Source organism: Primulina tabacum, chromosome 4 (assembly GCF_025594145.1).
Source record: "Primulina tabacum isolate GXHZ01 chromosome 4, ASM2559414v2, whole genome shotgun sequence".
Lineage (NCBI taxonomy): Eukaryota > Viridiplantae > Streptophyta > Magnoliopsida > Lamiales > Gesneriaceae > Primulina > Primulina tabacum.
The window spans coordinates 35,806,343-35,878,431 of NC_134553.1; the positions used below are offsets into that span (position 1 = coordinate 35,806,343).

The 72,089-nt window shown below is 37.7% G+C and overlaps 2 protein-coding genes across 2 annotated transcripts; one reads left to right on the forward strand and one right to left on the reverse strand.

Moving 5' to 3' along the window:
- Positions 1-2,406: 2,406 nt before the first annotated feature.
- Positions 2,407-27,033, reverse strand: LOC142543222 (protein VACUOLELESS1). The gene is made up of 15 exons (XM_075650343.1): positions 26,081-27,033; positions 25,227-25,517; positions 24,004-24,143; positions 22,532-22,637; positions 22,362-22,454; positions 17,958-18,047; positions 17,113-17,226; positions 10,861-10,968; positions 10,708-10,781; positions 10,555-10,609; positions 10,200-10,381; positions 3,851-3,980; positions 3,588-3,690; positions 3,021-3,118; positions 2,407-2,908 (listed from the first exon to the last, which is right to left on the reverse strand). The coding sequence occupies exons 1-15, from the start codon at positions 26,855-26,857 to the stop codon at positions 2,744-2,746; spliced, it is 2,526 nt and encodes an 841-aa protein (XP_075506458.1). The 5' UTR covers positions 26,858-27,033; the 3' UTR covers positions 2,407-2,743.
- A 5,250-nt stretch (positions 27,034-32,283) lies between these two features.
- On the forward strand, positions 32,284-33,609 carry LOC142541958 (uncharacterized). Its single transcript, XM_075648403.1, has one exon. It carries the CDS (start codon positions 32,284-32,286, stop codon positions 33,607-33,609), a length of 1,326 nt encoding a protein of 441 aa, XP_075504518.1.
- Positions 33,610-72,089: the final 38,480 nt, after the last annotated feature.

The following is a 72,089-nucleotide window of genomic DNA, read 5'->3' on the forward strand; positions in this document are numbered from 1 at the left end:
TTCTCAGTTTATACATGTTGAGTCTTCAGACTCACTAGACTTGATCGATGCAGGTGAGGACGAGTACGAGGAGACGAGAGGTAGGATCAGTGAGTTGGCTCGGACTGCGCGGAGGCTAAACCCGAGGACTGCTTACGTTTCAAGAAATTTTTATGCACTTATCAAATACTTTGATTTTCACGGGATTACTGTACGATGTTTAAACTATTGCTTTTGCAAACTTTGGTTGTAGTTGTTTTATTTCAAATATTTTAGACGAACAGATTATTTTTATCACAATTTGAAATTTTATTATTTATTTAAAAATATTTTTATTTTTCCGCAAATTTTAAGTATGTTTTTGTTTAAAAGTACGGTACATTACAGAACGAGCAGAGCTGGTGGCGCACATTAACCCGAGGACCTTGTATTCTTCCGCAAGAATTTTATTTTATGGGAACACGTTTAAACAGTTTTTTTAAATGGTTGATGATCTTATTTTGTTGAGGGTTTGACATATTTTTTTCACATGCTGGACATTTTTTTCAAAAACCAGTAATGGTTTAGGTTGGTTGCTTTTTTCATAATTTTAACTGTAGTTATTATATTCAGCAGTGGATATTTTACAAAATGCATGTTTCGAATTTTATAGATTTATGTAGGCATGGTTTCGGCCATTGCAAAAAAAAATGTTCAGTAGAATTTTAAAATGTGCAGACGTCTCAGTTACTGAGTATAAGAAGGAAACATGTTCACTAAGACAACTGATTCACAAGGTCTACCGAATGACATTTCAGAACTGAATCTGTCAGCCATTTCTATGGACATTCTTTGAAGCTTTTCCAGAATATTTTATTTGAAGATCATAGCCAAACTGATGTGATTAGATGAGATATCCTCTGTACCATAACAATTTTTTGATCCGTTAAAAATTCAGATTTCATGCGCACTACCAATGTGTACTTTTTGTCAGAGATGATGATGATGTGGCATATTGGTTGCCATATTTGGAAAAGGTTATCAGATTCAAATTTTCGAACGTTGGAATCTGTGTCTTTAAATAGACCAGTTTGAAGATGTTTCAAGAAAAACACACGTTCAATACTACGTACATTTGTATTGCTAAGTTCAAAAATCAAACTGATCGAGCATACTTTGAAGCACGTATATAGTGTTTATATCAGATCACTGAGGATCAATTGTGTTATGTTTATCGTGTTCAAAACTACGTGTAACTGACAGTAAGAGTCTTATTGATGAGGTTGTTTAAGTTATGAGAATAACTAGGAGTTTTAGTATACCAAATATAAGTCTTGCTGAAGAGGGTTGTTACAAGTCTTCTAGTAAAATCATTATGAAAGAAAAAAGAAAAGACAAGAGTGTTTAATTCTCCAAAATTCAATAAACAATTGTTGTGTGCATTTGCTTCATTTTTGTTAGTCTAAGTGTTCTTGAGCCTCATCATATATTGTTCAAACCGATTTTGTAAGCTTTTTCCGCACAATTGTCTAACTATTGGTTTACCGTAGCCTATCCGACGAGAATTAAAATTACTAACCCAACCGAATTTTAAAGATTTTGTCGAGATTATTTATTCAACCCCTTCTAATCAATCTCCTGATATTAACCGTTTATAGATTTATTTTATTTCTTTTCAATATACTTATTTTTTAGTAATTTAATTTAGTTTAGAAATAATAAAAATATGAATTAACTATCATTTCGATCTCAAAAATATATCAATTCTCTGCTCAATGTAACCCATATTTTAATCCACTTTATTTTTATGAAAATAAAGTGTAGATTGATAAAACTCAAATAATATTTAATTAAAAAAATAGTCAAATTATATAAAATTCAATGTACTTCCAAACTACGTTACATTTAAAATTAATCAATATATATTTCCCTTTAAAAGGAATCATGTTGAGAAAAATTGGAATCAACATTCCTCGATATCAACATTTTTAATCTCCTCCGTTGTTTTATCCCTATTCTTAAGCCAACTTCGTACCGGCGTTATACTATGTCACTACTCACTTTTTTAATTTCTCAGAATTTACCACAATATGCAAATTACTATATCAAATTCTTCATTCAACAAAACATTTGCATACATTTAGAATTGTATATTAAATAAATTTTCAAAGCACCTGAAAATAGTTTTACATTTATCATAATTACATTAATTAACTACCAATATAAAATATCCAAAAGATGAAAATTTCGAGTTTGGATTAAAGCTCAAGCTCATCAGAAGGCCCTAACATCAAAGCTCAACTAGCAAAATCTTATGCTTGATCCACCTCGTGTAGTCAAGTCAGGTCGACGGGCTCAGGTATCGGCTAACAAGTTTGAACGATCCTCTCCAACATTTTATAAATTACTATTGCGTTTCAAAAGAGAATCAAAGCAAAGCTTAGCATATACAAGTCAAAATACCTCTCAGAATAAATTACTGCATATGGTGCCATTAAGAAAGAACCATGATATAAGAGAAATGGAAAAAATGCAGGGCCAAGCATACATACAACACCACAACGAATTCAGAAAATTAAAAGACCAACTGCTCCCCGTGTAAGGATGAAATCGGCGAGAAAATAAAAAGACGAAGACGAAAAATAATAGCTGAAGGCTGGCTTTTCACAAATCATGTTACCTCACACGAGAACAAACTGCCCGAGTCCCACTAATTATTCTTGCATTCTTGAGCACAACACCAACAAATACAATAATAATCATTGCACGGATGGTAAAGCAAATATTAAGAGATGCTTTGGAAGGATAACCGGTCTCTCAGAGTATCAAAAATTGAGGAAGCAGCGTTATTTTGAGAAAAAGTAAGTTTCAAACGGCCTAGCAGTTCGCTATCTTTTGTCTGGGATGCGGCATCTGCAGCTTCCTTGGCCATCCCAATTCTAGCATAAGCCTGTTCAGTATTTAGAGAAAATTGATGCATTTAAACAAGAATAAAACATTCTTTGCTCGCAGAAGATATGAAATAGATATAAATCCAGCTATCAAAAAATTAGCTATTTTACCTCGGCTTTCTCTCTGGGATCAGCAAGTTTTGGAATATATTTAAGAGCTTCAGCTTTCTCACCTGCATCGATACATGCCTCCACAAACGGCCGGTAACCTAAAGGTGACAATAGGGGAAAAGATAAAACAATGAAATAATGGTCTCTCCACGGACTGCCAAAAGTATCTTATGCTCCTGTCTAGTATAATTATCGTCTGTCCTTATACACATTGGAAAAATAAATGTGGGAAGGAAAATAACCACAAAACTGCAAATTAAACGATGACCAGACAAACTGAACTTCAGAGGGCATCTCTCATGGTTTTAAGGCATAGTGAGTAAACATTTCATATGTGAACAGAGAGAAATAGTTTACATGAAAACCCATATTAAAAGGTAAAAATGAGAGTCGAGGGAAATATAATGGACTGTACTCGGTAATATGTCTACATCTACCTCATGGGGATGCTTGATCAGAAAAGTAAGTTAAAACAAATCAAAGTTTCATGTAGGCGCAACCGAAACAAGTTATTGGAAACAACCAAGTACACAGAAACTTGCCCAAAAATATTGAATATAGACTAACCAATAGGTGGCCTTTTCTCTTTTGAAAATTTTTCGAGTGCCTCCCAATCACGGATTGTTGCCAAAGCAAAGACTTTAAGCCAATACCACCTCTTCTCTGAAACCTGTGTCACGTTCACAACAATTTTAAAATGATAGTCCAAAAAATGAAAATAGCATAAAATCATTGAAAACAAAAAAATTAAAGAATGGTTAGGGGTAATGCCCTTCTTATGTACTTGTGAATATCTATTAAGTATGAGAAATGACTGAAATTTAATGTACCTTAAATTCAGTTTTAACTTTCATGGCAGCCCGATGATTTCCCAGGACAATACAAGTGCGAATCGTGTCACTGATACTGGAATCCACAAAAATTGCCTGTTTAGTAGTCACCTCTAATTCATGTTGAATCCTGCAGTTGATTGCGAAGGGTCGGTAATAGCAGCTAAATGAGATCGCTAGATGCATATTTTATGATAACTCATATGATGTACAAATCAAGAGAACCATAACAATGGGATGTTAGGAGAGGGAGGGAGGGGGCAGAGGGTGAAAGGAAAGAAGAAACGAGACAGAGACCTCATTCTCGAAACACTTTGTCAGTAAAAAACCAAGAGAACAACCATAAAGTATCCAGATTCATATGAAAATGTGATTGAAATAAGCATATGCTACTGCCGAGTAAGAAGTAGAATTGGGATGAACCGATGGTTTCCAATTTCCAAAACCGACTGCTGCAAAGTCTACAAAATGGTAGTAGATTATTTTTATCCTTCGCAAATAATCTTTCCGTCATCAGCGTAATAATTCTTAGAAATGGCAATGGATCTGGGTCCCCAATCTATTGGGGCGGATTGGGTAACTTAAACCTGTATCACGTCAGATAACAGGTATAAATTTTTTACAGAGACAGGTTTGGATCGAGTAGCACGTCATATACGGCTCCACCTGTACCCATCATGTTTAACAATTATATTATATTATATAACAAATATATCAAATATGTATAGGTAAAAAAATTATAATACCCATTCTACTTTTTTGAAAATATATCAAACTATATCATTTAAAAAAATTACATAAATATTTTATCTATTTTTTCTTAAAAAAATGATTTATTTGTAGGTAATTATTTATAAAATGTTATATTTAATCAGAAAGAAGAATCCTATCAAAAATATCCTGGTCAAACAAAAGCTACTAGATAATTAATTTGATTATATCAGTTTTATTCTAAAAAAACTATAAATCAAACTTGATCTAATTTTTTTGTCATAAATATATTAGTTAAAAATAAAAAATTATCAAAAACTATTGTAAACATAATTGACAGATCTAAGTCAAACCATAAACTTTTAAGTATGGATCATGGCGATGTCCGGGTTTAGATTTAAACGGATCCGACGAGTATGGGTCCTTCATAATTTTTAATGGGTTAAGTCTTTAAACGGATCCGACAAGTATGGGTCTTTCATAATTTTTAATGGGTTAGTTCTCGGATCCCAAGCCAAAGCCGACCCATGTTCATCCCAATTAGTTCTGTTGAAGATTAGATTAGAATCCTATAAGGATTTGAAAAGATCATATCGTTTTCTGCATTCTATAAATATAGGTTTGTATTCAGCTTTTATTATGAAGTGAAATAAAGTGATTCTCACCTCCACACTCTCTTCATAAATCTCACATGGTATCAGAGCGAGCGGCGGTTGATCAATGACAAAATACGGGACGAAATCTGGGATGGCCTCTACTTCAGAATCCACAACTCCAGCACCCACTCCTCAACTCATAAGCGACGTTTCGCCCCTCTCAATCACCTGCCATAAACTTAATGGCAAGAATTTCTTACCTTGGTCACGGTCCGTATTCATGTACGTATGCGGCCGAGGGAAAGAAGACTTCCTCACGGGTTCCGCAACACGCCCCGAATCCACCGATCCAAACTACAAGACGTGGAAGGCTGAAAACAATCAAGTCATGGCGTGGTTAATCAATTCAATGATCCCTGAGATTAGGGGAGAATTTTCTTCTTTATCCTTCTGCCTCGGAGATTTGGGACGCTGCCCGTGAATCCTACTCCTGCAGCGACAATACAGCTGAACGTTTTGCAATTGAATCGGCTGTACACGATCTCCGACAAGAAGACTCCACAGTGACCGAGTATTTTTCTACTCTTACTCGCAATTGGCAACCATCGACTTGACCGAGACGCATGATTGGAAATGCTCCAAAGACGAGAAGCTGTTCAAATCATTTATCAAAACAAACGAGTCTTCAAGTTCCTCATGGGCCTCAATAATAACTTCGATGACGTCCAAGGCAGAATCCTCAGCACAAACCCACTGCCTAACCTCCGCGCATCTTTCTCAGTGGTACGCTAGGAGGAAAGTCGACGCAAAGTGATGCTGGTCTCATCACCACAATCATCTGATAGCTCTGCCCTTGTTGTTCAACGCCAAAATAACTCATCAACTACTAATGTTACGGCCCACCAAGGATTTCGTCACGGACAGCCTCCAAACAACACAAAAGGAAAAATGATCCCGGGACCTCCTTGGTGTGAATTTTGCAAGAAATCAACTCACAATATCGATAGTTGCTGGAAGATACATGGGAAACCAGTGGATTGGAAACCAGCCAGAGAACGTTGCGCTCACAACGTTGTCTCTGAGCAGCCTTCATCTACAACAGCGCCTTTCACCAAGGAACAATTGGATGTTCTCCAGAAATTTTTCTCCCAGCATACGATGTCATCCCCATCTCCTGTCATCGGAACAGGTAGCACAGCTATTCCAGGTGATATTCCCCTTACACTTATTTCACAGACTGATTTATCGAGTTACTGGATAGTAGATTCTGGTGCTTCAGACCATATGTCCAGCCAATTGCAAATGTTCACATCATACAGCCTCTTACGGGTCTCTCAATCAGTTCGAGTAGCAAATGGTTCTTGTACAAAAGTACTACAAAAGTACTTGGTTCGGGTTCAATTTAGTTATCCCCAGAAATATGCTGACATAACGTATTATTCGTTCCCGCACTTCATTGTAATTTGTTGTCCGTCAGTGCCTTGAACAAGAACTTACATTGCTCTACAATATTTTCGAATGACTCATGTGTTTTTCAGGACCTGGAATCGGGGAGGACGATTGGCAATGCTGAGTGTTTGGCAGGTCTCTACCTATTAAAGATGAAGTCGCCCTTAGAGTCCATATCTTCCAATGCCTCTGGCCATCATACTTCCGCAGTCCAATCTTTTAGAGAGAACGAATTTTTGTTATGGCACTATCGCCTAGGTCATCCAAATTTTTTGTATCTCAAGAAACTATTTCCATCATTAGTGAATAACGACACTTCTCATTTACCTCATTGTGATGTTTGTCAATTTTCAAAACATACTCGCACATCGTTCAAACCACAAACATATACACCATCAAAACCCTTTTCTCTAATACATAGCGATATTTGGGGTCCTTCTCGTGTCAAAAACATTACGGGTACTCGATGGTTCCTATTATTTGTTGATGATCATACTCGTCTGTCTTGGGTTTTTCTCATGAAAGACAAAAGTGAGACGTCTACAATTTTTAAAACATTCTCCGCCATGATACATACACAATTCTCAACTGATATCCAAATTTTACGAACTGATCGGGCTCGGGATTTTTTTAACATAGTTCTTGGAGACTACCTAACCACTCGGGGAATTATTCATCAAAGCTCTTGCGTTGATACACCTCAACAAAATGGTGTCGCAGAAAGAAAAAATCGCCATCTCCTTGAGGTGGCTCGTTCTTTATTGTTCACACATACTGTTCCTCACCATTTCTGGGGTGAGGCTGTCCTCACACCCACATACCTCATAAATCATATGCCTTCTAGAGTCCTTAAGTTCCAAACACCTATTCAATCTCTCCTCAGCATCTATCCTAACTCACACTTACTTCACAATCTTCCTTTGAGACTCTTTGGTGTGCATCGTTTGTGCATATTCATTCTCAGCATAGAAGCAAACTTGACCCACGTTCAGTAAAATGCATATTCCTGCGTTATTCATCCAATCAAAAGGGATACAAATGTTATTCCTCGACCACAAAAAAAATTTACAATACCATGGATGTCACCTTCAATGAGTCTGAACCATTTTTTCCATCTTCCTCAGCTCAGGGGGAGCAGGTGATTAATGACCTACAGAATCTGGATCCTATACAAATACATATTGATGATCGAGACCCAATAAACACTATCCCACCAAATCATTCCCAAATTCTCCCCTTTGATCATGTTTATACACGTAGGAAGTCTCCTCAAGGCCAAACACACAATCAGCAAACCAAGAGCGCTTCCTCAATCCCAGATACTCGGGAAAACAATCAAGGTACGCCAATCTCCAACTCACATGATATTGATGATAGACCAATTGCATTAAGAAAAGGAATCAGATCATGCACCCAATATCCTATAAGTAATTTTGTCTCTCTTGATCTATTGTCTCCTGCATATCGAGCTTTTCTTGTGAATTTAGACCAAGTACAGGTCCCATCAAACATCACTGAAGCCCTTGAACATCCACAATGGAGGGCCGCGGCTTTTGATGAAATACATGCTCTTGAGAAGAATAACACTTGGCAGATCACAGAACTCCATCCTGGAAAACGAACTGTTGGTTGCAAGTGGATTTTCACAATCAAACATAAGGCTGATGGGAGCGCTGAACGATATAAAGCAAGACTAGTAGCAAAAGGGTTTACTCAAGACATATGGGATTGATTATCAAGAGACATTTGCACCTGTCGCCATGCTAAATATGGTTCGTGTACTCCTATCTATTGCTGCAAATTTAGACTGGCCCCTATATCAACTTGATGTCAAAAATGCCTTCTTAAATGGGGATTTGGAAGAGAAGATCTACATGTGTATTCCACCTGGATTCGATTTCAAGACAACGGCCAATAAAGTCTATCGGCTAAAGAAATCTCTTTATGGTTTAAAGCAGTCTCCCAGAACTTGGTTCCACAAGTTCATGAACGTATTGAAAGAAAGTGGATACACACAGTGCCAATCAGATCACACTATGTTTGTCAAGCATTCCAACCCAGACAGGATTTTTGTTATCATCGTATATGTTGACGATATTATAATTAATGGGAACCATGAAGAAGACATCACTCAAGTCAAGACACTACTCTCAAAAGAATTCGAGATGAAGGATCTAGGGCAGTTGAAATATTTCTTGGGAATGGAAGTGACCAGATCAAAACATGGAATTTTTATTTCTGAGAGAAAATATGTCCTTGACCTTTAGAAAGAGACTGAGATGTTGGGATGCAAGCCGGTTGATACTTCAATGGATCCAAATATAAAACTTGGAAAGAATGAGGAAAGTCCAATGATCGACAAAGGACGATACCAGAGATTAGTGGGCAAACTGATATACCTATCTCACACAAGACCTGACATTGGATTTGTTGTAAGTGTTGTTAGCCAATTCATGAACAATCCAACTGAAGAACATATGGATGCCGTTTTTCGTATATTGAAGTACCTCAAAGGATCCCCTAGAAAGGGACTATGCTTCCAAAAGACAGCTCTAAGAAACATACAGGTATACAGTGACGCTGATTGGGCAGGATCTTCCACTGACAGAGGATCCACATCTGGGTATTGCTCATTCGTATGGGGAAACCTTGTAACATGGCGGAGCAAGAAACAACCTGTGGTAGCAAGAAACAATGCAGAAGCCGAGTTTTGGTCCTTGGCCAATGGTACATGCGAAGGCATATGGATACAAAGGTTATTGGCAGAACTGAAAGTAAGAGGACACCAAGTGGTAGAACTGATGTGTGACAACCAAGCGGCGATAAGTATTGCCAAGAATCCAGTCCATCATGATCGAACTAAGCACGTTGAAGTCGATCGTCATTTCATAAGTGAAAAGCTCGAGAAAAGGACTTTGAAAATCTGTTACGTCCCCAGCCACGCACAAGTTGCAGACATTCTAACTAAGGCCTTATACCGACCAATCTTTGAAAACTTGGTATCCAAGTTGGGTATGATCAACATTTACAACCCAACTTGAGGGGGAGTGTTGAAGATTAGATTAGAATCCTATAAGGATTTGATAAGATCATATCGGATAAGCTGTTTATGTTTAAATCTTTTATCCTTTCTTTGTAATTTAAATATTTGGATAGATTAGATTGTTAGCCTTAGGTTTTCTGCATTCTATAAATATAGCTTTGTATTCAGCTTTTATTATGAAGTGAAATAAAGTGATTCTCACCTCCACGCTCTCTTCATAAATCTCACAAGTTCTATAGTTCACTCAAAGTGTATACTATGTCCCATAACTAGAGTACCAAGCTTTTAGACGTTCATGAAATAGAACATGCCATTTACATTTAGCGAGGAAAAATGACACCAGGGAAGAAGTAATTTTCAATTACTAAAGCAATCATTAAGAGAATTATAACAAGGGACTTATTTAGTACTTAAGTGAATGATTTTCAAATACGATGTAATTTCTGAAAAGGATTAAAAAGATCTAGAAGATCCGAGGAGGTAATAGCAGGAGCTAAACAGACCATTAATCGAATATTCAATGCTAACAAATAACAGATACAATGATTACCTCAACAATTTTGCATGTTCCTCCGCTGCCTTAGACTCAAATGTGTGTTCCTTTGTTTCTGCAAATAGATTTTGGGCCTTTTCAATTAATTTAATACGTGGACCATGAAGAGGGGATCCCTTGCTTGCCATTGGATTCTTCGCTAGTTCCCAAGACTCTTTCCACAATAGAAAAGCTACATCCTGCGAAGTCAAAAAATCTTCTATAAGAGTGAAGAGAAAGATGAGAATTTTGAGCATATTAATTTACTGGTTGTTAATTCTTTCAAGTATTATCACATCAATATATTTGGAGTAGACATCACACATAACTAAGACAGGATGAGACCATACGACACAAGTCAATTTGAATTTACCTGGAGTTGCCCGGTGGAAAGAAAGAAGTCCTTCAAGAATTCGTGCTTGTAAAACCTGGAAAAAGTGTTAGAAAACATATGCTACATTATCAATGGTTGTTACAAAATAACCCTGTATTCGAGGTTTCTTTGGAAAATGAGCAGCATTTCTACCGTGCATAAGTCACGAACAAATCACGTGCAAGTGGTCTGGCTTGTATTGTTCCAAAAAACTCAAGGGGTAGTTTCTGCAAAATCAAGTGTTAATCAATTAATTATCCTCAAGAATGAAGAGACTGCAATCTTGTAGATTTCATCATCACAAACCTTCTGCCACATATGAAACAGGACAAGATAAACAAGATCGGTATCGCCACTTTCAGTAGCCTTCATGAGTGCATTATCTTCTTCTCCAATGCTGAGCAACAGAGGAATCTGAAGAGAGAACATTAATAGTCGTACAAATTATCCTAAAAAGAGAAAAACTTATATTACTTCAATTTCAAATGACATCATTAAAGAAATGGAAATCTATCTTAAAACTTAAAAAAAAAAAGAGAAACAAAGAAACTAGTTGGAAATCTATCTTAAAACTTTAAAAAAAGAAAAAAGAAACAAAGAAACTAGTTCTTTATTTAACCCATTTTTCCATAGCCTTTCTTTTTTTTTTTTTAATATGAAACGATAATTTTATTATAATAGTAGAAAAAGTTACAAAAGGGCGGACTTCTACTCAATTTTTAGCTGTAAATAAATTTCCAATACCTAACTATATCTGATATGAATAGGTGACTAAACTCTGGCAACCTAGGCGACCAACTGGCAACTCTGAATTTGATTATTTCCCAGATCTCGTCTCTCAATTCGAGCTCATTTAAATCTCTTCTAAAGCGCACATCCCACCCAAAACCGTATGAGATTACCCCCTTTGAGCACCACCCTAATTAACCGATGAAAAGCCGTGTACAAGCGCAAGGTAAATTTCCAAGGGCTTCTAAATGTCGAGGTCCTGGCCAATCCCACGTCCCACCCATTATCTTGTATGTCGTATATGCTCTTGATGACCTTTTTCCACAAAGAGCCCTTTCCACTTAACATCTCCATTCTCCACCAGGAGTGCCTTATTCCTCAAACGAATATTCCTCAAGCCCAGCCCCCCCTGTCTATTGGTTTACAAACTTGATCCCAAGCTACTACATGACAGTAAGCACCCCCATCGGCTCCGTCACACAGAAAATCCCTCGTTAATTTTTCCATTTTTTTGCCACACGAATTGGCACTTTAAATAGAGACATAAAATATGTTGGCATTGCACTTAACACCGACGTTATCACCGTAAGTCGACCTCCCTTTGATAAAAACGTCTTTTTCCAGCTTGCCAGTTTCTTGGACATTTTGATTATCACAGGTTCCCAAAAATCGTGGCCCGAGATACTTTATTGGCCATTTATCCTCTATACACCCCATGCTAACGCCAACCCTTCGGCCTCTTCTTCCGTAAAATTAATTCCCAGCAAAACGTTTTTTTCCAAGTTGATTTTCAGCCCCGATTTGAGGCTGAAGGAATTTAAAATTTCCACCAAAGCCATGAAATGCCTCTCAGATTGGACAAAGAACAAAGTGTCATCCGCGAATTGAATGTGTGAAATTTCAATCATCTCTCTCCCTACTTCTAGCCCTCTCACCTCATTCGCTATCTTACCCTGTCTACCAAATGCCCCCGTCCATCGATCACTAGGTTGAAGAGAAAAGGGGATAATAGGTTCCCTTGCCTTAGACCTCTCTCACCTTTAAATTTCCCCATGGTCGTCCATTAATAAAAATTGAGAAAGAAACATTGGAGTTGCACACCTTGATCCACATCCTCCATCTAACACCAAACTCTTTCTTTTGTAGCACAAAGTCCAGAAACCTCCAATCAACATTATCGTATGCCTTTTCCAAATCGACTTTGAGCACCAACCCTTTCTTCTATTTCTTTCTGCATTCTTCTACTATATCGTTCGCAATAAGACAACAATCAGTGATCTGTCTCCCTTGAATAAAGGCACTGGTTCTCGGCTATTGTAAGACTCAATACTTTCTTCTACCTGTTTGTTAAGACTTTAGCCAATATCTTGTACACAATTATTATCAAACTGATAGGTCTAAAGTCTTTAACATTGATCGTTTCCTATTTCTTTGGGCTAAGGCAAATGTAAGTTTCGTTGGTAATGCCATTGACAATGCCTGCATGATAAAATTCAGCGAAAACATTCATTAAATCTGCTTTAACCATATCCCAACATTTTTTATAGAAAGCCATTGTAAACTCGTCCGGCCCTGGTGCTTTGGATCCATCACTCTCAAACACTGCTTTTTTAATGTCCTCTTCGTCAAATGGTATCTCCAACTCCTCAGCTTCAAGCCTAGCTAAAGGACTTCATTCCAATCCTTCGAATCCTCCCCCTTGCCGTCCGATTTCCTATAAAGATTTTTGTAATAGCTGATGATTGTTTCTTCAATCTGACTCTCCTCCGTAACCACAGACCCATCCTCCCGTTCCACCTTATCTATCATCGATCTGCTCCTTCGATTATTCATTTAAACGTGAAAAATTTTGAATTCTGATCCCCATCCTTCAGCCATCTGATTTTAGCTTTTTGATTATCCATTTGGTACATTCTAAGTGACAAAACTTCCAATTCACATCTAGCCGTCTTTCTCTCCTCACGAAGAATGTCCGACCAAGTTCCCTTGGCTTCTAATTCGTCCAACTCTTTAATTTTGTTAGCTAGCTCCGTGTATCTAAATCCCACATCTCCGAAGACCTCTATTCCATTTTAAAACCTCCACTTTAACTCCTTTAAGTTCCTTCATAAACTTATAGATTTCCCACCCCTGATCGACCCTTTTATTCCACCATGACAAGATTGATTCTTTAAAATTTTTGTGGGACAGCTAAGCATTCTCGAACCTGAATGGCGCAGAACCCCAACTGAGTTTAGTCGTATCAAATAATACTGGATAGTGGTCTGAATTAATTCTGGGTCACACCGTTTGTCTGAAAGTAAGGAAAATGTACATTCATCCCCCGGAGAATAGATATCTGTCTAAACAGCTGCATATCGAGTTGACCCTAAAATTAGACCAGGTGTACTTTGCGTTAAGTAATGGCGGAATCATGCAATCCCGATTCCCCGATCAAAGTGTCGAAACATGACATACTGGCAGTGTTTGAAAGGGTATTCATATTTTCTCCCGTGTTTCTAACCACATTAAAATCTCCTCCCAAGCACCACCTGTCACCACATATAGATTTCAAACCCGCCAATTCATCCCAAAATCTCTCCCCATCTCTTGGCTTGCACGGTCCATAAATTGCTGAGAACCACCATTGATATCATCATTCCGTCGAATCTCAATCGAAACCGAAAATTCCCCTATCAGATTGTCACTGACCGCCACCACTCTAGGATCCCACATCATGATAATACCCCAGATGTCCCTAAAGCCGTTAAATATACCCAATCAACGAATCTTGACTTTCACAAACTTGCAACGAATCGATTATCCACCATTTTTTTCGTTTCTAGGATCACTACGATATTCGGCTTTACCTACGTATCACAGTGCGAACAAGTTCCCGCCTTCTTACTGCCCTTCCCCCTCTAATGTTCCAAGAGCATATTTTCATGACAAAACATTTGAGCCCTTCGAAGTGGAGCATTTTTCGTAGTTAATCCCGCACTTCAATCTGTTTAACTCTCTGCATAGAACACCATTTGCCTTCTTGCCCCCTTCCCCACACTTGTATTCCAAATTCACACTCGGAAGCTCACTTTCAGCACAAGTCGTATTCTTCTCCTCAATCCCTTTGGAAATTGATCTCTCTAAACCCAGCTTTTCATCTTCCCTAATTAGCCCTCCACCTAAGAAACCACTAGACAATCCTAGAACAGAGAACGACCCAGAGAGATTAAAATGAAGCTTGAAAGAATGAGTAAGAAATGAAGAATGGATGCAGGATAGTACCTCTCCCACTAAAGGTTGTCGCGTTTCCAAGTTGATATGACCCGGTATCTTGCAAAATTCTCGGGGGTTGTGCAAACAGCCCCCTGAGATCCACCACTTCTTCAACTATGTGAGCTGAAGACTCTGATTGACATGAGAGTTGGCTGTCGGTGTCGGAGGAATCAGAACCAACCTCCAACACTTCTTCTTGAGAGTCATTGAACATCGTTTCTTCTCTATCATCCAACTCGAGCTCCCCCAACTTACTAATTTACTCTTGTTCAACAGACCGAAATTATGTAGCCCACCATCTTGAGGGACATCCTTTCCTTCATTGATAATTCTGAAATGTTTTCTGCTATAAGATTTCCCATAAGTAGGCAATAGGGTATTTTTGCCTTCGGCCCCTATACTTTTTTCTCGTTCCACAGCCTCAACGTTTGACATTGAATGAATGGTAGAGCTGCTGAATTCTTGAACTTGTTTAGGGACAATTCTTCTCAAGACTTTCCCCCCCATTGGAGGTGCCGATGTCGCCCTTCGTTCGTCTGCCTGGGAATGTTGAGTCTTCGATGCATCAAAAATCTGCCGTTGTTTTGTCGAATCCCCGCTGCTTCCATTTCCATCGCCCTTCCCCCTGTCTTCTGTGATTCTTTCTTGTTCTCGCATAGCCTCCGATACAATTGCCCCATTCATAGGGCAGCTGGTATCTTCCGTAGCGTCTTCTAGTTTTCTGTGAATATTTGAATTACCCCACCCTGCCAAAGTCCGCTTGCCCTTGACAACAACCTGGGCGTATGATTGTCGTTCATAGTTCTCGCAAGCTGATAGATCGAATGAATCAACCCGAATTCGAATAACTTTGGTCCCCCCGACCAGAGGAATCTTCATTCTACTTCGAATAAATCCACCTTCGGTACCTTTGACCTTGATCTTGGCTGCCATAAGATCTCTGAATAATAGTGTGTCCGCGCTAATGTCCAACAAACCCCCACAACGACCCCGATAGCTTTAAAAGTCTCAGGCCAACACAGGTTCCAAGGTAAGATGAAGATACTAACCCAACTATTGCAGCAATCGTAAACCGAGTCTGCCGAGTTAATGTTTGGTTTCCACTCCTCGAAGGCCAAAGACACCCCTCCATTGAAGAATCCTCTTCTCAGTTTTAGAAAACAAGAATATTCTGACGGATATGAGGGCCACCACACGGCTTCATTGGCTTGGAACGGAAATATTACAACCTTTTTGTTAACAGATTCACCGAGAGCAATCTGAACACGTTCCCAGGAAATGTTGACCCTTCCTTTAGTAACAATAAGTGCTTCTTGCAAGTTCATCTCCATCCTTTTCCTGCCATTATCCTCTATTTCCTTCAGCGGCCCTCGGCGAAGCTCCCTCTCGTTCTGAATATCATTCTTAGTATCGGTCAGGTGTGCTAGTTTGTGCCTCTCTGGAGCATTACCATGATGCAGATTTATTTTAACCTTCTTATGGCAATTACCTGTCAGTAGCTTTACCAAGCTAAAGGAAATGCTTTTCCAGCCCCCTGAGTTGTAGCCACTAGGCACTATGGTAATCTGTTTTCTGCCCAGCTTGTTAAATTTGGACACCTCTAGGAAGCAACCTCGCTTGTTTGAAACTCTCTGCATGATAAAGACAGTTTTTCTGCCTCTAAAGCAATAGAAATCCGAGCATGAAGATGGAGAATTGGCGAAGTCCATGAGTTTTAAGCTAATCCAGCGTGCCTCTTCTCGATCAAGATCGAGCATATAGCTAGCGTTCCTCATTTTTTCAGACCACCAAATCGAGAATCCTCCAGTGCCCAACCTTAGTGTGAATACTTTTTGTTCAATCTTGACAACTTCATCTCAGACTAATGGCCTGGCTACGAGAAGTGACCTCTTACTGCTCCTTCTATACATTCTGTTTATGAAAGTCGGCTATTCGAAATTTAAGCAGAACACCGTGAAAGACTCTCGGAGGAATTGAATAACAGTAATACTGATACAAGCAAAACTCAGCGACTAAGATTCAATACTAGGTCCGGACAAGAATCACCAATGTCGACCCTAGGACAGGACACCGGAGAAGGAAGGAATCTGATTTTTGGAACAGATACAGGCGCCTGAAGACAGAAGCCCTCCAGCGAGAAAGCACTCCCGTGTAGAAGAAAATGACTAGCGCGTATAGGGCAAAGAAAAGAGAAAGAGAGGAAAAAGGGTAGAGGGCCGCCGGCGGTACGTCCGGCGCCGGTGACGGGAGGTAGGTGCGATCGTCGATCTTCAGAAAGTGAGAAACACCGATAGAAAACGGGAAGGGATCTATGGAGCGAAGGTGAGGAGAGAGCATTTTAAATTTCTCTCTCTAGGGCTCTTTTTAATTATGTATTCCGGAGATCATTTTTCCATAGCCTTTCATCACTCAAAGTTAACCAATTTTAATATTAAATTTCCAATCAACTTGTAGCTACTCCTCAAAATTAGTTTTATTTACTTCTCCAGTAAAGAAGTATCACGGATCACAAATAATTCACTGTCACGAAATAATAAAAACACAAAGGAATGGGGTGAACAAACACAATGATACCTGTTTGGATGAATGCGGCTCATCTTCAACTAGCATAGCAGCTAACTTTCTACGACCACTTTTATCAGCGTGTGCAGCAACAGCTGCATATGATATGCCTTTGCATATCTTGAGCTGAAAAATTCCACAACTAATATCTCAGGCATGGAGTTATTTATGCAACAAGAGCAAGTAGAAGAGTTTAACTAAGGGATTAATCTATTTACTGGAAACTTTTAATCGAACAAACCACAAATGTCATTAGAAATCTAGACTATAACTAAATGATTATCTTATTAAACTTGGCTGTTACAGATGGGTTCCGTTCTTTAGCAGTCAGATGAAAGACCAAATGTAAATTACATTATGTTTGGCACTGGTTCAGCAGCATTTGAATACAGAGTCCAGCTCAAAACCCAAATAAAGATTCTCCGAGCGCTGGGGGGAACCAATAATTATAACAACTAATTTGAGTCGGTTCAATAAATAATTTTTTTACCACACCATTAGAAGACAGACATTGAGAGAGAACCGGGGGATTAGAATTTGTGTCATCTACAAGAACGAAAAGTCATTTGACACTGGGAAGTCGAAAACTGCAACGGAATGGGTTTAAAAGTGGCAAGATATTCAAGGGCTAACAAAAAAATTCACAAAACAGAGTCACGCCACAGTTCATGTCTAGAGAGTTAAGAGGGGAGATGAATTCTAACAGTATAACCTCTCAACTGACTCAAAAATGATGTCGAACAACAAACACCAGTCTGGAAAAAAAATCAAAACTAACAGAAATTACATGGTCACCTGGAATTGAGAAGGTTTGGTACTATGCACAAACCCCTTACAAGAGATCCATTAAAACTAACCTTGTCAAGCAACATTCGTAGGAGACTTGCATCAGATATCGCTAAAGATGCAGTTATCTTTGTACAGGCCCAATGCATCACCACGACTTCCTACACAGAGCCAGAACAATAGAATGACTTCGCGCAAAAATAATGGTGGTACCAATAAAATCAAGCAAAAAAGTAAATGTGTCTCCCCCCTGCTGTTTATTTATACACATAGAAGTTACAGGAACTGCATTTCATCTTCATGGAAAAGAATCTAATCTCATTTCCTTCAAGATTATTATATTGTTTGAAGAGAACAGAACTATCTAGCAGTAAATAGAAGTAACATAAAGAACTGCATCTCATTTTTGTTGAGAATAGACATTTTCCTTCACTATTACTCCACATCTTCTCTATAATATATCACTCTTAGCACTACAATTGCCAATGTTAAGCTGCTTTCAGCAGAAGCATCCAGTTGATAATGGCAGCACATTGCATAACAGCAATTCAAAAAAGCTTTTTCGAATGAATAAGAACAATATAAGCAGTAAATTTAGGGGGGAAACTAGAGCATCATGGACTTCATAATTGAAAAGGGAAAATAAACATCGTCTTCTAGTATACATGGGCATGGGTAACATGCATTGTGAAAACATGTATGTAACCCAAAAAGGAGATATCTAACAAAAGAAAATCCTTGATATCCCGGGCAGCATAAAAAAACTACTAGTTGCAGTCTACTGGCTGCATTCATAACCCAAGTTGCATTCTTTCTATTCTTATTGGTATTTACACAACGTTGACTTGAAAATAAGGAAAATTAATCAATAATTAGTTTGTCATTTTCCCCATTACACGACTTTCTTTGTGTCCACGTTCATTGTTATAGCCATTTACTGAACAACGTTTGACCAGTTACCTATTACCAGTTACCTAACAAGAGTCAAGAAAGCAAGAAGTACAAGTCAGTACCTTTCCTTTTGTAGGAAACAAAATTTATTAATAAATGAATAGAAATGTATAATTGGAGAATAGAGCATCCTTCTGATCCATCTTTCAGACTACAGGTTGACAACCCAATCAAAAATGTAAAATTTGAGTGAAACACACTAAAATTGTCATGATCCCGACTTCTGGATCTGTTCATGGGGTAATGTGCGGCTGAATTGAACTGTTTTCTTTGTTTTTATGTCCCAGGGAGACCTATGGTGTAGTTAGGGCAGAGGCTTGAATTAATGAGAGATCCTCAGATCTCTTTAAACACTTAGTTGGAAGAAAATATTATACTGCTTTTATTCATATTAATTCTGCTCTATGAAGCATAAATTTTAGAGCGTACAAAATTAAATTGAAATTGAACCGCTGAGAATCATAGAGATTTGGATTAGAATCATAGAGATTTGAATAATCCCAAATTTATTTTCATCTAAAAGGAAAACCATGATTCCCCTATCTAATTAGTTTTTTGTCAGAATTTTCCATAACATCTTTTCCTCCTTGATGATCGTGCTAGTCCGCAAACACGAATAACTGGTAATGTTACGGCCATGGGGTCGCATCCTCCTTTTCCTTGCTCGTCGTTCCTTCAATGCCTTCAAGCCAAAATAGTTGCTTTCTATAGTGTAGACCTCATCACAATTGTACCATAGCCCCTTTTTCCTTCTTTCTTCCATTTCTTGTCTATTTCATTTCTTCACCATGGTGGCTATAGAGGGTCAGTTATTTATTTCACCATGCCTTGTTCCCCCATTCTCCTCTCATAGAGCCTTGCAAGCTTATGACGTTGATCAGGTCCTAGGGGTTTTGCATCTCGATTCGACTGCAGTCTTCTCTTGTAAGTAGCTGAGAAGGATCTGGGCTTCTTGCTTACTGGTGTGAGAGCCTTGCTTGTAAGGATCTGGGCTTCTTGCTTACTGGTGTGAGAGCTTGCTCTACAAGCAAGCTGTTTAAATTAGTGTTGATATTCCTCCACTGTTCCTGTTTGGCGCAGTTTTAATAATTCTCCCAGTTTCTAGCTGCAGATAGAGGGGCTGAAGGCGAAGATTACATTGGGACTTGAATTCTACCCATTGTAAGTCCGGTCGATCTTGTTCTAATTTTAAGAACCACAATTGAGTTTTGCCTTCCAAGTGAAAAGAAGCTAATTCCACCTTTTCATTCTCGGATATATGTTGGTGTCGCAAGAAGTGTTCACAGATTGATCCACCTTAACGGGCCAATTTGGCCACCATACCTCAAACAGTCCAACTTCGAATATTGAGGAACATACTTGAGGATTTCTCCTTCTTCAGGTTCCTGGATTCCTCGCAGTGGATCCTTGTGAGCCCCTGTTGCTGCTCTTCCTATTCTGTCTTCCCTTGTTTTAGATCGTATGGCTGGACATGCTAAGCGAGAGTCCCTACAGTTGAGAAGCCATCTCGCGCATTCTTTGTTCCCTAGTGAGTTTATCTTCCTGATACATGGTCAATCTGTTATAGACCCAACTTCTGGATATGGTCTTAGGGTAATGTGCAGCTATGTTCCCTCTGTTGGAGACCTATTGTGCCGTGAGGTCTGGAGACTCGAATTATCGAGAGAACCTGAGATCTCTTTGACTACTTAGTAGGAAGAAAATATTTTTCCCCTTCTATTTTCTTCTTAATTCTGCCCTGAAAATGATAGAGCTTACAGGATTATATTTAAATTCCTAGGAATCCTAGAGATATGGTAAATTCCAAATCCTTTTTTCATTAAACGAAAGAAAATTCAGAATCCTTTAATAATGAAAATAGAGAGTTCAGAATCCTAAAATAAGGGAAACCATGATTCCCATATCCAATCAATATTTTGCTAGAATTTTCCATAAGAAATTAACATTCAATCAGAATTTCTCCACTCGTAATCACAAGATAAATGGAGTCAAAAGTAGAGACAACACTTAGCCACAACTCTAAGACACAGTCCTTGCAACTTTCATGAAAATACTGCAATGAACTCATCGATGTTCTCAACAACACCACCACACAAGCCTTTATCCCACCAAATGGGGTCGGGTTTATGGATCTTCCTATGCTATTGTGCTCTATCTCCTATTATATCTTCATTTATATTCAGATAATGCATATCATGCCTTAATCGTTATTATTCAAGTCTTTTTTTGACTTACTCTTCGTCTATTAATATGGGTGCTAGCTATGTTGTATGGATACGAGTACGAGTATCGTATCGAATACGATACAGATACGGCGACACGTCAAATTTTGAAAATATTAGACACGATACGGCTAGGATACGACAATCATTAAAATATATATAAATATTATATATATTTATATTTATATAAATTTAATATTGAAAAGTAAAAATTATAAAAATGGAATGAAAGAGACGGACAAATGTATTTAGGGATTTAAAAGCCCATCCAAATTTATTTTAAATTTTTCTTTAGTCCCTAGAAATTTTAATTTTTTTTAATTAACCCCTAAAACTTTTAAATATCTGCAATTTTGCCCAAACGTATCCGAAAAACGTATCAATGTCGTATCGATGGCGTGTCCTCGCCGTGTCCAAAACGTATCCGGCTAGTCAACCCTAAACAAAGTCAACGATACGGATTTTGTGGTATCCGACACGCATATATGCGTGTCGTATCCGTATCCGATACTTCAAAAAAAATATTAGGATATCCGTGCTACATAGGGTGCTAGTCATGGTCTGGCATCTCTTAACTAGAGTCTCTATTGGTTTCATTTGAATGTTTCCATACCATCTCATGCGTGTCTCTATCAATTTTACATCGATATATGTAATGCCAACTTTTTCTCTAATATACTCGTTTCTTAGTCTATCTATTATTGTACGTCCGCACATCCACCTGAGCATCAACATTTTTATGACTCTAATCTTTTGTTAGTGTCCACTTTCCTGCACAACATTCGGATCCATATGACACAACAGATGTAACCACTATTCTATAAAACTTCCATTTGAGTTTCAGGGACACCTTATGATTAAATAAAATACCGAATGCTCTTCTCCACTTTGATCCTCCTACTTGTATACTATGCAATAAATCTCTATCAATCCCCCTCATTTTTCTATAAAAATGTCATTTTTCTATAAAAATGATCCTAGAGACTTGAAGGTTTGCTAAACTTCAATTTTCTATGTATTGTCTTTGCTCTAGTAACTCTAAATTTTTTATCTTCCAAGTTCTCATGCTAAGAAAATCTGGTAACTTACAGAAGCAAAATCGCCTGACTTGTCGCTTTGTTTGGCTGAAAGTAATGTAAATCAACGTCACTGAACGAAGAAATATCAATGATACATAAAGTCAGGAAAAGAAATTACTATATCCTAAGACCTTTCTGCCAGATAAATGAGGAACAACCATGAACAGATCAGGAATCTTTTACTTCTTATATAGAAGAAAGAAATGTCAAAAGACCAACTTACTTGATTCATGCCAAGGTATGCTGATATACGCAAAGCTAGAAGGTGTTTATGAGCATTAATCAGACGGTTAATCAGAATAGTTGGTGTAAGCAACTGCAAAAATAGAGAGCAATCTCAACATGGTAATCAGTGATTGAAACTTAAAAAATAAAGAGGACAGAAGTTAAGACCTTGTATTGCTGAATACTAAGAGGAATACCGATCTCAACATGGCGCACAGCATTTAATACTCGTAACATTTTACAAGTCTCTTGAATTCGGTCATGTTGAAAATGGCTGTCAAAGCCAACTGGATATCATTACCAGGAAAATCAGAAAACAATATTCTTTTGAGAAAAATTAAAATTTATTAAACTGCAAAACTGGAGATGTTGAAGAGATTTTACAAGAAAGAAAATCAAATAAGAACAAGTTGAATTTCATGTGCAGAAGAAATGCTGCAGCAACCCATGTTCCAAGAGATGATCAGGCCTCTTGGCGGTTAAGTTACTCATCCTTTCACTCATTTGCAATTTGTTAGCACAGGAAGATAAGCAAATTGATTTCAAAGAATCTCATCTACCATAATCTAATACTTGGAGTATCGCAACTGGAGAAATCGATCCATGAAAGTTGTTATCTTGCACATAATGTAATTCAGTACATGTACGCTTTATCATGTTACAACTGCTGGTGAACTTAAAAAAGAGCTTGTTGCTCTTACAGTACTTCAGATTGAAGAATATTAGTATTAGAAGTTTCAATAGCCAAGAAAATTAAAAGCATAAAATTCATGGGACCGTAAACTTCCCATTTCAAAATGTTTTCCTTACAGAGGTCACGGTGGAGAAGCCACAGAAATGAACACAGATCACCAACCATAGCATTAAAATAATTTAACTGCTAAATTTATGGACAACCATCCCAATAATTTTAATCCCATCTGAAACGGAAAAAATACACTACACGGTGAAAATGAAGTCGAACGATTCAGCTTTTACCCAAAAATAAACATCGCATAGCAGATGATAAAATTTGAAAAAACATCAGTCACGATAAGATTAAAATGCAAGCGAAAATTGTTTATCAAAGATCATACAGAGCTTATAATCCCAGTTTAAGATAGTGCTTTGATTTTACCATGCCTCCAGTAACAACACACATGCTGCAACTGTACTACTGTGATTATTAGTTCAATGACCTCACATAAATTCGAATTTTAAAAAACCACCGACATTTATTAAAGGAGAATTGTGCAATGTGTTGCATTATGTGTTTTTAGTCAACGAAGTTCATGGTTTATATAAATGTAGAGAGAATGTCATAAATTTAAAGGACCCTTCTCCAATTACGTAAATAAAAAGGTGACGATTCTATCTCAATATCAAGATAGAACGGCAAGAGAGCTTTAGCCTTTCTATTTGTGGATGAAGGACAATATCGCCTTTTTACTAGTCAAAATTTAACAAATCTCCAGTTTATTAAACATGCCTTCCACAACATTTAAACTGCACTATATTCATTTCGTAACAAAGAAATGCCATTAAACTGTTATTCACCAACAAATGTTGCGCCATACTCCAGTAAGTGACCTTGTATTTCGGCATGATATGGTTCAATACTTCATGCTGACCACCTCAATCAAAGAACATAATATACAAACCTGCAAAAAGCTTGCCCATAGCTCGCAGCTCTCAGTAGCATTCGTTGTTGAGAAATATCAAATTCATAACCAGCAGCATCGACACAAGCCTCAACAGCTTCTGGCAAAGAAGAGCGGATCAATCTTAAATTTTCATCGGCCTGCCATATTATTGAACGTCAGTATTCTCGTATTAACATTAAATTAAATTCAAAAAACTTCTGTTATTTTATCTCATTAACTTTTCTTCCAATCACCATTGTAGATAAAATCAATCAAGAATATTTTATGATTTAGTAAAAATTCAATGATATTTTTGTGTTTTGATTATAATTGAGAGGATAATTTTAATCTTTTAAAAAAGGTAGGCTAATATTTTTTTCTTTGATTTTTTTGAAGAAGAAGTATCAGTTGTGGCCTATATAACGTGTACTATACTCATGGAATTAGTAGAGAAGTCATTTTTCTCATATCTCTATTTTTATAGCTATCAATTCCTTACACCTACTAGCTCAACATTCAATTACTTCTAAGTTTAATGCCTATGGTCATCCAGAAATTTCAAGATGATAAGGCTCATTCTCGAGGATTTCAAATATATTTCATTGACAGAACTCCCAAGGAAAAAGGCTTCGTAGATGGAATGAATAATGCACATAAAAGCTGTCAACCATGACTGTTAAGTCAGCAGTGCATGAAGGATGATGTAGCCAATTAAAGCTATGGTCAATGCATTGAACATGAGTAAACATTAAAAGTTGAAATATAAACTAAATACACTGCATAATGGATCTTCAGGGTGTTATTGGATAGTATCTCCAGACCCATAGCTTTCATTACCTTGAACTAGGGACAAACTGCACAAATCTATTCAATGAAAAGCGATGAAAGAACAGAATACTGCATTGCATTACATGTCTTCTGCTTTTCACAAAAACCATGAGTAAATGTTCTAATTATTCAAAAGAAATATGCATCTCCACATAAGGGTAACACATATTGTGGCGGTGTTTATAAGCTACGGTTAGGTCCCAAAAATAAGTTTCATTGACCATGCAGAATAAGGAGAAATTGAAAGGTAGATAATGCCTAGCATGTGATACTGAACAAATAACAGATGCAACAGGACTACAGGTAAAGAAGATGTGGCTTCCAGACCATAATATCAGGACAACATGATGAAGTGTATCCAAATGACGCCAGGAGAAATAAAATTTTAAAGTACATGATTAGAGGAAGACTACCTTGGCACTTCTCCGGTCAAAATGATCCAGAGCATCATATAACAAAGCAGAGGGTAAGGTGCTCCCAATCTGAAAAATAGAAACCGTAGAGTCTGGGACTCGATGCAGAAACTCCATACTAGTATTAGAAAGTATTCGCACACCATCACATTCTGGGATCAAAATTATTGGCTCATCGTAGATGTAACGTACTGGATCGCCATAAGGGCCCACCATCAATAACATGTCATCCCAGCAAAGTAAGACACTGTCCATTCCGCACCAAGCTAGTTGGTCAGGAGGAAGCGCTGACTATGCACAAATTCAAAAAAAATTTAGATGACAAATCATGCAATTTGAAGTGTCCCAAGAAGAGCTACAAGATGCAAAGGAGTATGACTTATGCCAGAGATAATCGTTCAGTGTAACTGTGTAACATAATTTTTCCCTTATGTTCCTCTCTGAAAAGAAGCAACAACTTGTGTTCATCGATCAAGCAGAAAAAAGGAACTCTATTTCACATGGAGATGAAATCTCATAGTTAAAGGCTGAGTAAATGGAATACAATTGTGTTACTTTAACATGAAGCTGCTCTTCGAGAGAAGGTGATTAGGAGTAATTCCAGAGTGTATGATTCAACTGCTAACACAGAGATCAATAAATATCCTAAGGTGGAAAAGCAAGCCAGAATCAGCTCATTCATTTAGATAACTATGTAAACAATATCATCAGCGTACAAAAAAAAGTATAATATACAGTTGCAACTCAAAGGGTGTATCAAATCATTTCAACACCATTATCCATCAAGCAGAAAATGGATGCAAATAGCAGCCTACAGAATTCAAATAGACAATTGAGTAGTTACAAGCCTTTACCTCAGAAGCGTATTCAATAATAACATTAGAAAAATCAGAGGACATGACCAGAAGCCTTCCATCATGCGTGAACGATGCTACGAACTCCCCTTTTCTGGAGACCACCATCTTCTGCAGTGGCCCCACTCCTGCTCCCAATTCCTGCACTCCATCCTCTTCCACGGACAGCACGTGATCCCCAACTCCCAACAAAACCTCCACATCACCCGAATTTCTATACTGCGGCTCGATTACAGCCATGCAAAGCGGCAGCTCCTCCAAACCACAATCTGCCATTTTGACCACAGTAGTTGGAGTCTTAAACTCCGGCACTGCAAAAATCTCGAATGCCTCATTAATGCACACCACGCCATTTCCCCAAAACACGCAATCAACGACGCTGTTGTCGAAACACTCCTTTCCTAATGAGGAAGTACTGAGTAACTCCGCGTGGATGTTGTATGAGTAAACGGTGCCGTTTTGAGTGATGCAAATCAGGGTTAGGTCATCGGTCCAGGACATGCCGATAAGACGACCACCCGGGTTTTTCCAGATGGCCTCCGAGATGAGAATGCCCGAAGAGGTATAGATGCGGAGCTTGCGTAGGGCGGACTCTGCGTAGAGCTGCACGATCTTGGTGTCGTCTCGGATGGCCGCGATCGGGCCGCCGAAAGGAGCACAGGCAATTTTATTGCGCGTGAGGTCGACATGCCTCCATTGCATCTGGTAGAGCTCCGGCTTGCGATAGTACCGGTTGTAGAGAACCTGCCACTCCGCCGCCAACGCGACGCCGACCATAATGAAAAGATTATTCTTGTAAGAATCAAATCAAATCAATGGATCTGCGAAAAAGAATCATGCCATAAATATTTCGATTGGTTCAAAAACGAAGGAGTTTAAAAGCTAGAATAAAATGGAGTTCAGAAGAAACGAGAAAGAAAAAGAAAAATCAAGAGTGGGAGGCAATTATTAGGCTAAATTTGGTTGTTAAAAAATAAACAAAAAATTGAATTAAATTGTCATAGATGCTTCAAGAGTCTTGTATTTTATTTCAAACATATAATGTTTATATTATTATGTGTAAATAAATATTTGAAAATGATATTTTCTAAAAAAATATATGTTCAATATTAAATATTTATATGATTTATTCAATATTTTGGAATATTTATAATAAAAGCTAACTAATGTTAGTCATTAGGTGCAAAAAAGAACAACTTAGAGTTCTAAGATAAATTTATGATTTAAAATAATAGGTTTTAGAAATAGTCTCGAATTCTTCTAAGCTCTCTAGAGATCTTAGAGATCTAAAAGACGGTATATAACTATGACAATCAGATATATATGTATCTCATAAAATCGAGGAAATTCTTGAAAAACAAAAAAAAAAATTCTTTGAAAAAAAATGATATTTTAAAAAAAAATTAAACTCTAGAACAACAAACAAGTTCTAGTAAATGGATCTCGAAAGGAATGTTACCATCATCCTTTGGTACTGAACCGTTATTACACCAAAGAGAGAAGGTCAGTGATTTGCCAAAACCTTTAACTAACGAAGAAAAATAAGCAATCTGATCTTACAAACTTGCAGCATTTTAAGGCTATGATAGAAATAAACACATTTATAGAAAGAATTGGTCTAGAAGATCTTCAAAATATTGTAGAGTCTTTTACGAATTTCAAGGTCGTAGATCTGAAGATAAATACAACAGGAAGCGAACCTCTCTAAAAAATTTGGTCATCTTCCCATGAACCACTAAAGGAAATTGTGGGATTTCATAATACAAATATGAGAGACCGCAAGCAGATTTCCAAATAGGTAGAGAAGCATACCCAGTGGAAACAAGGTCAAAGAGAAATCAAATTCCCTTGCACCAAACACTAGAACCAATACATCTTTATGTGATTATACTGGATTTCAAAAACAGAGAAGATCTCATAGATAACTAGACATCAGCTATGAGAATCGCAGCAGGCACACTTGATATGAACAAAGAATTATTCATTAAACTTTTAGAAATGATTCTGATGGGATCAGTTAAAATCTCTTGAGACATGACTTCGACAGAAATAAAGAGTCAGTCTTAGCCGAAGATTTTCTTAGTGAGATAGCTGAAAGAATGACTACCCTATTTAAAGCACAATTTATAAGAGTAGAATATTTTAACAGTTAAGATACAGAGAAGAAAAGAAACATAATCAAGCTCTATATAGTCTTGAATTACATGACATCTGTTTAATGAATGAATTCATTATGTTATTCACTAAATATAGACGGAATTCAGGAGTCGAAAAATATAACAATGTAACTTTTCTTAAAATGCCAAGTACTTGGAGATAAATGCTAACTAAGGAACATGTCCATGGTAATTCACAGATACTTTGGCACGAAGGGCATATTTCTCAAAGGAAAATTGGCAGAATTGTATCATATGACAACATTACAAAGAATTACAAATGATTAAGAAGTATTGTTAGAACATTTCATGTTCGCAATCTTTATTTTGATGTTAACAAAACTTGTTATTATGTTTCTAACATATTTACTCAAGTGTGAAGTTGTTAAAACAAGAAGCAAGCTGAAAATGAATTCTGCACAAACTAAATTTCTGGAAAGATACGGTATTTTGATTATATCTCTCAATTGGATGATTCAAAAGGTCAGTTGGGCAAAATCGGATGTTATCGAGGTCTAACTGATAGCTGAATTACCAAACTGATTGCACGAAAACAGCAATCAGTTGGGTATGAGCAGTTGCGGTATTTTGGTCATATCTCTCAGTTAGTTTATTATAATGAAACGATTCAGTATGCGTTAGAAAGATAAGACGATGATATAAATCATCCTCAGAAGTCAAAGTCTGAATCGAAGTTTAAGATGCTGATAAATGACGAGAAAGCTACTGGTTCTGCACAAACTGAAATCAGCTAGATTGATTTTCAGCTGACCAACTGAACTGAAACTGAACAAAACCAGCTGAAGACCAGTTGAACTGAATCAGCTGAAACTTAACCAAACCAGCTGAATACCAGTTTAACTGAATCGGTTGACTAGAGTTGACCACTCGGGAAAATGACCAGCAAGGCGAATTTGACCGTTGCAATTTCAGAAACAGTACACCTATCGTATATATCATTGTTGGGGCCTATAAATACAACATCTAGAAGAACAAACAAGAGCTTTTGAATATGATTCAAAGCATGGGTAGTTAGCATGAATATATCAGCTAGTTGAGAACACAAGCTCTTGTGTGAGGATACATTTGAGATGTACACTGTAAAGGATAAATTCCTCACACACAATCACTCACACATATACAAGAGAGTTGAACTTCAAATATTAGTTGAGTGAGTCTTCACAAAAAGACGTAAAACAATGTGTTTGTAGTCTTTGCATGTGAGACATTAAACAATATGATGATTGTGAGGTGCTGCCAGCAATCTTGAGTGCTAGGAGTTCTAGTTGGGTGCTGCCCATCCGGAGTGGGTTTGTACAAAGAGTTGTATAAATCAAAGTCTTCTAGTGAATCCTTCCTAATGTGGAAGAAGGGGTGACGTAGGAGCATTTGAAGTCTCCGAACATCTACAAAAAAATTCGTGTCTATTTGTTTATTGCATTTACTTATCATTTCAATTCTTTTAAGGATGCATTGTCGAAGTATTTTATGTGTTCTTCAAATACAAAATTATTGCATACCAAATGTTTGATAAAATGCTTCAACCAAAATATTTTCTACTCATTCAACTTGCATATATTTTAAATGCTTTACAAAATGTTTAATCGGTTTCTACGAAGGATTATTTTGAGTGTCTTGCACTTGGTTTGAAAATCAAACTCGATTTAATTCATCGGTGTTCAATATCTCAAGAACCGAGCTATTGTAGCTCAACGATGATCATCATAATCGATCCTAACAAGTATTAATAAACTAACTCTTTTATGTTGTAAATGTAAAATCCAAGAATTTTAAGCTTTATCATTTAAGTTTTTATCACGATAGTATATTTTGGATACCAGGATTTATCTCATTTGAGGATGTGAGATTTGTAAGATTTTACCAAGATTGAATAATAATAATATCTTGTATATTATTTAAAATTTCGCAGATAAATGTCTAAGATTTGAGTTGATATGGAGATACCGGGATATAAATCGGACAAATGATAATAAAATCTCTAGAATTCGAAATTTATCAGTATATATATATATGCAAATTTCGAGATTTGCATGGGATAAAAGATTTAAATTTCGAACAAATGACGGATAGATATATCACGATTCGAGATAAAAGATTTAAGTCAGATTTCAACGCGATATCACTCGATCACGATAGCAGCAAACCCCTATAAATAGGAGGGCCCTGTATTCGAAAATCACACCTCACACAACACACTCAAATTTTCGAAAATAGTGCCTAGTCTCTTTAGGAATTTTCGAGCACAGCGAAGCGCTGCTGCAGTCCAACCACGAAGCTAGGGTTCGAAATTCCAGTGCAGGAATTCCCTCTATTCACGTTTCTACGATATCTAAGGTAAGTGGGCTTGTTTTAAATGTGTAATTTCGGTGTATGCATTTTCGTATTTTCGAAATTTCGGTCGAGTACAATTCTTCTTCTACCCCTTCTGGCTACGATTTGTGCATGAGTTTTGTGTTGATGCTGTGAGGATTCAACTTGATATGGGAGGGAATCCCAACTATGATATGACCCTCATACGGTGGGGATATAACCGATCCGGCCTCGCCCCCTTAGAGGAATAAAAATTAGGGACTGACGTCAGTAAACCATTGAAAGTAGAGGAATCTCAGTGTCAGGTCAAGGATACGAATGGGGTATGAGTCAATTTATGCATGGTGTGTGTGTGTGTACGCATTTCGAATTTTATATGCATGTTGTTGTGTACTCGAACGGCCCCCACTTGCTAAGTATTTCCCAAAATACTCACCCCTTACAACCTTCCCAGATAAATCCGAAGATAAATCAGAAGAACAGGTTGAGGAAGAAGAGTCGGATCAATTTTGGGGCTGGTGAAATTATTTAAATTTCGAGAATTTTGCTGCAAGGATTTAAGAATTTTAGTAGGTTTATTTTAATTGTAAACGCTTCCGCAATTTATTCAATTTATTCAGTTGTAAAGACAATGGTTGTTTTTGCGAATTTATGAAATAAACTGGTTTCGGTTTATAATGTGCTACGAGGCTGATTGTTTTTCGATTGTGTGATTGATGAACAACGCCGGTGTCAAATCTCGAGTTTCAGGGCGTGACATTTAAGTGGTATCAGAGCCGCCAGGTTCAAAATCCGAGTGGAAGAATCGAGTTTCAAAAAAAAAATTTCGGATTTCGGCAAAACAGCACCTTACGTGCGCCGCCGAGCTTTTCCGCCGATTCCGGTAATTTGTGTTCAATCAGAGACCAGTTCCGAAATCGTCTCGACGAAACGAACAATAGCCCTCAACCAATTTCAGATTTAGTGTTCGGGTGAAGCCGTAATTTCAGATCTAAGAACTAGGGCGTGTAAACCCTAAACGCCGAATTTTGTTTTGTCCAATTACCCTAACAATACTACTCCGATTTTAAATTAATTTTACACAAACGATACACAATCCATGGGTAACGTTTCTCAACAATCAATTTTTGGATTGGATCAACCAATCGTAAACGCCCAAATTCGAGATAGTTAGCGAGTTGCGCGAATTTTCCGGCCAAATTAGATAACTTCCGACCGATTCTGGCCGTGACATCGCCGGTTCCGAGACCCTGACTTCTTCGCCAACGCACACCTTTACTCCGACCGTACACCGGCGAGTCAACCCAACAAGTCAACTCGGCCGAATCATCGAGTCAACCGGCCAGCTTTAACCTCCTATTTTCGGAAATTTTCGAAAAATACATATAAATTTCGATACCTTGCTCTATTAGTTCTTGATATTTATTTTATCCTATTTTTGATATTCTGAGCGTTTTCTTTCTTTATTGTTTCAGGAAATGGCTCGTTTCCGTGTCACCGCTCGTAAGAAAGTGACCCCAATTACTCTTAGGGAGACGACCCAGCTGGATAATCACCAACCTCGCACGCGCGCTCAAGCTGCTATACATTTAAAGGAATTGGCTATAGGACACCAGGATAGGACTATCAGGAGGCTGAGAGCTAGTAATCTTGAGACAGGAGAATCGACGGGAGAATGGACCACCGCCTGCAGTTAATCTAAGCCAAGCTGATCTTATGGCCATAGCCACCATAGTGGCCACGACACTTCAAGGGTTGGGAAACCCAAATGCCAATCAACCACCTCCACCACCACCACCGAATGGAATCAAATTTCATTATGAATCCCTCCGAAAGAACAGATGTCCGATATTCAGAGGGGACGCTGATCCTGAAATTGGCCAGAGTTGGCTAAAGAGTGTCGAGACTCAGTTAAGGCTTTTGGAAGTCCCCGAGGCACTCAAAGTGGATGTGATTGTTCCTTTCCTGGAAGACAGAGCAGCTAAATGGTGGGAAGCAGTCTCGCCAGCCATGATCGCTGCTGGACCAATCACATGGCGAAACTTCCGAGAAACATTTCTAAAACAGTACTATCCGGCAGAGGTCAGATTGCAGAAGTTAAGTGACTTTGAAAATCTCACTCAAACTCCAGACATGTCAGTAGTGGAGTACACGTCTCAGTTTAATGCCCTTGGATCTTATGCTCCGGCCATCATGGCGGACGAAGTTTTGAAGCTGCACCGCTTCAAGAGAGGATTAAACAGTAGAATCCAGTCAGCCTTAGCAGTTTATCAGCCCGCCAATTTTGCAGATCTTATGGACGCAGCTATCCGAGCTGAAACCGACATCCGCCGCAGGGAGGGAGAGAATAAGAACAAGCGACCCCATGCCGGTCAGTCTTCTCAGGGCGGTCAGAAGTTCAGAAAGCCAAACCAATCAGGCGGACCTTCCTCAGGGCAAACCTCAGTGGCCAACCATCAAGGACCCAAGCCATGCCCGAAGTGCGGTTTCAGACACCCCGGGGAATGTCGAAGAGCCAGTGGTGCGTGCTTCGGATGTGGGAAAGCAGGGCACAGGATCGCAGATTGTCCTACGGCCGCCAACCAAGATGCTGGGCCCAACAAGGGAACTGGGCCGAATGTGGGAGCTAACCCCAACAAACCAAAGGAGAATAAGCCTAATGCCAGGGTGTTCGCTATGAACCAAGAAGAGGCGGACGACGCCAATGAAGTCGTATCAGGTACCATCTTACTTCAAGAAGTACCTGCTTATGCATTGTTTGACTGTGGTGCTACACACTCTTTTGTGTCTAAAAGGTTTGCTAAGAAAGTAGGACTTAAGCCCGAATCTCTAACTGAACCTTTTCGGATAGCCACACCTACGAGTAAGACCATAGAAACTCATGAAATTCACAAGGATTGTAAGATCGGTATCGCTAATCAGACTTTCAGTGCCGACTTGATACAATTGGTTATGGTCGATTTCGACATCATTCTAGGGATGGATTGGTTAGCCAGTAATAATGCCATAGTGGACTGTAAAGGGAAAAGAGTTAAGCTCTGAACCCCAAATCAGGTAGAGATCGTGTATCATGGTAAATCCAAGAAACGAAAATCACTCCTTTCCGCTTCCCAGGCATGGAAGGCCATGAAATCTGGAGAAGACACCTATCTAGCAATGATCAACGAAGTGCACGGAGAAGTCGAAATGAGGATAGAAGACATCCCAATAGTATGTGAGTTCCCGGATGTTTTCCCAGAAGAACTCCCAGGGACAGTTCCGGACCGCGAAGTTGAGTTCGAAATTAATCTGGTTCCTGGTGCAGCACCAATCTCTAAAGCACCTTACAGGATGGCACCAGCCGAACTCAAGGAATTAAAAGAGCAACTCCAAGAATTGCTGGACAAAAAACAAATTCGACCTAGTGTGTCCCCATGGGGAGCGCCAGTACTCTTTGTGAAGAAGAAAGATGGGAGTATGAGATTGTGCATCGACTATAGGGAACTGAACAAGATCACTATCAAGAACAAGTACCCTCTTCCGAGAATAGACGATCTATTTGACCAGCTCAAGGGAGCCGCAGTCTTTTCTAAATTGGATCTGAGGACTGGATACCACCAACTGAAGGTCAGGGCTGAAGATATCTCCAAAACAGCTTTTCGGACAAGATATGGGCATTATGAGTTCACGGTGATGCCTTTTGGGTTGACCAATGCGCCTGCAGCCTTTATGGACCTAATGAACAGAGTGTTCAAACCATTTCTGGACCGGTTCGTAGTGGTATTTATTGATGACATCCTCATTTATTCTCCCAACGAGGAAGAACATGAAGAGCACCTCCGCCTTGCACTACAGACACTGAGGGAGAAAGAGCTATATGCTAAGTTTAAGAAATGTGCGTTCTGGCTTAAGAGTGTATCCTTTTTAGGACATGTGATCTCGGAAGCAGGAGTATCAGTGGATCCCAAGAAAGTTGAGGCAATTACAGAGTGGCCAAAACCTAAGAACGCCACCGACATCAGGAGCTTTCTTGGACTGGCAGGTTATTACAGGAAGTTCGTCGAAGGTTTTTCTTCCATAGCTATACCACTGACTAAGCTCACTCAGAATAATTCCAAGTTCATCTGGGACGAAGGTTGCGAGAAAAGTTTTCAGACATTGAAAGAAAAACTTGCATCCACGCCAGTGCTAATCTTACCTACTGAAGATAAAGAATTCACCATCTACAGTGACGCATCTAAGGAAGGTCTGGGATGCGTACTCATGCAAGAGGGAAGAGTGATCGCCTATGCGTCAAGGCAGTTGAAACCGTACGAAAAGAACTACCCTACGCATGATCTTGAGTTAGCAGCAGTTGTATTTGCCTTAAAAATTTGGAGGCACTATCTCTATGGTGCCAAGTGCGAAATTTTCACAGATCACCAGAGTCTCAAGTACTTGTTCACCCAAAAAGAACTAAACATGAGGTAAAGGCGATGGATCGAACTATTGAAGGATTACGACTTGACTATAAGTTACCATATAGGTAAAGCGAACAAAGTGGCCGATGCTCTGAGTCGGAAAAATGGAGGCAAGATCACTCTAGGTTCCCTCTCGGCCCAGCCATGTCTGCAGGAGACCGTTAAGTTAAATCAGGACCGAGACCCCGAGCTAAAGAAACTTAAGGAGCAAGTCGAAAGCGGGAAGTCTCAAGATCTACAAATTGATGACAAGGGAGTCCTATGGATGAATGGACGACTGTGCGTACCGAACAACGATAACCTTCGCCAAGAAATACTATCAGAAGCACACAAGTCCAAGTTTTCAGTCCATCCAGGCAGTACAAAAATGTACAGAGACCTTAAGAGGAATTTTTGGTGGAACGGAATGAAAAGAGATGTGGCAGTATTCGTCTCTAAGTGTCAGGTTTGTCAACAGGTCAAAGCAGAGCACCAGCGACCCGGAGGATTATTGCAACCGTTGGAGATACCTGAGTGGAAGTGGGACCATATCTCCATGGACTTTGTGGTAGGATTACCAAAGTCAAGGCAAGGTCAGGACGGAATATGGGTAATTGTAGATAGACTTACAAAATCTGCACACTTCCTACCCGTCCATATGAACTACAATCTGAACAAATTAGCTACACTGTACATGGACAATATTGTAAGACTTCATGGAGTACCAGTGAGCATCCTGTCTGACAGAGACCCAAGGTTCGTCTCGCGCTTTTGGAAGAGCTTTCAAGAGGCCATGGGAACGAAAGTAACCCTAAGTACGGCCTATCATCCTCAAACCGATGGACAAACGGAGAGAACCATCCAAACTTTGGAAGATATGCTGCGAGCATGCACTCTTGAATTCAATATCAATTGGAGCACTCATCTACCTTTAATTGAGTTTGCTTACAACAACAGCTATCACAGCAGCATCGGAATGGCCCCATACGAAGCTCTTTATGGAAGGAAATGTCGATCACCACTTTATTGGGATGAAGTGGGAGAAAAAGCAGTAGTAGGACCCGAGCTCGTACAGATAACAGTAGACAAGGTTACAGTAGTCCGAGAGAAACTCAAGGCAGCTCAAGACCGACAAAAGAGTTGGGCAGATCTGAAAAGAAGGCCAGTGGAATTCAACGTTGGCGAGAAGGCCTACGTGAAAGTGTCGCCTATGAAAGGAGTTGTCCGATTCAGTAAAGCCGGGAAGCTAAACCCCCGTTATGTAGGACCCTTTGAAATTTTGGAAAAAATAGGCACACTGGCATACAGATTGGCGCTGCCGCCAAACATGTCTAGAATTCATAATGTTTTCCACGTGTCCCAGCTACGGAAATACATCTCGGATCCAAGCCACGTGTTGGAAGTAGAACCGCTCATAATCGAAAGTAACTTGGGAGAAGAGCTGAAGTACGAAGAAGTTCCCATTAGAATTGTGGACACCAAGGACCAAGTGCTAAGACGACGAATTATTCCCTACGTCAAGGTACAATGGTGGAACCACACCGAAAGAGAAGCCACGTGGGAGCTAGAAGAAAGGATGAGAAACCAGTACCCGTATCTCTTCGGAGACCAAGCCAACCCAAGTTTCGAGGACGAAACTTCCCATAAGGAGGGAGGGATGTAAAATCCAAGAATTTTAAGCTTTATCATTTAAGTTTTTATCACGATAGTATATTTTGGATACCAGGATTTATCTCATTTGAGGATGTGAGATTTGTAAGATTTTACCAAGATTGAATAATAATAATATCGTGTATATTATTTGAAATTTCGCAGATAAATGTCTAAGATTTGAGTTGATATGGAGATACCGGGATATAAATCGGAAAAATGATAATAAAATCTCTAGAATTCGAAATTTATCAGTATATATATATGCAAATTTCGAGATTTGCATGGGATAAAAGATTTAAATTTCGAACAAATGACGGATAGATATATCACGATTCGAGATAAAAGATTTAAGTCAGATTTCAACGCGATATCACTCGATCCCGATAGCAGCCAACACCTATAAATAGGAGGGCCCTGTATTCGAAAATCACACCTCACACAACACACTCAAATTTTCGAAAATAGTGCCTAGTCTCTTTAGGATTTTTCGAGCACAGCGAAGCGCTGCTGCAGTCCAACCACGAAGCTAGGGTTCGAAATTCCAGTGCAGGAATTCCCTCTATTCACGTTTCTACGATATCTAAGGTAAGTGGGCTTGTTTTAAATGTGTAATTTCGGTGTATGCATTTTCGTATTTTCGAAATTTCGGTCGAGTACAATTCTTCTTCTACCCCTTCTGGCTACGATTTGTGCATGAGTTTTGTGTTGACACTGTGAGGATTCAACTTGATATGGGAGGGAATCCCAACTATGATATGACCCTCATACGGTGGAGATATAACCGATCCGGCCTCGCCCCCTTAGAGGAATAAAAATTAGGGACTGACGTCAGTAAACCATTGAAAGTAGAGGAATCTCAGTGTCAGGTCAAGGATACGAATGTGGTATGAGTCAATTTATGCATGGTGTGTGTGTGTGTACGCATTTCGAATTTTATATGCATGTTGTTGTGTACTCGAACGGCCCCCACTTGCTAAGTATTTCCCAAAATACTCACCTCTTACAACCTTCCCAGATAAATCCGAAGATAAATCAGAGGAACAGGTTGAGGAAGAAGAGTCGGATCAATTTTGGGGCTGGTGAAATTATTTAAATTTCGAGAATTTTGCTGCAAGGATTTAAGAATTTTAGTAGGTTTATTTTAATTGTAAACGCTTCCGCAATTTATTCAGTTGTAAAGACAATGGTTGTTTTTGCGAATTTATGAAATAAACTGGTTTCGGTTTATACTGTGCTACGAGGCTGGTTGTTTTTCGATTGTGTGATTGATGAACAACGCCGGTGTCAAATCCCGAGTTTCGGGGCGTGACAGTAAAGAAAATGATCCTCCAACAATCATTTAGCTACAAAGGTAGAAAATGAAGGGCTTTATATCTCGTCCTTATGCCAGAAGGGGAAGAAGTAGAAGTAGTACTTGGAAACCAAGAACAATATGGTCTAGACAAAAATCTAGATATTAAAAAACTGGACAAAAATGTGGACCATAAAAAATTAGGATGTCCTCCCAAGCATCGTACTCATCTCGAAGCACGGGACGAACACCAACAAAGAAAACTTTCATTATAGCTCAAACTCTTGCTAGTGAAAGTTTTAAAGATTTTAATTGAGGGACATGTGGAGCAAGATGTCATAGTTCAAACAATTTTCCATAAATGACAGAAAAGAGATAAAAAGCTTTGAACCAACTCTGGATATTGAAGAAGCAACTTATTACCAAGTTCTAGTTCAAGTATACCGGTTTGAAGATATTTTTTAGACGAGAGTATATATGAAGAAGAATAAATCTTCAGTCAAGAAGAATATGATGGAACATAATCAGAATTTGACTGAAGACGTGGTGTTTGACACAAAATACATAAAAAATTGTCTGGTTTCTTTAGCTAGACAACAATATTCACAACATAGTCCAAAAGATCATGAGGAAAAATCATAACCTATATATATAAAGGATTTTCTACAGGACAATTAAAAAGTTGCTTAGGAAATCTTGGCCTAAAAGACAGAAAGCATCATCTATAAAGTTTCTAGAATGGAAATGGAAATACAATGAAATTTACGAGAAACCAGATGTAGATGCAAGTAATTCATTCTAAAGAAATTAAGGAGGAATTACAAAAACTCAAGATATAAGTAACACGAACTATGTCTTGAATTCATATAAGAGCAATGCTGATTTTGATAAAAGCTACTTTTAAAGACGAAATAGAATCATCTATTGACATTGCTATATGCGATTAACAAATGAGTAATCTTCAAGATTCAATGCTGGGAAAAATCTCAAGGAATCTATGTGCAAGAAAGAAGTAATTTGTCCAAGAATTGCCTAAAACATGGCAGATCGAAATTTCAGCCGAACTTTAAAGTTGCATCAAAATTTCAAAGAAAAGAGGATGATGAAAGATGATAATAGACCATATTTTATTACTTAAAAAATTTCATATGTTCTATCTAATATACATCACTTAGAATTATTTATTATAAATGAGTTTATTGAAATATCAGAAATATATAGAAAAGTTGATGAGGCCATTTATCTAGAAAGAATCCATTATTATTTAATACAAGAAACAAATATTCAGATTCAAGACAAATCTATTATACAAAGGAATCAAAGTCTTAGACTGGAATCAAGAAAATTATATTTTCAAAGAGATGGAATAATAAGTCACGGGTGGGGAAAAACCATGCCCAGGAAGTCCAACAGATGCTAAAAAGATTTTCGACAATAGGAAAGGTTAAATGTCTAGAAGGGTGGATAGAAGTCGAAATAATATTTGATATTACAAGACAAAGAAATCAATTTCCTTTTAATACTATATATTATTGGAACAATATATGATAGAAATTTACTAAGGAATGATCAATATTGGTGACTTGGAAGTTCATATCAAAGGAATCCCAAGAAAAGAACTAGATCATTTTGTTCTTAGGCTAGAGTTTCTTGAGGAACACAAACCTTGAAAACATATAAAGAATGAAATGGAATTCATGACGAAGGATAGAATGTGGAAAATCCAATGACCACGAGCTTATTCTCAATATACATCCTAGTAGAAATTTTATATAAACAATATAAACATAATATTTTGCTGCTTATATTGATTCCAGAGAGAGAATCTGTTCAACAAAAATAAGTGTATTTCCAAAAGAATTGGAATAAGAATTACCTTATATTTTTGCATGAGATTCTCCAAGAGAATCTCAATTTTACGAAAAAAGATTAAGATGACAAAAAATATTAATCAGAGGTACTGGAAAAAACCTTGGTACAAGGTGAAAACACCACCGATTTATTTTCATGATACAAGAGCACTCATTCTGCTAGAAAATAATTACTTGCAAATGTTTAAATCTTATACACAAGAAAATGATACTGGAAGATTAATGTTCACAACACAATGTGGTCACAAAATCATAGTCCAGAGACTAAGAGATGCATTTTATAGAAAGTTGTTAATCCAGTTTCGCAGAAAGCGTGGTGACGAAGGAAAACTTCTGAACCCAAAAATGAAGTATTCTATACGGTTTGGAGAAACAATGGTACAATGAAGAGCCTATCAAAACCTTCAACTAGAAGAAATAGAATTCCTCAAAATTTTTTACACCAGAAGGATGTAGAGTTCGAATCAAAAGTATTCCTAGAAGAAGTCACGAAAATAATCAAAGAAAACTACAATGAAGATCCCTTGGCATGGTGGGGCAGAATCCAACTCCAAGCCATCATTAAAATTAAGGAAGGCGAGAGATATGAGTTCGTTGGATGTAGACTATCCCAGTGAACATAGTAGCTCAAAAGGATATACATATTATTATCAAAGAAGTTTAATCAAAGCAGGAATTTCAACATATAACACTCTAGGTTTTCTGGTAAGAAATCGTGGTGAAATAAAAAATGAACAAACTTATATTAATAATAATTATCAAGAAATTAATAAAATTCTGGGATTTGATGGGTATTTTATACCCAGTAGAGAATATTTAAGCATTGTATAAACAACTCCAAAATATTCTCTAATTTCGATTGTAAGTCCAGATTCTATCAGATTCAGATGAAGGAATAAAGCAAGAAATTCATAGCTTTCTCTGTAACAGTATCGTACTTTTAAACTACTTGAAATTTGCGAAAAAATAAAAATTTTCTTAAATATGAAATAAACTTTCAAATTGCAATCATCCATAATCCGTTCTAAAAAATAACTGCAACCAAACGTTCGAAATTAAAAATTTTGCTAAAGCATTTGACTAGACATCATGACAGTAACATAAAGTCAGAGTATTTGAAACTTTCATAAATTCTTAAAAAAACATGGCGGTCATCGGGTTTAGCCTCCCGCTCAGTCCAAGCCAGCTCACTGGTCCTCACCCTCGTCTCCTCAAATGCATCCTCACCTACATCGATCAAGTCTAGTGAGTCTAAAGACTCAACATGTATAAACTGGAAGTAACGAGTAATACGTAATAAAATCACATGCAACTTTAAAATAGAGCATACATACTTGAAACTTTAACTTGCATACTTAAAAGCTTGAACGTAACATGCTTGAAACTTGTACATACATAAATAAACATAGACGTGCCATCATTATAAGACTTTTCTTAAACATGTTTGCATACTTGTACATACTTGAACATTCATAAACTTCATTATTTTGCGTAGATGCATGTTTCAAAGCAAGTGACCCATACGTAAATACGCCTGATCAGACTAAACCACAGTACTGGGCTGACAGGGAAGACCCATTGCCACATACATGAGATCCCCGTTCATGCTTTAACGGGTGGATTGGTCCCTGGTCATGTTTTACCGCTTTTCAATCCTGATTTAAACCCGTTCATGATTTAACGGGGTGGATTGGTCCCTGGTCATGCCTTACCGCTTTCCAATCCCATACATAAATTGGTCACAAGACATTTAGCATACCTCAAAAAATTAAAAATATTTTCTTTGCACGTCAAACATACTTACTTACTTGGCGTTGAGGGATTCGTTTGTTCTCGCTTGGGGTCACTGCTGCACATACTAACGTGATCACATGTACTTAACTTTCATAGCTTAGACGTAGGTACTCGTGCTTACCACCAAAGTAATTAAATAGCTTATGACATTCTAGATAATTCGGGACTTGACCTCGTTAAATCATCGTACTAACCCATGACATCGAATCCCGAACAATCTCTAAAATGATGTGTGAACATTTCCCAAAAATAAAAGACATTAACTCACTATTGAACTTGAAAAGAAGGAAGAACCAAACATTTTTACAGATGGGTCCGCGCTCGGGCGGTAAAACTTTACCGCTCAAGCGCCAGGGTCCGCGCTCGGGCGGTAACAAATTACCGCTCGAGCGCCGAGTTTCTGGAAATTTTCCCTCGAACAGAAAGAGTGGCGCTCGGGCGGTAAAAAGTTACCGCTCGGGCGCCGAGCAACTGGACTCCGCGACTTAGAAGCTTATACTCTCCAAATTCGATTACACAGACAGTGAACAACGCCTTGAGACTCATCCTAAGACACTATGTCACTGACTCGACTCCACAAAACGTCCCAAATGTTCCCAAAGAAACGACGCACCACACGCAACGCAATAAAACCCATAAACTCAAATTTGACACCAATTGTTTTCTATGATTTCTAATGCAACCAACGACTATCGACACGAAACGAAGCATCAAAACTCATTTCAAACTCATACTCCATATATTTAAGCACAGCAGCGATCACCCGATGGTTCCCAACGAAGCCTGCAACAAATAAACTTCAGAACACATCAATAACATATTTTCAGAAAACGCAGTTTAAGCAGTCCTACGAAAATCACCATAAATCACTCAATATTTATCCAAATATTTCGAATTTACTGTCAAATCGAAGGTATCAAAAATTTCTACGTTTTATATTGAAAGTTTTTTCCAAAAAGTCGGCCGAAAAGTCGCAGTATTTAAAATGACAACAAACTTCTAGTTTTCAGATCTAAAAATCGTTTAAAAATCGATCCAACAAATTTTTGCTCAAACTTTTGCATAACATTCACATGTTTTCATACAATAAACATCAAAATATTTACTATGGCAAGATCGATGTAGAAATGAAACAATATACATGCCTTTGAATCTTTAACGTTACCGAACGACGACACCGAAGCGGGGAAAGATGCGAGGTTGATCCGGGACGAACGTGACGCGATTTTCTTGCAATAAAAATCACCAAAAACTTGCTGGAAATTCAAAGGGAGGGGGCGGCTGCTCTCTAGGCCAAGAACCCAAGGTTTTTGCTCTCCACAATATTAAAAATCTGAAAATAAAATGTGTAGGTGTGTGTTGTGTGTTTTAGTGTGTGTAAAAATGTGTAAGTGTGTGTGAGTGTGTGTAACGTGTGTGTGTGTGTTTTAATTAGGAGGAATTATTGCTAAATTAACTAATTAAAATGCTAATAAAAGGTTAACTCACATTAATTTTAAACAAACTCCTCAATCAAAATAAATACACACTAATGTTATAAAACTCTCCTTTTTAACAAAATAAAATGCACAAAGCCAATTTTAAAAGTTTCAAAATTCTAAACTCACTAAATACATAATTTAGGCTTTAAAATGCTGAAACTTATTAAATTAATTAATATGCCCCAACCTTAACTTAAAAATAAAATAACACATTTTAAAATTGTCAAAATCGTCACCAGTCTCCTTTCCTCTATCCCGCATCGAATAATCGCCTGAAACATGAAATTCGAGAAAACATTTTAACGTGCATCACATAATCATAAAAATAATGCAATTTAAATAAATCATGCGTCACTAAAATAATTTTAAACTTAAATAAAATATTTAACAATTAAATAAATGCATGAGATTTACGCGTACTGATTTTGGGCTCTACATTCTCCACACCACAATGTCATTATATTTAGGAAGTATTACCATTGTGATTGACTAACTCACCTAATATATTTCAATGAAAGAAAGATAATCTATTTAAAGATTATTTTAAATTTATGTTTATTTATATTGATGATGTTTTAAAATCATCTAAAATATGGATGAACATATTAAATGAAACGTCCACTACTCTTTTTTCTTTAAAATGTACTATAATTTTTTTTAAAAAAACATACTCTCGGTCCTATACATATATAAATATTTTGCAACTTTTTTAAAATAAATTTACCAACTAACCATTTAAAATCCAAAAGAACATAAATCCAAACCCTCGGCCCTATACATATATAAATATTTTGCAACTTTTTTAAAATAAATTTACCAACTAACCATTTAAAATCCAAAAGAACATAAATCCAAACCATAAAGTCATAAAACGTCAACCAACTTAACTTTAACATTTTCAAAAGTATAACATAACTCTAACATCATCTCAAAACTCTCAAAATCATCATAACTCATAAAAATCTTAAAAGTAACTCAAATCATTTAGCTAAATCATAAATGTAAGTCTTAAACGTAAGTGCGGAAAAACTAGCGCTGGTCATCGGGTTGTGTTCACCTTCAAGCCAGCAAGATCAACCATCCAAACCTCCATCATCATAAATATCATGCTCACCTGCATCCATCACACCTAGTGAGTCTAATGACTCAGCAAACCATAATCTTGATAACAAGCAGTACATATACCATCGCATGCAGCAGTAAAAATAATTTTACTTAAAATAACTTTTCATTAACATGCATAACATAAACATTTTTCCTTTCGTCATTTCATAGCATCTATCATTTCATCATAAACATTTTTCCTTTTATTGAATTCAGATCGTTAATTGTGACTTTCGTTTCAGCTTTAAGGTCGATGGATCCATCTACATGTAACCATAGTACTGGGTGGCGGGGATATCAGCGACACTCTCACCCGTCAACTGAGCCTTGACCTATCATCATCATATGGAAATACGATCGTCGGGTTTCTTCTGGGGCCATCTCCCATAGACGGGCTACCTCTGGGCCTTTTCCCATAAATGGGCTCTCTTTGGGGCCTTTTCCGTAAATGGGCTCCCTCGGAGGCCTTTTCCCTCACGATATCCCCAACCATATCATCGTATCATCGTAATAGTCACAATTACCTCACCTCTTCCAACGTTTCATAATTCATCACTTATAAAAATCATGCATATAAATATCATTTTTCTTTTAAACGAAGCACGCAACATATCTTTTAGCTTTAACGTTTTGTCATAAAATTTTAAATTCCTTAAACATTTAGAATAAGCCTTTTATCATATATTACAGCATTCGGGGCACTGCCATGACGTCTACCCATTTTTGAGCGAAAAATGAATGTTTTACCCCTAGACGTAATATTTCTCGATTTTGACTTTTTATTACTTGCATTGATTCTAGACCATCCTAAATAATTATTTAAACTTAAATTAAATTTCTCATATTTTTATTTAGCTTAAATTTGAGGCTTACCATTTATTTTCCTAATTATTATTTCATAGAGCGTTTTGAACCCGAATTAATTCAAACTTTAATATTTTCTTTTCAAATTTTTAACATAGACTTTTATTACCTAATTTACTCTCGTGAACCATGATATGACCCTCGTAGACCACGGTTCGACCCTTTAGCCATTAAACCCTAAGAACCGAACCCTAACCCTTTCCCTTGAGCCATCTCTCGTTTCCCTCGAGCCGCACCCGAGCCAGCCCCTGACCAGCCCTCCTAGGAACCCTAAAGAAAACTTGACTCGCCCTAACCCATTCTGCAACCCCCTGCTCGAAGCAAGAGCTGCGCGATAGCCGTTAACCTTGCGCCTGGGACTCTAGTTCGACAAAGATTCTTTGCCTGAGCCATCACCCGAGCCTAACCACTCGAGACCCTCTCTGGACCCTCTAAGACCCTATCTAGCCATCCTAACCAAGCCATAGCCATCCTGCTGCAGCAGCCGCTCGGCCGCGAGCTGTCACGCTTGGGGAGGAGTCCTAGCTTGCATGGACTTCTTCCCTTGCGCTGCACACGATTCCTAGCCATGCTAGGAGTCTACCTTACCCCCTGCCACGTCTAGCCAGAACCCTGGTCAAGCCCTGGTCGAGCCGTGCATCCCCAAGCCACGTGACCGAACCTTAGTGATCTAAACATGTGATTATTTTGTTCCAGCCCTATCCCTTTCGGTTGCAGCTTTAACCATGCATCTTATGACCCTTAAACTCGTGGAACAACATCCCTCCTTGATCCCCTAACATGGCAGCCCCTTCATGCAATAATATCATGAGGTTTGGAATATAAAATCATGAGTTATTCACATGTTAATTCATAAAAACGAGATATAAATACATGGTAACCATATTTTCATGCAAATGATAATCAAATACTTATTAGGATGTGATAGATGAGAAAATGAGATTTATGGCTTGTCTTTGCGTATATTATGCACAAAAATACGTTGAGATGCAAAGAACGACGACGAACGGGGGACCCTTGTTGTTTCCCTTCCAAAAATGTAACTTTCCCTTGCTGAAATTTCGTGTGTGCGTGTGTTGTTGCTGCTAGGAGACTTTCGTGTGTTGTGAGGGCAGAGGGGCGTGTGGTTTTAAGGGTTTAGGGTAGGGGTTTTAAGCTTATTTATTTTTAATTAAACATGTGTGCGAGCTAGGGTCTAATAATATAATAAAATAGGCCCAATAATCCCTTTGGTGCATTTTAAAAATATTTCGTTTAGGAAAGTTCGTGAAATTATTAGCCGAGTTATCAAAAAGTTCATATTTTCGTCAAAAATTGAATACTGTTAAAGTTACGACTCGGCGTATAAAATCACCTAAAAACACTTCGTTTTCAAAAATATCATATAGCATCAACCTTATTTTAAATAATTGAAAACAATTATTTAATAAAAATATTTTTCCCTTTTTCAGCCATCGGTCTCCGTTCCTCGATCGCATTTTGAATAATCTTTAAACATACAGTTTTATGCATTTTAGTAGTAAAATTCTATTTAACATGTAATCACGCATATCACAATTAATTCATGTCATTAAAATTATTTAATTAGTTATTTTCCATTTTCCTAAATTTACATGCAGTCGGATTACGTTTTCTTATTTTTGGACATTACAATTCCTCCCTCCCTTAAATAAAATTTCGTCCTCGAAATTAAAACTCACCGAATAACTCTGGGTAGTGACTCCTCATGTCCTTCTCAGTCTCCCACATAACTTCTTCCTCCGAGTGATTTACCCACTTAACTTTGACCATTGGAATAACTTTGTTTCGTAATCTTCTTTTTTGTCTTCCTAGGATTTATGTAGGTTTTTCTTCATATGACATATTTGAAGTCAACTGCAGAGGCTCATAGTTTAGTACATGTGAGAGATTCGACATGTACATTCGCAGCATCGAGATGTGGAACACATTATGCACTCCGACTAGTATCGGTGGTAATGCCACTCTATAGGATAGTGTCCCAACCTTTTCCAAAATCTCAAATAGTCCAATGTATCTCGGACTGAGCTTTTCTTTCTTGTCAAATCTCATAACACCCTTCATAGGTGCTATTTTTACAAACACGTGGTCATCAACGACACGCTCTAACTCTCTTTGACACTTATCAGCATAACTTTTCTGTCGACTCTGTGCAATTTTCATCTTATCTTGAATCTTGACTACTAACTCAGCGATGTGCTTGATCAAGTCCGGTCAAAACTTTCCCCGTTCACCAACCTCGTCCCAATGTATCAGTGATCTACACTTTCTCCCATATAGTGCCTCGTATGGAGCCATCCCTATTGATGATTGATAGCTATTATTGTAGGTAAACTCCACTAGAGATAATTTAGACTCTCAACTTCCTTGAAAATCAATCACGCATGCTCGAAGTAGATCCTCCAATATTTGAGTAACTATTTCAGACTGACCATCGGTTTGATGATGGAATGATGTGCTGAAAAATAATTTAGTCCTCATCGCTGCATGCAGATTCATTCAGAAAGATGATGTAAATCTTGGATCTCTGTCAGAAACAATAGATACATAAATCCCATGCAGACGAACTATCTCTCGAATATACAAATCGACATACTATGTCATAGTGAATGTCGTCTTGATAGGTAGAAAATGCGCTAATTTTGTAAGACGATCCACTATCACCCATATAGAATTAAATCCCTTGGTAGTCCTCGACAATCTCACAACAAAGTCCATGGTGATATTTCCCATTTCCACTCGGGAATTGGAAATGGCTTAAGTTTCCCTGCTGGCTTCTGATGCTCTGCTTTTACTTGTTGACATGTCAAACATTCGGATACAAATCGCAGGATATCACGCTTCATACCCGGCCATCAATATAATAATTGCAAGTCTTTATACATCTTTTTACTTCTAGGATGAATGGAGTACGGAGTATCATGAGCTTATTTCAAAATGACTTTTCTCAAAGAGTTGCCACTATGAACCCATAGTCGATCTCGGTATCGAACTATGTCATATTCTTTAGAATACAGCTTTCGACCCTTGGCTTCATCTCTCAATCTTCACTTTTGCAATTGCTCGTTAGTAGACTGCCCCTCACGGATTTTATCCCTCAAAGTCGACTATACTGTCATGGTGGCAAGATTAAGGGCCTCACCCCTAGCATATACTGCTAGCTCAAACCACCGAATCTCGGATTGCAATGGTCGTTGAAGTAATAATTGATTAATAACTGGTGTCTTACTACTCAATGTATCCGCTACTACATTAGCTTTTCTCGGATGGTAGCTAATGTCATAGTCGTAGTCTTTTACTAATTCCAACCATTTTCTTTGCCTCATATTCAACTTCTTTTGTGTGAAGAATTATTTCAAACTTTTATGATCGGTGAAAATCATGCACTTCTCCCCACACAAGTAATGTCTCCAAATCTTTAATGCAAAAACGACTGCTGCGAGCTCAAGATCATGTGTGGGGTAATTCTTCTCATGCACTTTTAGCTGTCTCGAAGCATAAGCTATAACTCGATCATTTTGCATCAGAACTGCGCGAAAACCTAGTTTTGAAGCATCGGTATACTAAACATACTCTCCTTCCCCCAATGACATCGATAATACTGGCGCTGAGATCAAAGCTTGCTTCAACTTGTCAAAACTTTCTTCGCCCTCGGATCCCCATATAAACTTTGTATTCTTCTTTGTCAAGGCTGTAAGGCTCAAGAATTTGATTATCGTAATCTGAAATGATTTGGGGATAAATTGATGTGATTTTAGACGGAAAGGATCGGACCGGGAAAGACGAGAAAAGACACGACAAATGTGCGAGGACAGTACACCTCGTGCATATGCGCGACACAGATGCGCGCATATGCGCGAGATGGGCAAAACACCTCGCGCATATGCGCGAAGAGTGGGCGCGCATATGCGCGAGTTGTGTGGTAAGAATTGTGCGTGACCAGAAGGTCTCGCGCATATGCGTGGCTTGTGTGCGCGCATATGCGCGAGTAGTCCAGTAGCTAAGTTCCGGATAGAACTTCCGGCGCATATGCGCGGGGCTTAGGCGCGCATATGCGCGCGGCATGCAGCATGGAAATGAGCCACTTGTTCATGGTATGCTGATTCATTTCCTTCGTTCCTTCAGCTGAAAACCGAGGAAATCTCAAGGAAAAGCTTCAAGTTTCCTCAAGGCTTAGAAATTCGATTTGATACGATCCGACTATCAGAATTTAAATCCGGACACGGTACTGTACTCCTCTCGTCGACAGCTACAACAGGACGTAAGTTTTTTTTGAATTCTGATATCGTTTGAAATTATGATATTGGGAAAATTATGATTTGACTGATATATTTTGTTCTGCGTATACTGATCAGTATATAATTGAAGTCAGATCGAAGAACGAACTGATTATAGAATTGTTATGATTTTTAGAGTTGATATGATCAGGATTATACAGATTTGTGGTATTATATCTGTGATATTGAGATTGACGAGGTTATCAAAACTGTATTGTTATGCCGTCGAAACATCAGTAGATTGATTTTGATCAGATTCAGGATTGATTGAGATTGTATCATGATATCGTTGATATGGATCTGATTATGTTTGATTTGAGTATTGATCAGAACAGGTCTTGAATTGAGTTATACATTGATACAGTGTATTCGATATTTTTATTTCCGGATTGATTTGATAGGCAGGGAGTTCGAGACTTCGACAGAGTCAGATCGACAGAACGAAACGAAAGGTATAAATTGATGTTGATGCGGGATTGCACAACTCGAGTTAGATTTGACTGGAGTTTCCCAAAATCACATACTTCATCTTATTGCATTGATATTTGCAATTGATGTGATTGTTATTTTTGGTCTATTGATTTATGTATTGAGTCATAGGCTGATGCGCCTAGTCGTAGGCGATTGATCTCGTGACAGAGGGGCCTGATAGTGATAAAATAGTCGCTGGGCCATTGCACATTGTCACAGAGGTTCGGAAAGATATGCCAGGGCTGATGTGCCTAGTATTGGACAGAACCACCAAGACACCGGACGTTTGGTCATATCGATGTGACTTAGAAGAAGAGCGACTTCTATTTCCGATATTCGGTATAGCTAGTACCAAAGTCCGTAATAAGAACGTACCGTCACCACGACCGAGGGAGTAGTTGAGAGATTGTTACGTTCTTATTCAGATCGGGATTCCTAGATTAGGAATGAGTCGAGTCAGAGTCTAAGAGTCACAGAGTGTGATTCAGAGTTTGTATCGATTCATGTTTCTGATTTTGATACATGTTATGATTATTTGTTTCATGCTGTTATATCTGTTTATATGAAATGCATGTATACATGATTTAAACTGGGAATGTAATTCTCACCGGAGTTATCCGGATGTTGTCTTGTTTGTATGTGTGCATGACAACAGGTGGGACAAGATCAGGATCAGGAAGAGGATGAGAGATGTTAGTTAGCTTGGAGATCCGGGCCCAGAAGCAGAATAGGATTCAGCACTGGATATATAGTCGTTGAACCTAGTTGAGATAGAGACATGTAGTACATGATTGTACTTTGACTTTGACATGTATATCAGATAGACGATTGTTACGTTTCCGCATGTATAATTTTAAAAAAAAAATTAGTCCCACTTTTCTTAATTGTTATATTTGACATTAATAATGATTAAGTCATGAATTAGCATCCGGGTCCCCACAGCAGGTGGTATCAGAGCAATAGTCTAGAACTGTAGGTTCTTGAGACTGAGATAGGAGCTAGTGAGGGGTAGAATGAGTCTTCTTTCCTTGCTTTTGAATGCTAGCATGATTTACTGCTTTAATATATGTTAACTGTTTTTGAAGATACATGTTACCTGAATATCTGAGTTGATTTGGTAATGTGTATTATTTGAGAATGAATCATAACCGATTCTTGATCAGAGGTAAGCTGATCAGAAAAGGACTGAGACGGATTTGTCTCATGTGATTGCTAACTCTTGTGATAATCAGATATACCTCCTCGAATAATCCCAGAACAGGGATAGCATCTTGATTGATCAGATGGATGTGTCAGAAACTCCGATGGAAATACAATTGAAGAGGTTTCAGTCATTAACACCACTGATTTTGAATGGTATTGAGACGATTGTTGATTGTGAGCACTAGATAGATGATATAGAGATACTGTTTGATTCACTTGAGTACCCAGATGAACGTAGAGTTAAACTGATTGGGCATCAGTTACAGGAGGTCGCAAAGAGCTGGTGGATTGCAACCAAGGAAGCTTTAGAACAGCGTGGTACGGTGATTACGTGGGAAATCTTCAAAGTGGAATTTTATCGAAGGTTTTTCCCAGTTTTGTACCGAGAAGATAAGAGGGCAGAATTTAAAAATTTGAAACAGGGTCAGCTAAACATTGAAGAATATGTTGCGCAATTTTCTACCTTGCTACGTTTTGCTCCTAACGTGGCTGAGAATGATGAAGTTGTGACTGATCAGTTTGTTAAAGGATTGAATCCTGAGATATTGACATTGGTAAACACAGGCCGACCCTATAATTTTGTTGATGCTCTGAGTAGAGCCAAGAGAGGCGAAGCCAGCCTGATGAGACAGAAAGGAGCTTCGTTTGTGCCTCCAGCATCGAGACCACAGCAACCACCTCTCGGGCTTGAGACTGGTAGTAGCAGGGGTGGAAAGAAAGATTTCTTGAGAGCTCACAAGAAACAATTTAACAAGTTAGGGAGTGGTTTGTCGAGCTCCAGTGGTTCTAGCCAGAGTTATACGGGAGTTTATTGCAGCACTTGTGGAGGAAGACATTCCACAGAGCAATGCCGAGGAGTATTTGGTAGTTGCAACGTCTGTCGTCAGCCAGGACATTTTGCTAGGGTATGTCCAATGAGAGGTTCCCGAAGATCTCAGGGAGCAGAACCATCTGGATCAGTGGTACCGCCTGATAGACCACCACCGGTTGTTCACTCCTTCCAGACACCACCAACGACTTCTCAGTCATAGTTAGGGCCAGGAGGAAGCCAGACAGGTAGCCAACCTCCTAGACAGTAGGCCAGAGTGGTGCCTTGATCAAGGAACAGGCCCAGAACTCATCTGAGAAGATGGTGGCAGGTAATTGTTTTCTGTATGGTTATTTTGCATATGTATTGATAAATACTAATGCATTCCATCCGATTATTCTTAAATGAATTACATTGATATATGCGTTGTCTATGGAGTTAGTATATGCTGTAGTATTGATCTCTTTTCCGTTGGGAAGGGATCTTGTATCAGTGACATCTGTTAGATCTTGTATGCTACAGTATGACCGATATGAGATTGAAATAGATTATATTGTACTTGGGTTGTCCGATTTTGATTTTAATTATCGGTAATGATATGTTGATCAAGTACAAAGTTACCGTTGATTTTTCCAGAAGATTGAAAGATTCAGATTGATATGATTGATGAACGGAAATTACAGTAAGAATTCTAGATTTAGAATTCCTTGGATATGAACGATGTTGAGGACTCGATTGTTATGGAAAGGAACAGAGGTATTCCTTATGCATTCAGTTGATTACTGAAATCGAGTTTATCATTGGCTGAATTGCCAGTAGTATATGAAATTTCTGATGTTTTCTCAATTGGAATTTCAGAGTTGCTTCCAGTCAGAAAGATAGATTCTAGCATTGAATAAATGCAAGGTACTATTCTTATTTCTAGAACACCGTACAGAATGATACCGATTGAATTGAAAGACTTGAAAGACCAGTTAGAAGATTTCTTGCCGAGAGTTACATTTGATTGAGTATTTCTATTTGAGATGCTTCAGCTATGTTTGTGGGTTGATGAACCGTGTGTTCAGAAGTATTTTGATGATTTTATGCTCGTTTTATCTATGATATCCTGAGATATTTGAAGCATATGACTGATCAAATCGAACATTTGAAAATTTCATCGAATATTCTGAGAATTGAAATGTTGTATACAGAAACTGTTGAAATGTGAATCTTGGCCGAGACAGATTGTATTCGGAACACGTTAGATCCGAAGATAGTATATCGTTTGATCTTAGCACAGTTGAAGTTGTGATCAGTTGGCTGAGACCGATAATATTGTCAGAAATTACTGTTCTATGATTTTAGCAGATCAGTATCGATGAGTGATGTTTGAATTTGATTGAATATTGCTGTTGTTTTGAATCTGTGTTTGAAACAGATAGTAAACAGTGGAGAATTTATATTGTACAGTCCGAACCAGAGCTGATTTTGAGAATTAAAGCAGTTCGGAAAGTTGATCAGAATGTTCAGAACTCGATATTGACATCAGAACAGAGTATCGATCAGAATATCAGGTTTGTGACAGTGTGTTATATGCGAGTAACCGTCTTATTGTACTGAATATTTTAGATTTGAAGCGACATATATTGTCAGAAATGTACAGTAGTCGATTCCGTAATCGTCCTGATAGCAGAAAAATGTACAGTGATTTGAAAAGACAGTTTTTGAGAAAAACAGATGAAATCAGATATTACAGAATTATTATCAAAATGTCTGAAATGCCAGCAGGTAAAGACAGAAAGATAGAAAACCGAGGAATTATTATAAAGCTTATTTATTCCTGAATGGAAAGGGGATCACATTTCCATGGATTTTGTGACAAAGCTACCGAAATCCTCCCGAAGTTGAGATGTGATTGGGTCGTGATGGACAGATTGACCGAATCTTTATGTTTCATTTGTACAAGATGACGTACAGACATGACCAGATGACAGAAATTTATGTCATAGAAGTAGTCAGATTGTATAGAGTGCCGAAGTCGAGTGTTTCAGACCGTTATCTTCGGTTACTTCGCACTTTGGAGCAGAGTTGCAGCAGGCCCTAGGTATGAGACTATACCTGAGTACTGCATATCATCCATAGACTGACGGACAGTCAGAGCGGACTATCCAGACACTGGAGGATATGCTTAGAGCGATAGTACTTGAATTTAGCACCATTTGTCAGGATTCATTGCCATTGTGTGAGTTTGCAGACCCCAACAGCTATCAAACGAGTATAGAAATGATACCGTTTGAAGCGTTGTGCAGTAAGAAGTGCAGATTCCCTCTATATTGAGATGATATCTCTGAGATTCTTGCAATTAGATCTGATATGATCAGAGGTATGACAGAGAAAGTAAAGCTGATTCAGAAGAGAATGAAGACAACTCAGAATAGACAAATTGAACATGCCAACGTCAGATGATAACCGTTGGTATTTGATATAGGAGATTGAATATTGAATTGATTTAGCCTAAACAGATTTAATGGCAGATCATGATGTTGATTTGCTATGAGCTGTTGATTGGTATATACGGATGTTGTATAGCCAATATTTTGAGATTGATTTAATCAGAGTTACTTCGAGTTATATTATGATATTATATTTCTTGAAGTATTATTCAAGATTGAAATCATAATCAGTAAAAGAAAGATAATTCAGAATGAAGACTATTCTGCTAGTGAAAGTTCAATAGAGTTGTTAGAATATCGAAGAAGCTATTTGAAAGACAGAATCCAAGATGAGACAGAGATTCTAGAATTGTTTTATTGAGGTGAGTTTTCTGTTAGCTTCTGTATATACCTTCTTTGGTATCTGCTTTGATATCGGAATTAATTGCCTGTGATTTCGGAATTGATTAATGTGATTTCGGGGACGAAATCGTATCTTAGGGGGGGAGAAATGTAAGGCCCGAGAATTTGATTATCGTAATCTGAAATGATTTGGGGATAAATTGATGTGATTTTAGACGGAAAGGATCGGACCGGGAAAGACGAGAAAAGACACGACAAATGTGCGAGGACAGTACACCTCGCGCATATGCGCGACACAGATGCGCGCAGATGCGCGAGATGGGCAGAACACCTCGCGCATATGCGCGAAGAGTGGGCGCGCATATGCGCGAGTTGTGTGGTAAGAATTGTGCGTGACCAGAAGGTCTCGCGCATATGCGCGGCTTGTGTGCACGCATATGCGCGAGTAGTCCAGTAGCTAAGTTCCGGATAGAACTTCCGGCGCATATGCGCGGGGCTTAGGCGCGCATATGCGCGCGGCATGCAGCATGGAAATGAGCCACTTGTTCATGGTATGCGTTGGGATATACATACATACATATACATACATATATATATATATATATATATATATAGATATATATATTTATGATTCATTTCCTTCGTTCCTTCAGCTGAAATCCGAGGAAATCTCAAGGAAAAGCTTCAAGTTTCCTCAAGGCTTAGAAATTCGATTTGATACGATCCGACTATCAGAATTTAAATCCGGACACGGTACTGTATTCCTCTCATCGACAGTTACAACAGGACGTAAGTTTTATTGAATTCTGATATCGTTTGAAATTATGATATTGGGGAAATTATGATTTGACTGATATATTTTGTTCTGGGTATACTAATCAGTATATAATTGAAGTCAGATCGAAGAACGGACTGATTATAGAATTGTTATGATTTTTAGAGTTGATATGATCAGGATTATACAGATTTGTGGTATTATATCTGTGATATTGAGATTGACGAGGTTATCAAGACTGTATTGTTATGCCATCGAAACATCAGTAGATTGATTTTGATCAGATTCAGGATTGATTGAGAATGTATCATGATATCTTTGATATGGATCTGATTATGTTTGATTCGAGTATTGATCAGAACAGGTCTTGAATTGAGTTATACATTGATACAGTCTATTCGATATTGTTATTGCCAGATTGATTTGATAGGCAGGGAGTTCGAGACTTCGACAGAGTCAGATCGACAGAACGAAACGAAAGGTATAAATTGATGTTGATGCGGGATTGCACAACTCGAGTTAGATTTGACTGGAGTTTCTCAAAATCACATACTTCATCTTATTGCATTGATATTTGCAATTGATGTGATTGTTATCTTTGGTCTATTGATTTATGTATTGAGTCATAGGCTGATGCGCCTAGTCGTAGGCGATTGATCTCGTGACAGAGGGGCCTGATAGTGATAGAATAGTCGCTGGGCTATTGCACATTGTCACAGAGGTTCGGAAAGATATGCCAGGGCTGATGTGCCTAGTATTGGACAGAACCACCAAGACACCGGACGTTTGGTCATATCGATGTGACTTAGAAGAAGAGCGACTTCTATTTCCGATATTCGGTATAGCTAGTACCAAAGTCCGTAATAAGAACGTACCGTCACCACGACCGAGGGAGTAGGTGAGAGATTGTTACGTTCTTATTCAGATCGGAATCCTAGATTAGGAATGAGTCGAGTCAGAGTCTAAGAGTCACAGAGTGTGATTCAGAGTTTGTATCGATTCATGTTTCTTATTTTGATACATGTTATGAATATTTGTTTCATGCTGTTATATCTGTTTATATGAAATGCATGTATACATGATTTATACTGGGAATGTAATTCTCACCGGAGTTATCCGGATGTTGTCTTGTTTGTATGTGTGCATGACAACAGGTGGGTCAAGATCAGGATCAGGAAGAGGATGAGAGATGTTAGTTAGCGTGGAGATCCGGGCCCAGAAGCAGAATAGGATTCAGCACTGGATATATAGTCGTTGAACCTAGTTGAGATAGAGACATGTAGTACATGATTGTACTTTGACTTTGACATGTATATCAGATAGATGACTGTTACGTTTCCGCATGTATAATTAAAAAAAAAAATTTAGTCCCACTTTTCTTAATTGTTATATTTGACATTAATAATGATTAAGTCATGAATTAGCGTCCGGGTCCCCACAAAAGCGGTTAAGGGTACCGCAATAGATGAGAATCCTTGAATAAACTTTCGATAATAGCCAGTTAGTCCCAAGAAACTACATATCTCGGTCTCGCTCTTAGGTACGAGCCATTCTTTAACTGCTTTTCCTTTGATTGGATCAACCTCAACTCCATTTCTAGAAATGATGTGGCCTAAGAACGCCACTCTCTCAAGCCAAAACTCGCACTTGCTGAATTTTGCGTATAACTTCCTATCTTGCAGTAATTGCAGTGCTATCCTCAAATGCTGAATATGCTCCTCCTTGCTCTTTGAGTAAATCAGAATATCATCAATAAAAACGATCACGAATTGATCTAGATACGGTTGAAATACGCGATTCATGAGATCTATGAAGACCACTGGCACATTGGTCAGACCGAACGACATGACCATAAATTCATAATGCCCATAATGAATTCTGAACGCCGTCTTATGAACATCCAACTCTTTCACTTTCAACTGATGGTATACATCTAAGATCTATCTTTTTGAATATCGATGCTCCTTGTAATTGGTCGAATAAATCTTCAATTCTTGGTAAAGGATATTTATTCTTTATGGTGACCCTATTCAGCTCCCTATAGTCGATGCAAAATCGCATACTACCATCCCTATTCTTTACAAACAATACTGGTGTGCCTCATGGAGAACAGCTAGGGGGAATGAAACCCTTGTCTAATAATTCTTGGATTTGATCTTTCAATTCTTTTATTTCGGCGGGCGCTAGACGGTAGGGTGCTTTAGACATTGGTACACTGCCCAACACCAAATCAATAGAAAATTCCGCCTCACAGTCCGGTGGAATGCCAGAGACGTCCTCAGGAAAGACGCTAGGAATATATTTGACGATATCAACATCCTCTAGCTTCTGACTGTCGGAAACATGTGATGAAATAACACATGCTAGAAAAGTTGGCATCCTCTCTTCGTAAGTTTCCTTGCACACATACAAGAGATAATGTGTGGCATTTGCTTGTTCTTTGCTGCCTCAAATATAAAAAACTTCCCACTTGGCGGTCGAATAGACGCTGTCCTCTGCCGAAAATCTATCGAAGCTCCATTCGATGTCAGCCAATCCATGCCAAGTATAATGTCAAATTCAGGCATCGAAAATACGATTAGATCTGCCAAAACCACAACTTTATATAAATGAATCTCCAGATTCTTCACTAAGCTCGATGTGTTCATTTGATCACAGAAGGAATTGAAACTTTGAAGCCCAATCCTATATCCTTGAGTATAATATTTAGTCGCTTGATGAATTTATCAGATATAAATGAGTGTGAAGCACCCGAATCCAAGCAATGCGTAGGTAGCTACACGTTGAATGAAATCCTTCCTGCGTCAAAGATGTCGTTAAATTTATTTCGTTTTGAAGCTTAAGGGGGCTTCTATCATTATTTTCCCAAAATTTTTGAAAATTAAGTTCTTAAACCTTATTATTACTTATAAAAATTGCAATTTCACCCCCTTATCCTTCGAAATTAATGAATTTTCATCCTTAAAGTTTTCGATTTATTACAATTATTTCCCCTTATTCTAAAAAAATTGCATTTTGAACCCTTATAGATGTTCGAAATTCTCATTTTCACCCTTGGAAGTTTCGAAAATTTCATTTCAGGTCCCTTAAACTTCGAAAATTGCAAATTTTGATCCCTAAATTTCGGATAACCATTGAGTCCCTGAAATTTTTGAAAATTCTCTAATTACCCTAGGATTTCGATTTTACCAATTTCAGACCTTGAACTCCTCGAAATTTTTGGATTAGCCCCTTTGAAATTTTCGAATTGCAATTTTGCCTAATTAATTTCTAAATTTACAATATGGTCCTCAGATTTTTTTTTCGAAAAATTTTGCCTCACTAAATTAGTAATTTTTGATTTTATGAAGCAAAAAAATATAGAAGACGTTTCATGGGAAATAGTGAGCTATTGTGCGGCAGATTTAGCTCAAACTGCATAGACCATTTGTTAAAACCAAGCATTACTTGCTCATGTGCTGATTTTAGTTTTTTGTAATGCGGTGTGGTTAAGAGATGGGACAAACTTTGTAGCATGAGAACATTCAGAAACTTCTACTTCAGCAAATTTAATGAGAAAGCTCCCTTTGTTAGTGGGTTCCCTAACTAGCTTTAATAAATCATGCAAGTCTACATATACATGATTGAACTACTTTGTAGCTTTATGCTTCTGCTTCTTTTTAAAAAACGTTGGACTCCTAATTATTATGGTGTTTAGGCGGATATAGTTTTTCTTGTAAATCAATACGAACAGCTCTTCTCATTTGATATCCTAATTAGGTCCACGATCGAAGAATGTCTTCCTTGCCTGGTGTGCACTAGAAAATCCAAACGATTTGTGTGTTGAGACTGTAGTCTCCGAGTTTTCAAAATCCGAAGACGGTTCAACGACGACGGTGCGACGTGGAACAACACAAAGTGGCCGAATTATTCTTCCCCAAAATCTATGGGATGGCCGTGAGTTTCATGATTCATAATTAGGGATTTTGTGCTAATTGATCTTTAATCAATCATTAACAAATAATTATTGATTTTTAATCAATAGTTAAGGAAATCAAATTTGCTTTTGGCCGTAATTTCTTCCCACAACTTTTAGGTGATGGCCGTGTGCTTCAATGGACAAAAGCAAGGAATATTGGTGATATTATGTGTGCAAAACTTATGTTATGTATTATGAGTCCTATTGGTGTATATATAGAGTAAGACTCCTAATCTAATTCGAAGTTCCTCTCCCACAAGGACTCTAATAATTTCATTATTTTTAAACTCTCATATAATTAATATATAATGTATTTATTAACATTTAATAAGACACGATATAATAATATCATATACACATATTTTATATCATTATAATATATGTATATATATATTGAATTAAATAACCATTATTTAATTTATAAACTAACTATTTGGTTAATTTAATTCTAGACTCCTCTAAAATATTTATGGAAAATTGTGCATGCTATTAGTCACCACTACTAGCACAATCATTTAATTAGTAAGTTCCAAATTCACTAAAAAAAAATGATTCCGAACTCATTATAACCTCGATCGATGATCCGAGAGCGCCGATGTACCAAGGATACAAATCTTGTTTATATAATGAAAATCGAAAATTTTGAAAATCAAAATTTTCACTTACCAAATTTAGAAATTACCATATATGACAGTTACCATATTTGACAGCTGCCAGTTTTGTAAACTCATTTACTAAAACAGACAGTTCCTGATATGATCGATTAACTAGTGAAATAGTGTTTAGAAGGGGGGAGGTTGAATAAACACTCTTGATTTTCACAATCTTTCGAATGTTGAGTCGGTTTAGTGAAAAACTGAAACTCGGAATCTTGTCACTCGATATCAATCAGTTAACAGGTGCGGAAATAAATTGACTGGTAGATAGAACAAAGACTGAAATAAGAACACACGAGATTTTATGGATGTTCGGAGATTTCAATCACTCATACGTCACCCCTTCTATCACAAAGATAGGATATCCACTAAAAGACTTTGATCGATACAAACACTTGTACAGACCAGCTTCAGTTTGGACTTAACAATGTCAAAATTGAAACTCTTAGTTTACAATATGTTTCACAGTGCTCAACTGGACTTAGCACAACTGATTTCTTTAAAGATCGAATATACAACAAAACGATTTGTGCTAGTAAGCTAGAAAAGTAGCCTAGAATGCTAGGAATAAATCTGATAAGTGTGAGCTTCTAATTTTTTATATGAGCGAGAATTTCAGTAGAGTAACAGCAAGATTGATAGAATAGTGAATCGTTTTTTTTCAACTGCTCTTCCCTGCTATTTATAGGCTTTTTTCAACGGTAATAATCAATGTAATTTCAATCTTTATATCCGTTGATTGCCACGTCAATATCTTTCTGACATTCGTACACTGCAACTTTTCTGATATGCGGTGTTCCCACTGTTAGTTGCAGTCTGTTTTGTACTATTGTCGGTTGAATGTCCTTTTCGTTAACTGATGACGTGTTCAGCTGAAGGATCATGTGATAAGCAATAGCTGATAAGCTCACAACTGATTAGTTTCCAACTGATTAGTCAGTTGTCTGCGTAAGTTCTGTTCAGCTGGTTCAGTTGCATTTGCGCGCATTAATCTTCAGTTATAGACAACTGTTAGTTTGAGTATTTGTTCAGTTACTTTCGAACATCTTGATCAGTTAATCAAATTGATTTAAGCATTTAGTTTGTCAAACTACCGAAATTTAGTTTCCAACAATTTCTCCCTTTTTGGTGTTTGACAAAACTTGGAATATATGAACTGATCAACTGCAACTGCAACTGAAAAAATACTTCGAATTTTTTGTAGATAAAATAATTCTTCCAATGTACAGATTCGTACAAATAAAAGAATCCAATGTACAGATTCGTACAAAGAATAAAAGAATAAAATAATCTTCAAGAATATTCAAAAATCTGCCATAATTTTCAAACTTCAACTGAAATCAGTTGATTACTTATGTTGATCTTCATTTTTTCCTTTTTCCTTTGTCTTCTACTTTTTGAACTATTTCATCTCCTTTTTCCCCCTTTTTGTCAAATGCATCAACCTTTCTGGATAATATACGAACATCCGAGGAGATGTCTGACACATCATTCATCACAATATTTTGTAGCAAATCTATCCTTTTAGTGACAGTCTTCTCCAGAAAGTCAAAGCGTCTTCCGACTAAGGCTTGAGTTTGGAAGTGAGCTTTAGTCGACACTCTGTCCTTTTTTATTTCTTCCATATGGAGAAATAGTGAAGTCACATTCTCTTGGATTTGTTGTAGTCTTCCCGTAGTAAACTCATTTGAAGAGTTGATCTTCAAGGTATGCACAAGCTTGGTTGACTGTATGTTTGAAATGTCATTCATCATCTGATGAGATTGTTCTGAACAGATTGGATTTCGTCGAATAAGGATTCAGAACCCATTGATATACCAGGAGACATGTCTCCAGAGGTTTCTGGTATCTGCTCCCTTTCTTCTTGATTAAAGATTACCAAAGATCTGTTAGTTGTATTAGTTTCAAGCATCACCATTTTTGAAACATCTTCATGAAAGACTTCCATTTGAAGTTGTGGAGGAGGAGAAGGATTCGGATCAACAGAGGTACTTGACGGCTCTTCAGTTTGTTGATCAGCTGAAACAGTAGAAGGTTGTTCAGTTTGTTGCGCAGCTGATTCACAAACTAGTTCTTCAGTTTGTTGAACAACTGAGGCTTCGACTACCTCTTCAGCTGACACTTCTTCAGTTTCAACTGAGTGCAGCTGAGCCTCTTCAGTTTCTTCAAGAACTGCCTGTTCAGTCATGGCAGTTGACTGAACTGACTCTATAGTCTCTTCAAAAACTGCATGTTCAGTCATGATAGCTGACTGAAATGGCTCTTCAGTTTCTTCAAAAATAGCATGTTTGGATGGTTTTTCAGTCTGAATGACTGGTTCTTCATTTCCAAAAATTTCTTCAACTGCTCTAGTTGTATCCAGCTGAATATCAGTGGTTACCGATTTGATAACCTCATCAAGATTTGCCAATGATAGCTCAGTATCAGAATAAAGTTTAAGCTCAGCAGTTGAGGATGGAGGTGTAGGCGAAGATGGTTGAGCATCAGTTGTAGAATGAGCAGTTGCTTGCTGAGAAGATTCAGCAACTGGATCCTTGGTTGGCTCTTGAACTGATTGTTCAGCTTGCTCTTCTGTTGAAAGATCTTGGGAATCTGCTGGAAGAATTAGTTCTTGGTCCAGTTCCTAGTGTTTAATCTCCGTCTGCAGCCTGATAAGATCCATTTCCAGTTGGTTATAGACATCTATGTCATTGTAGGCAGTTGGACTGGTAGGATCATAATTCAAGCGCAACTGAGCAACCATTTTTGATAACTGCTTGGCTCGGATTTGATCGAAGAAATACTTCTCAAGTTGCAAGGCCTGTTCAATTGAAGCAGCTTTGACCACCCTCAGAACATCTCTTTCCAGATTAACAAATTTATTCAGAACTGATTTCTTCTGAAGTTGTTTTGCAAAAACTTCAGTTCTGAATTGAAGACATTCCTTGTAGACTCTGAGCTTGTCCGTGGAAAATTCATTGATCTCTTTCCAGATGAGATCAATGTGAGTTTGGACTGTGTTGGTTGGTCGGGGATTTTCTTGCAACTTCCCTTTGCTTTTAGGATCAGTCAGGACGTGAGGGAGACTCAGTCCTGACGTTGTTGCATCAATTTTCTCTGCAATCCCTACCCCTTTGGGTCTGGCAAAAGTTAGAGTGGAGAAACCAGAAATGGTGATTAATGGAGCCTTGACTCCAGTTAATTTCTTCTTATCACCGGATTCGGTGATCTTCTTCATGGACTAGTCATCAGAAAAAGGTAACTAAACCTCAGTTGATGGTTCAGATGGTACAACTCTCAGAGGTGTAGCCTGAATAGGCTGTTGAGCTCCTGACTGAATCAACCTTTCAGTTGGGATGGTTCCAACTGCAGCAGTAGGTTTTGTATTTTGATTCCTGGGTCTCTTGGTAATTTTGGGTGAAGGAGTCTTCTCAGAATCAGACTCACTGACAATCAGTTTTCGCTTGACTGTCTTCTTGTGAACTGTCTTCTTGGTCTTCTGAATAGATTTGGGGGCCTCCTGCATCCCGATTTCCTTCTTCACTTTCAAGAATTGCTCAGGAGACATATCCAGTTTGGGCTTTGGCGGCTGGACATTCTTGGCATTGAAGATTTTGAGCTTGGATGATCTTTTAGAATCATCACCCACCAACCACTTGACTTTCAGCAAATAGATGAGCTGCACTGCATATCCCTTTGATTGCTTGAACGACTGAAACATGTTCTTTAGAATGTTGAATATGATATTCTTCTATTTTAGTCTTCTGTCAGCCATGATAGCAGTCATAGCCTGAAATTTTTGCAGCGTGAGAGCAGCAAAGGATCTTGCCTTCGCTAATAGCCCCTTGGCTACAATATCAGCCAGCAACTGAACCTCTGGCTTTAATTCTTTCTTTGGATCGAAAACTTTGATTTTCCGTCCATCAGCAGAGAGTGCAGTTTGCATTTCCTCAACATCAGCAGTTTTGATCTCAGAAATGTTAGCTAGCCCAACAGTAGGCAGCTGAAATAGATTGCTGAAGTAATCCTCATCAACGATCAGCAGCTGACCATTGACAGTAGCTGCGATGTTGCCGGTAGTAGTGACATAGCCATTTGCGTAAAGCTCTTGAATCTCTTTAGGGTAAATATCCTGGGAAGATAATCCCAGAAATGGTCTGAGTCTAGCTGCTTCCAGTTTGTTAAAGATGTTCTTCACAGCTTCATCAGGAACATTCATAACTGAGGCAAAATTGATTTCCATAGCATTCAGAAAGTAAGCTGGAACTTGAGTTGCCATTTGATGAAATGATTTTCTGCGAGAAAAAATGCTTTGCGATTGGATTTGCTCTGTAAATTTGAATAAGCGTAAAGAAAAAAAACTGAATAGGAGCGAGGTATAGAACATATGTATGTGACGGTTAAAATTTTGGACACGTGTGAGTCCAAGAGAATTTGAATAAAAGCGTGTGTACGTGTGATGAAAACATGTGTAAAATATAAATGGATCACGTGGGTCCACGTTTCAAAGTGCTATTCATTGAAAGACATCAATTAAATGCATAATCAATCGGTCACATTACTTAATATGGAATATTAATCGATTTATTAGTTAACTTATTGGAGAAGATCAGTTAGGACAGCAACAGAATGATCAGTTATGAACTGAATCAATTCATTTAAGAGCCTACTAACTATTGTATTCTCAGTTAACCAATTATTTTTGACATTCCCCCTCAAAAAATGCATAAAAATTAAAAGAACGGTAAGAGAAACTTAGTTTGGATCAGTTTAGTTTATTTGGTAACTGATGACTCTTCGTCATCCTCCTGTCTCTTTAAGGGCTGTCTATAAATAAGACCAATGTTATTTGATGACAACATCTAAACACTGATGGATTGCTCAAGCAGTTCCAACGTCCCTCATCCTTCATGGACACCTGATCGTTTTGAAAGATTGAAGAAGGCTCTTGAGAAGTTCGTCTTTTCAAAGGTTATGTCCGAATGGACCACGGTTCATGATCTCCAATCAATTCATAGTGGTGAATTTCCTTCTACTGCTAAGCAGAGATCAATTGCAAGGAAATACAAAATCCGTTTTGAATTCGACCATATTTCAGAGCTTGTCACTGATCAAGTTCTATTGCATGTGATGCTGTAGAAGTAGTGACACTTGCTTGAAAGTATTTCTACAACAGAAGCCTTCAGGAGTATCGCAATCATGATTTGACTAACTGGTTGACTGTTTGGCAAGATGCCATTGGGAGTGAAATGAGTCGTGTAGTTTGGTTTAGATTTTATTCGCAATAAAATTCTGTTTCGATTCATTGTTCTTTCCTTTTCTCATCTGCAAAACTAACAGGCATCAGTTGACAAACAATTAACTAACTGAATACAGTAACTGATAAATGACTAACTGAATGAACAACAACTGACATATCAACAATAAAACTGATAAAATTAAGACAAGTCAATTAAACCAAGAATATTGTGAAAGTGAGAAAACTTAGTTTCTGGTAAATGTTTGGTGAAGATGTCAGCAGCTTGTTGTTCAGTTGGCACATATTCCAGTCTGATTGATTTCATCAGAGATCACTCTTCAGAGCATGATCTCTGATGAAATGATGCCCGACATCAATGTGCTTGGTTCTTGAGTGAAGAACTGGATTGTATGTGATCTCAATTGTGCTTGTATTGTAACAAAATATTGGAGATTCTTTTGCATCAACCCCATAATCTTTTAGTTGTTGATGAATCCAGAGAAGTTGGGCATAGCAGCTTCCAGCAGGCAAGATATTATGCTTCAGTTGTGGAAGTAGCTATGGATGTTTGTTTGTTGCTGAACCATGAGATCAGTCTGTCTCCGAGAAACTGACAAGATCCACTAGTGCTTTTACGATCTAGCTTACATCCTGCATAATCTGCATCTGAATATCCAACTAAATTGAAAGAAAAATCTTTAGCATACCATAATCCCACATTTTGTGTGCCTTTAAGATATTTTAAAATACGTTTGGCAGCTGAAAAATGCGATTGCTTAGGATTTGTCTGAAATCTAGCACACATACAAACAACAAATACAATATCAGGACGACTGGCAGTTAGGTACAATAATGAACCTATTAAACCTCTGTAGAGTGTCGTCTCAACTGATATTCCCCCTTGATCATTGTCCAGTTTCACTGATGAACTCATGGAAGTACTTGCAGCTGAACATGTTTCCATGCCAAATTTCTTGAGCAACTCCTTCGTATATTTGGTCTGACTGATAAAAATACCAGTTTCCAGTTGCTTCACTTGCAGACCAAGGAAAAATGTCAGTTCACCCAACATACTCATCTCAAATTTGTCCTGCATTAACTTGGCAAACTTCTCACATAATTTGGGGTTAGTTGTCCCAAATATAATATCATCAACATAAATTTTCACAAGTAAAATGTGATCATTCTTAGAGAATTTGAACAAAGTTTTATCAACTGATCCAACAGTAAAATCATGATCAATTAGAAATTTTGAAAGAGTTTCATACCAAGTTCTTGGAGCTTGTTTAAAACCATATAAAGCTTTGTTCAGATGATAGACATGATCAGGAAAAGAATGATTGATAAAACTGGTTGTTGTTCAATATAAACTTCTTCCTGTAACTGACCATTCAGAAAAGCATTCTTCACATCCATCTGGTAGACTTTAAAGTTCTTGAATGATGCATAGGCAAGAACATCCTGATTGCTTCAAGTCTTGCAACTGGTGCATAAGTTTTATTGTAGTCAATTCCTTCTTCTTGCTGTATCCTTGAGCTACAAGTCTTGCTCTGTTGCATATAACTGAACCATCTTCGTTCAGTTTTTTTCTGGATACCCGTTTTGTACCTATAACAGTTTTAGAAAGTGGTCTTGGAACTAAGTTCCAAACATTGTTATGGGTAAACTGATTTAGCTCTTATTGCATAACATTTTTTTAGTTAGGATCAGCAAGAGCTTCATTAGTTTTCTTTGGTTCCAGTTGTGAAACGAAAGCTGAATGAATAAATAAATTAAGCATTTGATTTCTAGTTCTTACCGGGTCAGATGAATCACCTATCACTAACTCTAGAGGATGTGATTTCTTCCATCTGAGCTCAGTATTTGTTGCGTCCATATCAGCAACTGCTTCAGTTGGCAACTGAATATTTTCTTTAGTTTCAGTTGGAGCTGTATCAGTTGGTAATTGAATATTATAAATATGCTCCACCAACTGATTATCAGGAAGAACTTCCTGTTCAACTGATTGATCCAGTACTTCTGGTTCAGGTGTTTGAAGGATGTTTCGATTGATATGATTATCTTCTTCACTATCATCCTCCAAACTGATATCTGTAAATCGATCAACTAGCTCAACTAGATCAGTTGGCTTATCAGTTAGTACAGATTCATCAAATACAACATGTATTGATTCTTCAACATTTAAAGAGCTTTTATTATAAACTCTATAAATTTACTCACTGAAGAATATCCAAGAAATATTCCCTCGGCAGATTTAGCATCAAAAGCTTTTAAATGATTTTTGCCATTATTAAGAATAAAACATCTGCAGCTGAATATTTTGAAGTAGAAAACCCCACTTTTTCGTCCATGCCAGATCTCATATGGTGTTTTCAAATGATTCTTATTAATCATTGATCTGTTCTGAGTGTAACATGCAGTCTTTACTACTTCTGCCCAAAACCTTTGAGAAATACCAGAATCAAAAAGCATTGTTCTAGCAGCTTCTTTAAGGGTCCGATTTCTTCTCTCAGCTACACCATTTCGCTGAGTAGTTTTAGCCGCTGAGAGCTCATGCTTGATCCGTATTTTCTAAAAATGTTGAAAGATTTTGATTGATGATTTCAGTCCTTCTATCAGTCCTTATTCGATCAATCCCACCAGATTTTTCATTTAATAATCTTTTGAAAAGCTTAATCAGTTGTGCAGCAGTTTGGTCTTTGGATTTGAGAAATATAGCCCAAGTAAATCTTGAAAAAACATCCACAACTACTAAAGTGTATTTCATTCCTCCTAAACTCATGACTGGTATTGGACCAAAAAGATCCTTATGTAACAGTTCTAAGCATCGGGAGGATGATTTACAACCTCTATTTTTTAATGAAGATCTTACTTGCTTACTAAACTGAAATGCTGAACAAATTTTATCTTTGAGAAGTCAATTTTGGACAAACCAGTTACAAGATCATGGTTACTCAGAAAGGTAATAGATTTAAAGTTTAAGTAGTTCAATCTCTTATGCCACAACCATTTTTTAGAAGATTTGGAAGCAATGAAACAAACTGGTGCATAAGGTTGATCAGTCCAACTGACTTTGTAAGTATTTTCACAACGATTGCCAGTTAGGATGACCTCATCAGTTGAGTCTCTAACTGAACAAGTGTGTTTGTCGAACTGAACTGAGAAATTATTTTCGCATAACTGAGTGATACTAATCAGGTTATACTTCAAATTCTCAACTAGTAAAACATCTTTGACATTAAAGTTACCATGGATAAGCTTACCCTTACCCACAATTTTACCTTTGGAGTTTTCTCCAAAGCAGATGTTTGGTCCAGTGTATTTGATCAGTTGAGATAACAGACTTGCATCCCCCGTCATATGCCGTGAGCATCCCTGTCTAGATACCAGGTGGATTCCTTGTTTGGACCTGTCACCTGCAATCACTCACAATATATGATCTTGATACCCATATTCATTTGGGTCTTAAACTGATTAGTCCTTTAGGAACCCAGACTTGGACCAGTCTAACTGACTTTCCAGTTGCTGTGTTCCAAATAGTTTTTCTCGACTTTTGGGTATTAAGTGCATGGTGTGTGGAAGAAACAACATGATTTGTACCCTTTTTCAATTGACTGTTCTTTTGATACCGTTTCTGAACAGGCTTACAGTTGTAGTAATTGTAATAGTCATTCCTTGAGTGCTGATTTTTGTAACTGAACCATTTAGGTGATCGGTTTCTTGAATCAGTTGAACTCTCAGAGCTATATCCAATTCCATACCGTTTGGCTTTGTTCTTACTTTCAGTCAATTGAAAAGTTGGTTTACTTGGTTATGAGAATTCATTTACCATAGTTGATTTTACAAAGGTAATGTACTTTCCTTTGTTTTCATTCAACTTTGGCTGTGTATCACTTGCCGAATTTTCAACATGACTGTTAAAGCCTAAACAAGTTTTATCATCAACTGATTTTTATGAATTCTGTATTTCAGTCAATATAATTGAAAACTTGTTCCAAGCTTGAATCAGTTCATTATATTTTGAAATTTCAGTTTTTAACTGATATATCAAAGCTTGGTTCTCAATCATTTCAGCTTTTTGCTCTGCAATCTCCCTTTTAAGACTCAACATTTCAACTGACTCATCAGTTTCAGTTTTGTCATCATTGGGATCATTTTGCTCAGCTCTGACCTTCTCAAATGATCGAGCAAGTTTGTGATACTCATTTAGCATGTCATGCAATGTTGTCATGAGTTCCTCACAAGTGAAATCAGTAGAGCTGAAGTCAAATAATGTTTCACTTGTTGACTTTAGTCCAGCATCATCTGCCATTAAGCACCTGACTTCTTCTTCATCATCACTTGAACTGATTGGGCTTTCAGGTTTTGACTCCTCACTCTCAGTTTCTGCCCACTTTGACTTACTCTCCTCAGCTAGAAGCACCTCATGTTTCTTTCTGTGAGATTTCTTGTCATCCTTGGTTCTTCTTCTGTGCTCATAGGGCTTATTTTCCTTTTCAGTTGATCCTCGACTGTCCTTCTTTGGCTTGGGACAGTCAGCAATGAAATGGCCAGTCTTGCCATAATTGTAGTAAGCATAAGGTTCTTATTTGGAGTGATTTTTCTGGTAATGTTTCTGGAAGTTTCCTTGATTTCTACTCATAAAACTCCCAAACTTCTTGAAAAACAATGACATTACGTCATCGCTCAGCTGATCAGCAGATTTGCCAACTGAACCAGTTGGTTCCAGCTTGACAGCAGTTAAAGCAGTTGTGACATTGATGTAGAAGGTTCCCCTTCTCTGGTTTGTAGTTCAAACTCATATGCCTTTAGATCAGCAAACAAATCATGAAGTTCAACCTTGTTAAGGTCCTTTGATTCGCGCATGGCCATGGTCTTGACGTCCCACTCTTTGGGAAGACCTTTTAATACCTTCAGTGCTATTTCTTTATTAGAATACACCTTTCCAAGTGCATTTAGCTCGTTTATAATACCACTGACCCTCTCATCATATTTGTGCATCGATTCTCCAACCTTCATCTTGATATTATCAAATTTCTGAACAGCAACTGATAGCTTGTTCTCCTTGGTTTGTTCGTTTGCTTCACAAAGCTGAATTAGTTTCTCCCATATATCTTTAGTAGTTTTGCACATTTTGATTTTGCTGAAAGTGACTTTATCCAGCGTTTTACATAAGATGTCCTCAGCCACATTGTCAAGGTTGGCTTCCTCTTATCTTCAGTTGTCCATTCCTCTCTAGACTTCTCAACGCGATGAGGTGCCCCATCAATTATTGCAACTGCTGTATTTGTTTTTAAGATTTTCATGGGACCCTAAGTAATGACATACCACATGTCGTCGTCTTGTGCAGCTAAATGAGCCTGCATTCTGATTTTTCAGTCATTGAAATCTTCTCTGGAAAACATCGGTATTTTATTGAATGAAGACATAATGATCAATTTTGTGGATAAAAATATTTTGGGACAAGATTCAACTGCTCTGATACCACTTGATAGGATCGATTAACTGGTGAAAGAGTGTTTAGAAGGGGGGGGGGGGGGGGGGTTGAATAAACACTCTCGATTTTCACAATATTTTCGAATGTTGAGTCAGTTTAGTGACAAACTGAAACTCGAAATCTTGTCAGTCGATATCAATCAGTTAACAATAAGGTGCGGAAATAAATTGACTGATAGATAGAACAAAGACTGAAATAAGAACACACGAGAATTTATGGATGTTTGGAGATTTCAATCACTCCTATGTCGCCCCTTCTATCAAAAGGATAGGATATCCACTAAAGAACTTTGATCGATACAAACATTTGTACAGACCCACTTCAGTTTGGACTTAACAATGCCAAAAATGAAACTCTTAATTTACAATATGTTTCACAGTGCTCAACTTGACTTAGCACAACTGATTTCTTTAAAGATCGAATATACAACAAATTGATTTGTGCTAGTAAACTCGAAAAATAGCCTAGAATGCTACGAATAAATCTGATAAGTGTGAGCTTCTAATTTTTGATATGAGCGAGAATTTCACCAGAGTAACAACAAGATTGATAGAAATGTGAATCATTGTTTTTCAACGGCTCTTCCCTGCTATTTCTAGGCTTCTCTTCAACGGTAATAATCAATGTAATTTGAATCTTTATATCCGTTGGTTACCACGTCAATATCTTTCTGACATTCGTACACTGCAGCTTTTGAAACGTCCTGCCCTTTTTATTGCTTTAAAAGTACTAGAAATTTTTTTTTTTTAAAACCTCACATAGCATTGGCCGAACCATAAAATTTCATAAAATACTTTTGATATCATTTTAAAATAAACAACCAACTAACATTTTTCTAAATCTAAAAATAACATTTGAAAAGTATAGCCCATACTATAACGTCTCAAAAACCACTCATACTCATGATAAAAGTCATAAAATCTTTTAACATAAATCATAACATATATGCGGAAACTAGCGGGTCCTCGGGTCATGTGCACCTTCAGTCCAGTCGGATCAACCATCAAGACCTCCATTAGCATTATCATGATAACCTGCATCCATCACACCTAGTGAGTCTAAAGACTCAACACACCATACTCTTTATAACGAGTAATACGTAATACAGTCAACATATAACGGTGAAAAATACTTGTACTTAAAATATCATTTTCATGAAGATGCATAAACATAAACATTTTCGTAAACATTTTCATGATGCATAAAACTTCAACATAAACATTTTCATAACATGCAAACATGAATTTCCTTTTCCTCAACATGACATGACATAAAACCTTAAACATAATCATGAACATTTCCTCTTTTTTTTTTCTTTTTCTTTTGTTGAATTCAGATCGTTAATTGTGACTTTCCTGACATGACATGACATGACGATGGATCCATCT

What these genes read in the sequence shown, in the direction of transcription:
- LOC142543222 (XM_075650343.1), bottom strand. Translation starts at nt 26,857, where the DNA reads ATGGTCGGCGTCGCGTTGGCGGCGGAGTGGCAGGTTCTCTACAACCGG. An exon ending in TTAGTATTCAGCAATACAAG is followed by an intron (nt 22,455 to 22,531) that starts GTCTTAACTTCT and finishes CTATTTTTGCAG; the next exon opens with TTGCTTACACCAACTATTCT. An exon ending in TTTCCACCGGGCAACTCCAG is followed by an intron (nt 10,382 to 10,554) that starts GTAAATTCAAAT and finishes TTGACTTCGCAG; the next exon opens with GATGTAGCTTTTCTATTGTG.
- LOC142541958 (XM_075648403.1), top strand. Translation starts at nt 32,284, where the DNA reads ATGGCCATAGCCACCATAGTGGCCACGACACTTCAAGGGTTGGGAAAC.